Here is a 71922-nt window from a genome sequence, read left to right as displayed (position 1 = left end):
TTCGTCAGCGAGTTTTCCATCTTTCCAGTTTTGCCTCGAAATTTTACACGTTCGACGAATCAAGACGCGCCACTGCTTTTTCTCCTACCATATTCTCATATTATGTGGCAATATTTTCATTCTTCTTGATATTTATTTGGACCGTGAGACTCAATCGATTACTCGTCGCCCAACCTTTGGTAATACAGCGCCATATGGCGCAACTGAGCGAGATGTTGCGAAATCATTGCCCTTAATTTTTTGGACATAATCGATTGCGAGCGCGCATTCGATGGATAATGGAAGACTGATCGGAGTTAGCTTTTTCAATGCAGTCACTGGTTTCGTTTCGTTACGGTACTCCGATCGAATAAATTACTCTCTGGTGACTGGTGCATTTTTTTTGAATCCAAGCGCGTTGCCTTCGAGCGTGATAGCGAACGATAATGACGCAAAGTTTCTCGATGATTCGAACGAATGCGTGCGAGATAACGGTAAAACGAAGATTCGACGTGTTACAGCCTAAGTCTTCGTTAACGTTTGATCTATGAGGCTTTCGCCAACTTTCCACCTCTTCGACTGGTTTACGAACTCGTACTAAAGCTCGTCGTAAATTCTAATTACAAAGAGATTTCTTTGCGAATCTCGATACAGCTGTTCCTAGGATTTGCTTGGTTTTCAGAATTTCGAAGGGAAGAAGAAAGCAGAGGAGATAGAGATGAAAGAAAATGGTAACACGTAGGACTTTATATACGGGGATAATACGATACAATGACGATGAATAGCCAAATCGACAATGACAGGTTTGATTCGAGAATAAGGGCTCATTATCGCGTTTTCGCTCCTTCTACATGTCGGATCTCCCGCGGAGAGCGTCAACTATTTTTCGACCTGCCTTTTCATACGGTTTCTTCCTTCTCCCAAACAACTTCCCTGTCCCTGCTTGCTTACCAGTAAATTTTTCTTGCGATTTACGCGCAGCGGGATCGTGACGTCTATCTAATCTTCCCTAACTAGAAGAAAAAGGAATTGACAAATTGAGTAATACTTACGTTAATCTCACGCGATAACGACGCTTCCCTACGACCTGTTTTCCCATACACGCGTCCTTCGATCAGCCTTTCTTGATCATGTGGTTATTCTATTGCCATCACTGAACTCTTGCCAGTAACCCAGTTGAGATGAAATTTATGGTCAATCCTCCAGCATCCTCTTAAACGGTGATTATATTCTATATATCGCGTGAGCTGAAATCTCCTCATCTTGCGTAGATTCTATCTACAAAGTCTAGAATATATAGGATGTTTATTTCTTAAGAGCAGAAGTTTATATTCTCAGAAAACTTGGAAATACAACACGACAAAAATTGCAAAAAGGTTCGTTCATCCTTTTGCACGACAAGGTTCTGATATAGTTTCGTTTGGAGGCAAAACGAGAGGAACCCGCGAGGAACCGTAATATCTGTTGGCGGTACAATCAAATGATTTTGTTCTTCTTGTTTGTTCGAGAGGTGATACGGTTCGCGGCGCTTCTCCCGGTTGCATTTTATTTTCGTAACGGAAGCAGAATCCTCGTGTTCGTAAGTCGAGAGAGATGCTCCCATGGGAGAGTTAGCTTTGCTAACCGTCTCTTTCGATATATCCCGCGGCAGGGACGAAAAGAGAGAAAGAGAGAGAGAGAGAGGGACCCGCACGTGTGCTACTGCAGTAGCCGGATTTTTTCTATCTTTTCCACGAATTAACTTTGCTTGAAATGGCGAAACGAATGTCGAGCAGGCAATATATACCAGTAAATAGTTTTAAATGGAAATATTATGTAAGAATTACAGGGATATAAGACGAAAGATAAGGAAAGATAGGATGAATATAGTATGGTTTCAAGTGCACCTGTTACTAAGGCTGTATGCATTTTCGCTTTCAAAGATACACGTAATATTTCCCAGATCATTTTCGAAAATTGGCCCCATAGATTGACTTTGAATAGGTTCTTTCTTGCTCAACCCTTTGATCGCGAACGAGGTCCAGACTCTCAAGGAACATGAAAAGCACGAAGAGGGGTCGATAATATCTTCACAACTGGGACAGTATTTGAAAACAACCCCCATGAACGAGCTCTCGAGTCTCTTCAGGAAACCCTACTGCTTTTGTGACTACCGGGATGTACAGAACCGTTTCATAGACAAATTCTTTCTGCGAAATCAGGGTTCGCGGATATTAAAGGGGTTGACGAAACGTTTGAACCCTGTTCGAACGATCATCGAGACATCCCTTGCGACCAACTGAAAAACGATTCCTCGTGCCTCGATCAAATTTCCGAGAGAATTTTTATATTAATGGCAACACGGTGACATTTCACGCGCAAGCATAATCTACCATGCGATCTTGACAATTCTATCGATATCTTCGCTGACAGATCAACATTTTTCATATTTCCTTAATATAATTCCCGATACAAAATTCATATGGTCATTTGCGTTTACTATGAAAGTTTACTATGAAAACTTGCCTGTTTTATCGATATCCTCACTGTGTAAAGGCTAAAAGTCTCACGTACTTTATTAACATAATTTTCGATAAAAAATTCATAAAGCCATTCATGTTGCGGAAGGGTTAAATGACGCTGTTTGTCGTTCGAGGAGAAAGGATTACAATCTGGTCACTTTATTCGCGAAACGTTGCCGACTCCTTTGAAAAATAAGCCTTTCAGCCGATTACGCGACACGTTTTACGAACATAAATGCACGTTGCCTGCACCCCTCCCTCCCAAGCCACAACCGATTTAACCGATAAGAGGGTCGAAACACTTTCGTGCATGGAACTCTAATCTCTCGATCGCAACAAATACCGCCGCCGTTCCCTCCTTTTGACTTTCTATCCAAATTCATTTAATCGAAACACCGGCCGCTTGACTCGTAATGGGCGTACACGGGCCCTGCGAGTCCAAGCTATCTCGCTTGTTCCACGGTAGGATAGGTCGATGGAACGTTTACGTTCCAGAGAATGCCACGCATAAATTAGGATCGATCGACTTTGCCGCAGCCACGATGGATTAACGTGGTTAATACTGGAACGAAGCATGAATCAGGATTACCACCTGCCACGATTTATGACCACGTGCATTGTTCTGTTACACGCTACTTTTTGGCAAGAGGAAAGGTCGAGATCGTGCATGAATATTCAATTTCATCTACGGCTGGTCGTGGCTCTGATCGAGCTGTGTTTCACATTTTTGATATCGCGTTTTGATTAGTTTTACACACAACGGTTCACAACTCGTTCGTATAACGCGTTCTGGGAAGATGACGACATTTTGAAAACTTCGTTGTTTGTATCTTTTGCCTGAAACACGACAGAATCTCGTTTATCCATATCTTATCTATAGACACGAGTTAATGCACAGCTTCGGATATACGAACTTACAATTGAGCCTGTACTATCAGCACCTATTTTCTATCGTAACAACCGACTGTTACCGGGTCTACTCAATTATCCGAATTACTTCGTCTCTTGTTCTCGTGTCTCTGCTCACATAAACGAGATTCTGTGTGTATTTTCATCCGGAAGTTTTCTACCACGATGTCACGATCGACGATAGTTCACGGTAGAAACTCACGATCGTTCTTGTATTTTCTCAATTCGCGAGCGAAAGTAAGATCATAATTCCAGAAGGTTCGATTCGGGTGTCAAGGGCGGCGGTGAAAGTAAGAGACAATAAGTTAGGAAAAATATGTTGCGCAGGCAGTAGAATGGCGCCTGCCTTCGGTCGGCTTAACGGCTTAGAAATAACGATACAATAGCCGATTACAGTGGCAAAGGGAACTCCTATCTCCCCTGTAGTGGGCTTCTAATAAATACTTCTGCGACCTTTTTCTCTCAGTTGTCTCGTTCCCATCGTGACATTTTTATTACCACGTAACTCTTAATAACGTAGAACCGGCTAATTGATCTTTTTCATGGCTAACTTGCACGATCTCCGAGAATTTATTATCGTTGGACAGGATAGAAACGCAAATTACCTCTTTCCCTGGTAATTTATCGATCGATATAGAGGAAAAAGCAAGGAAAATCGTCCTGTTCTATGATAATAATTCTCTAGCGCAGCTGTCTTTATATTCTTTAGGTTGCTCGCGTGTGTGTCATTTCCGCAGCTGCTATATTAATTATTCTAGATTTTTCGTCGATGTTTAGTGCGTGGAATGTTGCTACCAAGACAACCAAACGTTTCGGTTTATTATTGAGACCATACGGGGATCGTAACAAAAAGCGAGAAAGATTGGGTCAGTTTCGTTCAAACGACATCTTCAATGGAACGTATAATTGAAGAATTTATACCAGCTTTATGGAGAGAAATGTCTTACAAAGATGTCAATCAAATGGTCGCCTCGCCCCAAAGTATAGGAGGATTAGATCGGTTTCGGAAAATAAAATACGATATCGGGTAGGTCTCTGGTGACCTATAGCTCGCGTGCTGTTAATTCGAACAGCAAGAAAGCCAAACAAGAACGTGTTTAGCGAGGCTTTCACTACGAAGGACGGAATACCGTTTAATGGGACGTGCTTTTCGATAGGTGTATGATGGACGTGGGAATTTAAAAAGTTATATTTCTATAAGCTCGAATGTGTCAAGGAAGAACGAGAGGGGAAATGAAAATAGAAAGATACAGAGGAGGAGAACAAGAGGAAAAAAAAAGAAAGCGAAGCGGAAGAAAACGAAATTTCTCCCTTCTATCGGTCCCATTCGCCTACTCTTGAAAAAAATCTCGTCGATTCGTTTCCAGTCGCACGATTCCGGACAATCGCGCCTCGCTCTAATTTGGCAAAGGTAGGTACCTTCTGCTCCCGCTTCAGGAAACTTGAGAAAAACTAGGGCGAATCGTCGAGGTGCGTGTCCTCTTGCGGGTTTTTTTTATCGAAGCATAGGAAATTCGAGGCAAAAAATCTATTTTGGAACGAGGCTTCTTTCCCCTTTTCTCGTGTCAAACGAGAGGGGTAAAGTCGTTAGAATTGCTTTGTCGAACGCATAACACGATGCCACAGGTATTTTCGTGCAATTTTCTTTAAATCATTGACCGTTGTTTATGATCGATCGAGGAGAAACCTACATAATTATACTGTTTTAGAACGACAAAAGTGATTGTTCGATTCGTAATGTCTCCATCTCGTCCGTCTTCAAAAATGTCCCTTTTCCAATTATCTCTTTTTTCTATCTAACTAAACGATTGCTCTATTGCGTTGGCGGTTTATAAATATTTATGTACGATTAAACGCGTGGATTCTAAAAATACGATAATCCGAAAGCAAACATATTTCTACGTATTTTGTTCATTTCAGGGGACTACGATGTTTGTAAATCGTAAGTTAATAACCCAAAATATTCCCTTTTCCTATATAAAATATTTCTCCACCTATTTTGACTTTTTTTATTGCATTAAAGGTCCTCTAATGATAAACTTGCAGATGCAAGATGCAAATATAAAATACGAAAATCACCATGAGCTGGTTAAGCGTCGGTATTTATAAAAGTTTCTCGATTTCATTTCAAAGTATCTAATTACTTGGTCTGAACCAGGTGCATCAGAGTTTATACATCCGATTCATAGATACGTTTCCCTCCCTTATTCGTCGCTACACGTTATCGACTGGGCTTTAATTACGAGTCAAGGGTTCTCGTCTCTTGAGCTTCTTTGTTCGATCTTGAAACGCGTGGCTACGCGTCGTGCATAAGAGCAAAAGAAATAAGCCGTCTCTAATTACGAGCGAGGATATGCGGGAGCTTGTGTTCGCATCGACATTCGCCAGCGAGTAATGAAACCGTTTTATTCTCCGGGATCCCTGTTCGATATTCTTTCTTGCACGCTTTGCTCTTATGTAGAAACTCATACAAGCACCTACAAACGCAGCTGTCCCGCAGCTATGAAACCGTGAAACGGTTCCAATTTCGTTCCAACGTTTTCCTCCACTTTTGTCCTTTCTTCTCGTGACTTCTCTCATGCGAATCATCCGACAGTTTTTGACTTTCCAGTAGGAGACAAGGAAATATTCTTTGTGTAAATAGCATCTCGCCACTCACTTTCCCGGAGAACATCCCAGATAAAGAAGAAAACTACCACACGATAGAGATGTCTTTATGCTTTCGCGTTTTACTTATGGCAATTTGCGCGGGTACTGCAGAAAAATGGAAACGACTGCCTCAAAGTCTAGATACTTGCAAATTCTTGAAACGAGTTACAGAGAGTAGCGAGAAAGACTTGGCTATGAAAAATATTTAACGTAGCGTTTACGTACCGATTAATCATTTAACAGTATTTTGTATATAATTACAAAAATGTTGTACTACGAAAATGGAATGTATAGAACTTGACAAAAGAAAAAAAAAAACGATTCATTAGAAAGTAATGGCATGTGCCAATATCTTTTATAGCTGCTGTAAATATCGCTTTTTTGAAGAAGTCGTCAACTGTTGAAAGGAACTTGTTGGATCTATAAAAGGAACTTCCATAGACGGATCTATAGAAGCAGCCGAGATCGAGCGACTCGTGCCCGAAAAAATAAGACGAATAGGTTGTCGTAATTGGACCGTGCGTCTTTGGGGCAAGGAGCAGAGGTTCCTCAGCACGCGCGGGGGAGTACACAAAAGAATCGGATTGTTTTCTCAAGAGCTGTTGTATCGAAAGGCGGCTGCTTCTCTTGAAAGTAACGGCCGGAAGATTGTCACGTGCCTAAGAAAAATTCTTCGTTTCTGCTGGTGTGTACCGACAACGCTCGTTACCAGAAACTATGTTTGTCGAATAATTTTACTGACAGCGCAAATGATTCCTTCTTTTTTCGAAGGAATATCGAGCGATTGTGTAAATACCGAACATTTGCGGTATACCTCAGATTCATCGGCCCTGACCAGAAAAGGCTTTCAACGCGGACGTGTCTGTGAAAGATATACGTAGGTATACTTTTACCTGGTCCATCGAGGGGTCGAACCTTAAGGCTCTCTATGGAGAAAACAACCGTGAGATTAGAAATCACGCGACGGACCTACCACTCTGACGTGAGTTCGTTATAACTTTGTAAACAGATCGCGTTGATACCTTTCTTTTGCACGAGCCACAGATGCATTCAAAACGGCAACGGGTGCTACGCGTACTGAATTGCACAGAGTACATGCGATAAATCGTTCAGATTGTAATCTAACTTCCTGCTCGAAACCCTAGGTGATCTCAATTGCTATATTCCGTCGAGTGGTTAAACGTTTCATGCATGCAAAAGTAACTACACGTTTGTTTCTTCTGGCAAAAAGTCACCCTTATCTGATCCGTTCGGGACCAAACTGCTAATTATTCCAGTTTGCTAAATTTTTTAAACTCACATGTCAAAGCACATGCCAGGCACAAGTGTCTAAATTTCGATCAACAGGATAAGCACGCTATTTTCTACAATGCTGTCTTTCGCTTATGATTCTGACGATTCAAGTCGATCTCACCTCTTTCTCGCTCCCTTGCCTGAGATCTGAATATTACTTTAAGGCTAATAATTTCGACTTACAAAGATTTTTGCCCATTTTGCCCATCAAAGGTATAATTTCATCAATTTCTCCTATTTTGCGTTCTGTAGGGTTCCCACGATTTAACCGATTCAGCGAATAAGCAGCTCACTTACCCGAGGATTTTCTTACCTCTTTTGTAAATATTTTCTCCGATCTTTGTCGTTCGTGACTTTGCACGGTAGTTGAACAAATTGGTGAGAAGATCTTGAAACTAAATAAAAAATACGATAATCTATTGGTAGAGAATGGCAACAAGGTTCCTATCCAGAAAATGTTTGTCGGCGTCCCGTTATCGGTCGCTAACATTCCGATGGTTCACAATCCTGAAACACCCACCAGCACCTTCGAGCCGCGGATCATCGAACGTCTACCTGGGGCGAGTGGAGTGGCTGGCGTGGATCAGGTCACGGCTTCAGAGTGGGGATATGAGTATAGTACAGACTGTATAGAGCAAGAGACAGCCGGTCTCTCCTGTTTCGTAGCCTCACCTAGGGACCCTTTCCTACATAAGGCCCACGTCCTCACCCCACCACGTCAGTAGAGAACCAGCCGTTGAAGTGCCACGATCCGACACCTCTCCGCCGCGTTGCTGTACCTTTCGTTTCCTCGCGATCCGCGTTTTTTCTCCGTCAGCGTCGATAGTTTCCTCTTATCATTAACGTGGATTATGTGCTGCGACGCTGAAATCTGTGTACGAAGAAAGTGACTGATACCGGTGCTGATTTTGGATGTACGAGTCGAATCCTGCTGCTCAAGGACACACGGTGAATAGCTTCTCTTTTTTGTGCCGGTACCAGATCTTCCAGGAGGCGGCCTTTCTTTACGAACAAAGTTGCCAGATATTTCCGTTCGAGTAGTCTGACTTCGAGTAGCCTGTATTTTTTGAAATTAACAGCGATGGACAAAAGAAAGTTTAAAAATGTCAATAACATTTGTACCAAACATTTTCGACTATATTGGTGATAGTTAGGCGTATATTATATTCATTCGCTATTCTTGTAAAATGTAATTCCATTTTGGAAAATTATGGTACTTTTTCGTATCATTTCGATCTTGAACTTTCTTTTGCATACCGCTCTAGCCTCGAGTAACTTGAAAAATGTTGCACGTTTTGCGTACGAGGATCTTTTGCAACGATCGATGTTTATCGTTTATGGAATTCGGTGGTACTTTCTTCAATTAGTATCTCGTTTCTAACATATGTTTTACAAGTGGATGTTTCTGTTCGAATCAATCGAAGACATTTTGGTAATCGTAGCGATATCAGACGATTCTGAATTGTTAACGACTCGAATCAATTTATTTTTATATATAATATTTTATTTATTTTTATTTATACTACTTAGACGTACTTAAAATTGATTTGATAAAGTTCGAAAATGGCTAGTGGAAATCATTTGATTTATAAGACTCTAAAGAAAAACAAAAAGAGGAGGAAGTACTGTGACTTTGTCTCCTAAACATAAGAATAATTAAAAAAGTCTCGCTGCGACTAACGAAACCGTTTGATCAATGCAAAAAGTAGGCAAACGATTAATCGCGAAGAGGTTCGAATCGAATGAAATCGGAATACAAGTAGAAGTGCGAGCCAACAAAGGGGTTAAGGTCATTCTTAAGTAGCTGCAATCGAATTTGGTAGCTCCTTGGACAAAGTCAAGTACTCTCTCGAACGCTGTGATGTTAGAAGCTCGTCTAATTGTAAGACTGCACGATCCGGTAGTACGAGTCGCTTGGTTAGTGCACGGTAAAGCGACGGCGAATGAGAGAAATGGAAAAAAAAAAGAAGGAAAGTGACCGCGCGTGGCTCCGGTTGGTACATCTGTCAAAGAATGGAAAAAGAGAGAAGAACCGAGGAAAGAGGTTGGAAGAGAGGAGGAATAAGAGGAAGAAGGACAAAAAAAAAAAAACACTGAAAGGGACTCGTAACGAAGGAACCAGCAAAGCTAGTCGTGGGTCCTATACAAACTTTCCTGTCGAAGTTCCAGGGACCCCGTGGGTCCACCTCGAGGAACCTTTTCTCGAGGATCCCTCTATTTAAATGGCCAGGCGTTTGTTCACCAGGACTCGTTTCGTTCTATTGTTCCTGCCTTATTTTCGAGGCGCGTCCTGAATGTCCGCAGCCTGCTTTAGCCCGTCGCTAAAGGGTAAGCGGTTACGAAACGTGGTCCCGACTTCCTTTACAATTTGCAAATTTCCAGTTTAATTTCAATTCGCCATTAACCAAACGCGTTTCTTTTGTTGTCCATTCCGTCGTTGATATCCTTCTATTTCTTATTCCTTGCGCCCAGGGCGAACCGTTCTTTTCTTTTGCTGGAACCGACTCTTTCATCGTCGAATCAAAGATGTGTGAGATTGGATTTGAGAGTTGCCGCTATCGTCTATGCAAATGGTCACGCTATTGCTAAAACGACCTTAGAACTTAATGGGAGGAACGTACCCACGTGCAGTGGAAAAGTAGAAACCCCAAGTTTATAAACAAAGACTGTCCACCCCTGTAGGATACTGAAGGTCGATCGGTGGTGACTAAAACCGTGGATGTTTATACGTTTATGCGTAATGCAAATAAGCGGAAATAGACAAGCACGTATACAAATACAGAAATGTATAAAATATCATGGATAAAATTCACATTACGTTTAAAAGATAGATATACCCTACTTTTGTTCAAGAGTCTGTAAAAAACGAACTTGTATAAATATCCGTCGTCTGGTAACAACGAGAGATGAAAAATCGGAAAGCACAAAGCTGCAAGATCGCAGTGATACCTATGTTACGTAAGCTGCGATCTCGAAGTGGAGGGGAGGGAAATGCAGCACAGAAAATCGGAAACAGAAGGGAGGACAAAACCCGGGACAGGTGTGCTTCGAAATAAAGCGCGAATCGAAAGTCTGTCTTCTGGACGCGTTTCCTCTCCAGGTTTCCGGCCCTGCTCCGATTCTTCGATCTCCCTTCCTTCGTTCGATCTTGTTCGTCTCGCTCTGTTGCCAAAAACCGAGTACGTCGGTACTGTGAATGCGCGTTTGATTGTCCTCGACTGGCTCTCTTGTGAAATCCTCCTGACCCCTCGGTTTAGTCGTTTCTTCTTTCTTGCCTCGTGCATCCGCTCGTCTCTCTCACCTTACTCGTTCCCTCCCCACCGAGAACTATGCTCGACGAGACACGGGACCAGAGAAACGTCACCAGCAAAAGGTGTGTCTGGGGTCAATTCAATATAAATCAGAACCGAGTCTCGGAGCTAAGCTAAGCCGAGCGAAGAGCGCGGATGAAGCCGAAGAAGAAAAAGGAAGGCTCGACGGATGGGAAGGGGAAGAGGGTGTTCGCTACGATGAATAGACTATTTTTAGGGAGCGCTCACGATCTGTACACAGCCCGTATACTCTTTGTGCGTGTAGCTGTCGCGTTAGTGTGTTTGCGACGTTTTCAAAAGGGATTAGGTACCAAGTGCTCACCTGCCCTTCCTTCGTTTTTCGTCTTCCTCTTACTTCTTCTACACACGAGGATATCTCTGTCACGGTGCAACTCCGAGCTTCTTGGCAACGACTTTCCCTTTATCTTTCGAATCCACGATTTTTATCTTCAACGTTGGAACGATCATCTTCCTGTTCGGTTGCTTCGAGTATCTTCGCGCGCGGAACACCGAAGAGAGGTTCGTTACAAGTCGCACGCAAATTTCAGCGATTTTCTCTTCGACCAGGGAAGCGACTTAACATCTTTCTTGAAATCATACCCGTTGCACGATCTTCGAATTTGTCGGGTCCATTAGGTCGAACAAATGTGCTGCGATTTATTTCGCAAGAACGGGTAGCATCGGTTCTTCCGTGGATGTCCCTTCATGCGTGGAAGAGGGCTGTCCCGATCGAGGCTCGTGCTAAGAATCTTGGTGTTTCTTGTTTTCCTCGGGGCTGCTCGCGAAAGGAGCCGAATCGTGACCGTTAATGCCTTCTTCTTTATTCTCCTCGAACCGTAAGTAATCGCATTGTGCCAGCGGTTTTCGCGATGCATCTGTTACGCGTTTCACGCGAATTAATCACGCGACTGGCGACGGTGGTAAATAGGGGGACATCCAGCTGATTTTGTATTGCCTTCGCGTTATCTCATTCCCATTACCCTGTTTCGTCTGCTGTGACTCTCGGTATTGTCCAGTGACGTGCGAATTCCTTTCGAATGTAAAATACATCGAAACACATTTAAACGAAGCGCATTATCGATTCCATTCGAATGTGGCGCGAAGATTCGCTAGATGGACGATAATAAAGAAATCAGGTCGGCAGATAATAAGGGGGACTCGGACCTCTTCGGTTAATTCTCATCCTCGAGAAGAGTTCAATGTCGAAGTCGTTAAAAACAGCTTTTACAGCATACATTAAGGAAAAGAGGGGTCTGGCGTGCTTGTAAGCATGTTAAGGTTTTTAACCGTCGCTCTATTTTATTCCTTTCCTCGGTTGAAGGAAAGTGCTCAGCTCGATCCTGTCTTGTTCTTCGCGAGGTCTACACGGAGGGTTAGGTAAGGGAGTCCGTATAGGTAGGGGGGCGCAAAAAGGGATTAAACCTGATCGGAGGGGCCACCCAGTCACCCCTCTCCTTTTTACATTTAGGATACGATCCAAAAACGTAGCAAGTATCGGCGACCTGGCGCGGATGCTTTACAACCTATAAAAGCGACAGATATGGGTCATGTTTTATCCAAACTGCGCGGACTAAAGCGCCTGGAACAATTTAATGTTATAGTTTGCCACTTGCTACTCGTTCATCGAACGAAAACACCTTCCCCGAAATTACCTCGCTCCGTTCGTACGATGATTTAACTCTTTACTTTAAAAAAGTTACGATCCCTGATTTTAAACTTTCACGATGGTTGGACGACGTATTTGTGGTTCTTCGAGTTTCGCCCGTGTTCTTGTTGCTACGTTTTTTAGGGCTGTCCCGAAGAAGCGAATTGGAATGTTCGTGAAACTTCGGAACAAACCGCAACGTGTTAATAAAAGCACGAGCGGGACCCGGAAAACCACAAATACCTTAATGTAAGGCACGCTCGAGATTTCGTCCTAATTGCTTCATACTCATCAAGCTACTTTCGAACAGTGTTCGTAATTTCGATCTGCCTTCATATTTTGATTACGTCAGGTTGACATATTTTTATTAAATCAAGATGTGTTATCGAGTACAACGTTATAACGTACTTTCCGAGTAAGGGTCCGAGTAAATCAGAATGGATTTTAACATCCCTTATCGAACCCCTTTTTTCTGCACTTGTTTCCTTTAGTTCGCAGTACACGCTAGCTTCGAATAACGAAAGTCTCCTTCCTATGGCGGTCATTTGTCGTTTGACCACATATATCGGTGATCGTTAGATGAGACGATAAGAGCTACAGGTGGACTATAAGTCCCCTTTTCTAGACGCACCGCCCCGCAAGCACTTAAGATTTATCTTTGACTTGTAATTACGTCACGAGCTTGCAGCTGCTTATTAAGGGGCCAGAATATATATTTTTTGCAATCAGTTGTGTTTTGACCGCAGAGTATATCAGATTCTTCGTACAAATGACAATGTAGCTGCCGATTCTTTAGAATAAAAATACGCTTCTGTATGCTATACACCATCAGCCGCGAGCATTCTACTCGTTCAATTTATTAGAAAAATATCAAACTTTACTATACTTAGTATTTAACACTACGCACACGTGGCGCAAACACTAACAGTTTTATAGTGAAATGTCCGGATAATACAATCAGTGGAAGATTCAATTTGTAAGAAATTTTTCAATGTTCGGTTTGTAGCAAACATCGTTCTTATGGTTTGTTCTATGTAAATCATCGTTCTATGTTAAAACACAAGGACCCATTTCTAATAAGGAGTATACGCAAACAGCTTAACCGAAGTTTCAAGCTACCGTGTCGCCTTCCACCCTAAGCACAATCGAGAAGCACGACCTAGATCGCAGGTGGAGTGCGCTCAACGACTTCGTAATTACATTCGAGATTCATTGCTAGTGCAAATCGCAGGGCATTATGCAAAGAGCATAACGCGCATACCGCTTTCCGTTTCTTGTTCAGCTCCGTGTGTACGTCGTCTGGAACATACGAAACGTTTTAAAGGTTCCGCGCGTGTCGCGCGACTGGTTTTCTTCCCTTAAAACGTTCGACCAGACCGCGTGTGCAATCTTTAAAAACGTATCGTCGGTTAAATCTTTGGAAGCGCTTCTTCAATACGTTCCGGTTGTACTTTTCAACCGATTCGAATGTAAGGGTCCTCTCCCGTTTTTAATCTCCCAATCGCAAACGCTCAAGGAGAACCAGTTGCGCTTTCGTCGCAACTTCTTTGCTTCCACTTTAGCAAGTATCGAGTTAATTATTTAAACATAAGCACAGAATGCTTAATGTAGTGTTCGCGTTGCACGCGTTTCTCACGATGGCGGAGGCAATATCGCGAGCTTAACGCTCGTTGCGCGCGAAGTACAGTAGACGTACGAGACAGGGTCGCGAAAGATGCCGAACGTAGTACGTTAAAGCAAGACGGCTGAAAATAAGCGAAGATAACGATCGTGTTTCGTTGATGGTGTTTCGACACCAAGCGAACTATCGTGCTTTGCGGGACCAGATGGAAGGCACGCTATACGTGATCGCCACCATATGGGCAGGTGCCCATGCTGTTTTACCAGCGACCGTATATACGTAGCCGAGGGGTTGCACATAACGTTGCACATGTACGTGTACAAGCACGAGAACGTGACGCTGCACGAAGAACGCACAGGTAGACCAGGTCTCGAAAGTACGTGAACGCGCGTATAGTGGAAAAGTGCGTGTTACGATAGAAGAACGCGTGCGTGGCATGGCAACAGACTGTATGTAAATGAATGCATTTTTATACCTAATTCACAATACAGTTCGCCCCACCCTGCAGAAGGAACCGTTAAAAGTGAAAACCCAATATGTACAGCTACTGCTGCTGCTGTCGCTTTTCTGTTACACTTGCCTCCAACGTTAGAAACTTGTAACAACGTAGTATACATTTTACGTGTTAACAAAATTAGTTACACGCTACTTTCTACAAATACTTCTGTACCTATACTCGCACTGAACGATGCACGGACGTATTGGAAGATTTATCGCAGAAAACTTTTATGCAAACTTCGTTAACTTTTACACATGCTTCGCTAATGAATCGTGGGAATAAAGGAAATTGCGGAGGAGCAAGGGAGGAATTCGAGTCGCGCTAACGGAACGAAAGTCAATCGTTCTAATCGAATCAATGATTACTTGGTCCAGCGATTTTTGGACGGAGCGCATTCTCCATGACATCGATTCCATTTGTTCGTTAGTTCCATCGCTTTAGTTTGGCAAATCTCTTTTACTACGAGCAACACTGCATGTGCCTATGAATAGTCTTAGCCTGACATTTAACCGTTCGTTAAGGCAAGCGTTAAGTCGTGAAATAGAATCAGGTGTATGGGTTTCACCTGTTTTACTGTTTCCCGTATGCCATGACAGGTGCATCTGTTAGTTTCGTCACTGTTTTTCTCTTGTTCTTCTGGTTTTTCCCTCTTCTTTCCTTTTTTTTGTCACCACTTTTGACCTGTTGTCTAATTAAAACCGGACATTTATTTTCGGCAGCCCGTATGGTTGATACAATTCTACCGACACCCTCCTTCTTCCTGCGATTGTATCCCTTTAACGCAAGATCCTGCGATATCCTGTTTCTTTGCGTCACGTGCACGCCTTACGTAATTTCTCCTTCATATTCACGAGCAATCTGAATAACTGAAAAATACATACTCTCTGAGATAAAAAAGTTTTGCAAAAATGTTTGGCTTGACAGATTTATTTGTCGATCTTTGATCTAATCTAATTTTATTCTGATAACTTTTATCTAACCCGACTTCTCTTCCATGTTCATAAATACATAAAAATATATTTACAAAAATACAAAAGAATACAAAATTCAGAAATACATATAATTCGGCGGAATATTTGATTGTTAAAAATTAATTTCGTTGTATCGACGACAGTCTGAAATTCTGGAGTATCGTTTGGTTTCGTGCATGTAGTCGAAACGGCGGTCGTCTGTGGTTCAGTATCGCGGTTAAATCGATAAAGTTGTTGTAAGCTTTTTAGCGGAAGGGTGGAAAGGGTGAATACACGTTAGACGCGTTCCGCTTAGTTAGGGATTTGCTTTTTGCCTTTAGAGATGCTGAAGTGGACGGTTTCGAGATCATTGTCAGCGAGCAGCTCGACGCCTCACGGTCCACCTAACTTGAACAAGGCTCCCCGTAGGCCTTTTCGAGATCTATCTAACACGCCTCCCGCTGCTGGGACGAAAACTCGCGGTGTACCTGGTCAAAATGCCGAAAATATATCGGCGAGAACGACGCCGGTTCGTCGAAGAAGATGCAGGAGCCACGGTAGCGACCTAAGGACGTACTTTCAGGTATCGAATTCGCCTCATTCGAATTTTTATCTGTCGTGTCCATTCTGTTCCTTCTCAATAAAGTCTCGTTTCCACCGAAGAATCAACATCGAGTAACTTTTTGTCGCTTCAGTGCGAACAAAATGTTTCTACAAGATGTTATTTGTTGACAATATCTCGGCACATGTAGCAACAAGAGAAGAAGACAATGTTGCTCGATGTGACTTCGGCAGAGACGAAGCTTTATGAAGCAACATCGCTGAAAACCACGACCCAGATATCGCGTGGAAAATTAAAAGGTGTAAAATAGAAGTTGGAAGGCGAGATAAGCCGTATCGTTTGGTTTCAGGCAACGAAGCCTAATTTGCGCGCGAACAAACGTCAATCGATGTCACAGCAACCGGGGAAATCATCGATCTCGGAGAGTTTTTATCAAAGCACGCCAAGGGTCGACACCGATATCGGCCCGTTAACGTTTTTTCCCCCGGGCAGCAAGTGCTCGACAGCTCTGACCCTGCCAACCGATCCGGCTCTCTTTATGAAAACTAGAACAAAGAATTTCCAAAGTGACAACGAGCTACCACAAAACATCGTGAACGAGGCCAGGGCGAATCTCCAATCTCACGTCTCTGACTTTTTTCAACAAATTTCGATGGCCACCAGCCCCGAGGACGTGATGGAGGCTGAGTCCGTACCCTTCTCGAACAATCGAGTTTATTCTCAGAACGAGGGGAAAACAAAGTTCGCGGATTGCTCGAAAATATCATATTTACCGAAATTGGCGAAGATCACGAAAATTCACGCTCGATGCAAGACACCGTACCACAGCAAGGCTTCCTCTACCGTGAACTCGTTGAAAGGCAATGGTCATAGTCAAACGCCCCTAGCTGGGAAACTTTCGAATCTGGCTATCGACCAAGACTTACCTAAATTTGAGAACATGGACAATACGATTACGGAAGTTCTCAACAGGTAAGAGACACGCAAAACTTTAGACTTCACAGGTCCTCTGTTACCCAAAATCCCTTTTCAACGTTCTTTGTTACTTTTCTATTTACTGTTTTATTTTTTTTTTTTTTTGTATCTTTTATTATCATTCTTATTGTCCAGGGAGCAGGAAATAAATTTTACTGGCAAAACCGTGGCGGAAATTCTTTTGGGAGACGTGGAAGAAAGGAAGAAGGTTCTCGGGAGTAGTTGCGAGGAAGAAAACTTCTCCGCATCCGATCATACCTACGAGACGATCGTGGAACGAGACGAAACCGTGGCCGAGGAAGCTACGACTCACAACGATAGTTCCATCTCTTCGGCTAGTCAACTGTTGGAAGATCCATCGCCGATGTCTTGGGCGTTTACCTCGCCTCCGAACGATCTCGATGGAGAATTCACTTTGAAGAGGCAGCGAGGCATACGGAGGAAGCGGCATCGGAAGGATACCGAGAAAGTCTCCGATGGAAAGCGAGCAAAGAGACGATCGTCTAGTCACAGCCCGTCCACTGGCACGAAATCAGCAACGACACAGAACACCTTGGTGGAAGCTGTGAATCCAAACGTGAAAAAGCTCGCTTTGGAGACCGACTTGGACACTACTTTGGACGAGAAATGCGTGTTCGAACCGAAAGGGCTGTTCTGTGAACTCGACGATCGCAAGGACGAGGAAGTTGGAAGGAAAGCGAATACTTGGGATCTGGATAGTCCAAAGTCGACTCTTACCGATGACTTTCATAGTTCGAAATCGTTTCTGAACTCGGTGTCCAACACACCGGAGACTCCGCTGGTCGCGACTGTCAGAAGATGCCTCAAGTTCAGCCCGGAGAGCGAACCTCCGAGACAAAATTGTCACGGATCGATCGAGATCGAGTATTCCGTCGTGGGCGATCAAATACACGTTCGAGGTAAGTATAGAAAATTAAGGGAAAGATAGCTGTTGGAAGGTTTCTCGTTCCAGACACGCATAGGTTGCAGTATACTTTGTACGTTTATATAATTTGTACGGTTATTCGAATCGCGCGAGTAAACCTCCGGAGAAGTAACGATCGAACCCATGAGATACATTAATCTTATCGGAAAGAAATTCACGAGGGTATCCGCGCCGCGAAGACGTCCCTGAAACAATGTTGCGAAAAGGCATGCGCCAGTCACGTGCCACGAGAGGGGGTGTTTCAGTTGGCACCCCGCGATAGACGACTGTGCCAGTAACCCACAGACCCTCCTGGCAATTGGCTCCCGGTTAGTAAGCCTACCAACATTGATTCTTCGCGGTACACATCCTTGCGTAAACAACCCACGAAAAATCTCCGAGACTCGCTCTTCCTCAGCTTCTTCGTTCACACGCTTCCGAGTATCTAAATTCTGCTAATAAATTTCGTTGAACCGTCGTGCTGTAGCTTGCCAATCACATCGATTTTCCAATCGGTTCGTATCTTTTGTTTCTCGTATCCGTTCGTTTGGGAGAACGAGGAGGAATCACTCGGAGTGGAAGCGTGTTGCAGCAAGTAGAGGAGTGCCGCATTGGTCAGGCACCAGCGATGCGCGTAGTGCGTGCAACGGAACGGTCAGCCGGAAGGAGAACGAGTCCTCGTTCGTTCCAACTTCTTTCACCCTTTTCCGTGAACGATACGTTCTCTAATAACTCGAATATCGTACGCGGTTCAAGCGTGTGACCGATCTCGCGACAGAAAATCTAAAGACGATCGAGAAAGGCTGGTGCCCTGACGAGACTGTCTTTTTATTTCGTGCAGTGATAAGGTGCAAGGACCTACGGAGGGCATACGAGGGTCCAGTTCACGCTTACGTGAAGGCGAGTTTGAAGAATACGAACGGCGAGGGAGTGGTGAAGAGAACAGCGGTACACAGAGCCACACCGAATCCCGTTTTCCACGAGACCTTGATACTACCCTGCCCGGCGAACAACAATCACTACACCAGCAAGCCCACGTCCCTGGACATCGCGGTCTGGCACAGGGATCGTCGTGCAAGGTGAGCACGCTCGAAAAAGAAAGTGTGCACGTAGTAAAAGAGGGACTCGGAGGTTGAGGTAGCGGACGTAGCCTCGTCGTAGACGGTCGAAACGTGCTCGACCCCGGAACGATTTGCTGTCGGTTTGTCGGCTGCCGGGAATCGACACGCGAGCCGTTCTCTCTCTCTCTCTCTGTCTGTCCGTCTGTCTCTCTCTCTTTCGAGAACATCTTCGCGTTATTCTCAACGTTGCCTTGACTCATAATCGCACGGTTCGCTATCGTGCCTTTCGACTATCCGGTAACACTTTCCAAATGATAATCGGTTAACCCGGTAACGATAGTTAGTGCCGCTTCGTACACGGCGCGAGATACTAATCTCACGCAATCCACCTTTGCGTGCATTCCGGCAGAATGTTTGGGAATATTTATAGAACGTTCGTCATCAAGTTTCCAGAAAGGAGTAACGTCAGTTATACGGTTAGACGCGTCGTCGAATATTCATATTAGAATCGAATTGCGTGCTGTTCGTGTCTAACGATACACGGATGCACGCGTTTATCAGTGGCGTAGCTACAACGAAAAAGGTTCCTTTCGATGTTCGTCAAAGACATTGATCGTCTATATTCTCCTACCGCGACGAATTAAAAATTCATACGAACGAACAAATACAACGGACGAAACCGTTTCCACGACGGGACAATCAAGCGACTGTATCATTCCGCGATGAAAAGGCACAAAAGTAGACGCTGTCTCTGAGGAAAAAATATTGAGGTCAAGAACTACGGCTTGGTCTCGTTAGTGGAAGACGAACGAGCTAAGCAACCCAGCTCCCAATGTTCTCGGCCATCCTATCGTGTCTCTCTTTTAAACGCGATTCGAAACTCTTTACTTCCTTTTTGTTATCTTCGAGTACGATCGTTCGACGTTCGAATTTCTGCAAAGTAAGATTATTTCGCCACACGATGGCCATGTTCGAGTGGAAATACGATAATTTACCGGTCGATAAGAGACAGCTCGAATTGGGATAATTTTACGTAGGTTCGGAAGCAACGGTCCATCCGAATATCAAAACGAATTTCTGGGCTCTGTGCGGATTTCTTGCGGTAGGAGGGGAATCGATTCTCTGGAAGCATGCGCACCGTGTTCACCACGTGCACTCGCGAACATCCGCGCGTCTCTGTAATGGTATACGGGAAACAACACAGAAACTGTCTGCCTTTTCCTTTTCCCTCCACTTAATGTAAATAGTTAAAACTTGTGCATGTGTGTGTGTGTGTGTGTGTGTATGTGCGCCGTTTATCCAGCGACCGATACTGCTATCCAATGCAAACTGATACACGATACACGACGCTGTGTACACATAGGCGATATAACACGCGTATATTCACGCACGTTTTCGTTTTTCGCATTTCAGACGTAGCGAGCTGCTGGGCTGTATGACTCTACCTCTACCTCTGTCTCAAGATAAGGTAAATATATTTGAACGTTTTAATTATTTAATCGCAAGCTACGTATCTACGGAGATAAGTTCGAATCGGTTGCACTCGGTTTAAGACGGAAGAAACACGAAAATATCGTTCGGATTTGATAGCGTCTCGGCAAGGAGGAAGTTTAATACGTGACTGTACGTCAGCTGTTTGCTAGGATTTGTAAGTCTTCCTGGCTTAAGGTCAGGGCTAAGCTCGTTACGAAGCAAGTAAGTGGAACGTTGCCTGGCAAAGATTCACTTGCGCTTTGACCTCGTTAAAGGTGGCAGGTGGCAGGTGTCGTCGCGATATCTCGCTAATTTAATCGAAATCGTTCGTTTACGTTGTTCCACGACACGCGAGCAAGAGATGATCGTGGTGGCCATTTACTGTGTGGTATTCTTCGTGGTTGGAGTTTTGCTGAAAATATTCATGTTCTGTTGAGAGGAAGAGAACGTATCGGCGACGGGCTTGAATTTTTGTCGTTTAACTTAGTTTACAATCGCGTGTTAATCGTCGATGTGGATGGATTTTCGGTTTAAAATACGATTTCACGTCCTAGAGAGAGAACTCGTAATAGAGATTCGCGGAAGGTTTCTATCGCAAATTAACATCGTGTTGGTGTTCACGGTAACTTGGGTCGAGATACAAACTTACGAATCGTCGTATTTTCGGTAATTTACGTTTCACTGAACGACGATACGTTTTTAGGAAGCGACATGGCATCCGCTAGAGGCAGGAACCGGTCGGAACACGAGCAACCCTTATGCCGGTTTGCCACAAGATTGCGGAGTTTCGCCACCCCTGTCGAAGGACGGAGAGCCAGATAATAATAATTCAGGAGCAGAAGACCTGACGTATTTGAGGCATCTCGAATTAGAGCCTATCGATCCTTTGACTGGCTTACCCCTGCATCCGGGTTTTACTGCTAGAGGCGGCAGAACACCATGCACCGTTACGAGGAGACTGATAAGACAAACTGCAGCTAATCAGGTGAGTTTCTTTTTCCTTTCGCGACAACGTGTCTTCCATCTCCACGATTATACAGAGAGACCTGTCTCCGCTACACGACGATGTACATATCGGAAAGTTATAGTCGTTTCACGCAATTACCCCAACAGAATCACGGGGGTCCTCTTACTAGCAGGGTTTAAGTAGGCCTTTTCTGAAAGCCTGTTTTGTCCACGGCATTAGCTAAACGAGTCTCGTGCCGAGCTCTATCGAAACCCTCTCCTTTGTAGCAAACGCGTGGAAAGGCCTCCCATGGCTCTTCGATATTTCTTCCGATCGTTATTATTACCCGTCCTTTTCTAACACTTTTGACAGAACGTTTCTTCCGCTGTAGGTTCCATGGGGATTTTCGCTCTCCTGGGGAAGACCGCCCCGCGTGGAACGCGTGGACCCTGGCAGCCCGGCGGAACGATCCGGTCTGAGGCCAGGTGATCACGTAGTCTTCGTCGATATGACGAACGTAGTGACGCGATCACGGGAAGAGATTCTTGGACTGATCCAGGCGGCCACGAATCAACTGGTTTTGGAAGTTTATCGTAAGGGGAACGTTCATTCGTCGATGCACCGGCCTAACTCGATGAACGTTAGTCTGCAGCAATCGATCGGTGGCGGACATCATGCGGTTGCGTTTAACGCCGAGGTCGGTACAGGCGTCCTAGTCTGAACATAGCAAACTCGTATCGAAGTTGTTTCGTTCGAATAATCGGAGAACGATTTGCTCGGATATGCGCGGACGAAAAGGCTTTGGTTGCTCGTGATTTCGCTTGACTTACTTTTACTTTTCATATCATTCTTCCGTTCGCGGTTTCGACTAGGTTAATGAACTTTGTTGAAATCGCAGAGTAGCGTTGATCAAAATGTTTTGCGTGCTAGTTTAATAAGTTGTATCGAATTGGAAATTCGCTTTGAATTTGAATCGATCGGATGTTACCTACTTCTTGAACGAAGTTCTCGCAGGCCGCAGCGGGCTGCATTTTCTTTCGAGCTTATTTTTATGTTTCACGTTGCACGCCATGTCGCGCAATACTCGTGTACATTCTTTTCCGTGACTATCTTGTATTTTGCTGCGAACGCGTAGTGTATAGCGCGTGTCCGTTTCCTTTGTCGGTGGACACGGTTAAGTTATGATACAGTTATGTTTTATTATGTAACTTGAACGGTTGTCTTTCTTTTTTTTTGTTGCTCAACAAGTTCTGTTTAAAAGCATTTCTTGTATTTTATTTATTTATTTCATCCCTGTCCCCTTAATGCTAAGACGTGTCTTGCGTTGCGTCGTCTGAACAATCCGTATGGAGATACATAGAATCCGCTTGCAGAGCATGAACCGAGAACAACCGATTTAGATTTACGTAAAAATGATCTGCATGCGGTGCTGCACAATTGCAAACCTTTACCTCGTTTAAAATCGAACGAATGGCACGGCTTTTGCGATTGAACGCGTTCAGGTGTTTCCAAACCTCGCGCCGGATGCACCACCGGAGGAGGAGTTGTCCGTGCGTGAAACACGGTACTGGGGAATCCTGAAAAGCGGTCAAACGCGTTTTCTGGCGCCTTTAGCCGAGAGACGCGATGTTCTCTCCGCGGCGGATTACTTGATCCTCTTCCAAAATCTCGACGAGTTGCTCAAGATCTCCGAGGAAATTCGAGACGAAGGTGGCGGAGTCGAGAGTTACTTGTGTAGAGTTCCAAGAATCACCGCTGCCTATAGAAGATACTTAAGCGGGTTGCAACGCGCGTGTTGCCTGTTGGTGGCCCTTAGACGAAACACGGCATTCGCCAAGCTCGTCTGCGAGCCTGCTGTACCGCACAAGAGACGACCCGATTTGACGGGTGTCTTGCTCTTGCCTCTGGAGCATTACAGGTTCGTTTCAAATTCATAAATCCTCGCATTCTTGAAATCTTGCTCGCTATACGTCGTGTATTCGTTCGAAATGTCCTTAGAGAGATGACGAGACTGTTGGGTCTGGCGTCGCCAAGGAATTGCCAGCAAGCCAGAGATCTATCTCAGGGATACAGAGAAGCGACGGCTAACGCCGGTGTGATGGAACCACCGCGCGATACCGGTAGACCTTTGCTCAGTCTGCAGGAGGTTGAATCTCGATTGGTTTTCGCGAGATGCAAACCGTTCACGTTGGCCATGCCCGGTAGACAATGGTGCGTCTTGAAAAAGTGTCGAAAAGATCAGAATGAGGCTATGGTTACAGTGGTTAAATGTTCTGAAGTATCGTCGCTCTGACGAACGATACGTCTAAAAGATAAGTGAAGAATAAGAAACCAAACGTATACGTATATTCGTCAGAATCTATATACACACGGTGTGTTTATTATTTATCATTTATTATAGCATTTACATATCAATCAATTAGATTCAAGTATATCAAACCATCTAGTAGTATTTGCATACGACTACAGGAATTTGATATTACGATAAATAAAAAATGCTTTTTGTAACTATTATACTTCACTGTTGTAGTATATTCACCAATACACGTAACCACAGCCTGAAAGTGGCTCCGGCATCGTATAAAAGATTACGTGCATCTTTGTAGGCTATTCGGCGGTGCGCTCGCAAAAGTGGAGGGTCGAGCACGACTGCAACCCTCATGGGCCTTACTTCTTACCGATCTTCTCGTATTCGCTCGGGTTTCCCGAGATCGCGTTCTATTCGTAACCGAAGAGCCTCTACGACTATCGAACATCGCCGAGGCTTGTTTCACCGTCCGCAAAAGACCCACTGAATTTCGACTGCAAATCGCTATCAATCCTTCCGGAAGCTCGGAGAACGGTCACGTGGAGGTGAATAGCGGTGGCTGCAGCCCTCACAGTCGTCCGCGAAGACGAGTTTTAGTTTTGCGTGCACCGACTCCAGAACTGAAGGCCGTTTGGCACAATCTTCTTCAGCGACAGATGTAAGTAGCCTTTACTCGCATCGAGACGCGCAAGTTTCGAGGAATTCTGATAGGTACGATTCGCGGACAGCGTGAATAGCTTTTGAAAGGAACGCTATAAAGATGATATCGTTTACCGTCACGTACCATGTTCAGAGCTCAACGAGACTCCGACAAGCTCGTCACATCGAAACGTTCGGTAGTTTCGCTTGTCTGTACTAATTCGTTATATTTTAGAATCTATGTAAATACAGGCTATGGTGGAACACCGAGTCAGGACAGTCCAGAAGAAAGTCCCATCACCGGTAGCAATTTCACCAACGCAGCGATTAGGGAGCCTACGGAAAGTTCGCAAGTGAGTAAACGAATGTTAAGCAGTTGAGGATTCACTCGAAATCGAAGCAAATTATTCTACGTATTCTCAATTCGACAGACCACCAGGGAGTCGCAGAAACAGGACGAGGAAAAGGAATCGCGCTCCGTTGACAGCATCGACAGTATCGTTAAAAGTTCAACGGGAGACAATCATCTGGCGCAATGGGTGCGCAATTCCCATCAAATTCCTCCACCGGATAACGAGGAAGTTCCCATCGAGGAATGGACGGCCGAGGAGTTGGCGGCACGTGCCCCGAAAGAAACCAGCAACGAACCGAGTCGAGAACGAAACGCGACATCGGAGGATGTTGTAACGGAAATAATGAGTTCGGATATAGAGCAACAGAGTACAGCTTCGAGCGCGAGCCTCAGTACAGTCAAGTCTAACAGCGTAAACACGAAGAAAAATGGCAGCCTCGCATCTTCCAAGGAAAATTCCACCAGCTCGATCAACATTTGTAGACGATGCCACAGGTAATAGAAAAATAGATTTTGTTGAAGAACTCAAAATGATAGAAATAGGTAGTAAATGAAATGTCCACTGATAGACGCGCGTGCAATTGTAGATCGGGTTGTCCAACGCCGCCTTTGACGAGAGATCCGTTTTCCCCGTTGCCTCCAAAGATCTCAGTTGTCCCGCCAACGCCTGACTTCTGCACCAGGCATCGACTTAGAAATGGATTGCACGATAGCCCAGGAAGGAACAGCCCGTCTTACACTCCGGCCGATGGCAACACAGAAGATGGAAGCGAGGACGACCTTGATTGCGACGGCGAACCACCGTACAGGTAAACTTCAACGCGAAAGCAAGTTCGAAAGATCGTTCGATGATGATGGTATTTCGTTAATTTCCAGAGTTCTAAGAAGATTCGGTACGGTGAGCAGTTTGGATCAGGACGACGAGCTCGAAGAGCAAGCAGACGATGACAATCGAGATTCCGAGTCTCCACCTACGGGTTTAAGAGCGTGGACGGCTCGAGCAAGCAGTTACGTAGTCAGTAAAAGATCGTCGTTGCTGGAACAACTCGGCGAAGGCATAGGTGGATACCTTCTTCAATCGCCGGTCCCCCCTGAAAGAACGGAATTCTCGTTGGACCCGAACGACGAGGAAGGGACGACGTCCGGAGCTACATCGGGGGACGATATCTGGGGAACTCCAACCTCTGGCGGCCCCGACGACGAAAGCTTCACCGCAAGCTCGGTAATGATACAAACCATTTTACGGTAATACGATAGCATTCGAAGGTATCGCTAGGAACACGACCGATTCAACGACACGAAAGATTCCCGAGTCTGATTGAAAATCGATTACGCGCGCGATATTCTTACTTTCTCTTCAGCTTCGCTTCTTTCGCCGATTTCACGGCTTTTGTAAAAGCTTGTCACTTACATTATACCGCAAAATAGACGATGGTTGTAAAAAGAGACCGTTTGTATTTTCATTGAGTTTCAATCCGGAACGTTAGTAAATAACGAGATTGAACGAGGCAATAAAATTAGAGAGAGAGAGAGAGAAAGAGAGAGCAAACGATTTAAATCAGTTAGTAAAAGACAAAAATTAGTTGGTAAGCTTCGCACGCATCTGCATGACAATGCTTGCCCTTTTGTTTGCAAAGAATCACTAGCCCCAACTGTGCCTGACTTCCCTAGCCGCCGCCCATCGGTTCAGGCAACGTCGTTGCTTTTGGCGAAGATAACTACGGCCTAAACCTGTCGGTGGAGGACGAGGTCGACCAGGAGTCTGAGAACGACGACTGCAATTTGTCGGAACTGAACATGGATCAGTTACTCGGCAGTGGAAGTCTCAGCTCGTTGCGGTGTTTCCTGGGCAGGCAAAGGTTAGAGCCACTCCCGGAGGAGGAAGATTCGTCTGGAAGCGCGAAGGATCAAGTCGGATGGTGGTGACAGCGGTTTCAAACGGCGACGTCGAAGAACGTCGGCACGAGTTCCGATGGGAATGACAGGGATCGTATCTTCGCCAGATTGAGCCAGGAGGATGAAGAGTTCCGGAGAAAGATAGTGAATCTTCATAGAAAGTTGTCGGACGTCGAAGACACTTGCACGACCGAGGTTACGTCGTCGGATATTTCGAAGGAAGCGGAACGTTTGAAGGAACTCGAATCGGTCGCGCGAAGAGCGGAGGAGACTAGAGAGAGCAGAAATGCCGAAAGAATCGAAGCCGAACAAGCAGAGAGGGAAGGATATTTGTCGGCGGAACTCGGAGACACGAGGGATCGTCGATATAGTCGAAGAGGCGAGATGCAACACGAACGAAGAAGACGGATGGAATTGTTCGGAATTCAACGAAAAACAGGCAAACTCGACGAGGATTCGGAAGATCAGAACGACACCAGTTCTTCTAGAACGGAGAAAAATTTCTTATACAGATTGAGAATAAAACGACGCAGCATGAAGCTGTTTAGTTTCTTAAGCGGAAAGGCCGCGGATAGATCGCAAGAAGAACGTGCCGCGAGACTATTAAGGATGTATATGCCTGAAAAGGGATCCAAAGCACAAAACACTATTTCTATTCATCATACGTCCAGAGACAGACGATTTTGGAAACTGCGAAGTCGAAGACGAACAAATTCCTCTTAAATGCAAAGGGATGTGCCACCTTCGAAGAACGGTCGATACAGAAAGGAGGAAGGAAACGATAGAGCAATCGCCGTTTCTTTGTTATTAGAATTTCCAGTATTCGAGTTATCGAAGTTTTTTGAATTCTATTTAAACACGTACAAGTTCAGACTTGTTTTCATAGAATCTAGCGTAACGATACGAAAGGTTAGGTTTACAATTTCGAGTCTAGACTACTTCTTCGTCTCGTAAACGATTTCAAAGTACGCCCCAGTACTTTCGTCGAAAACGATTAGTCGATTAAAAAGTTGCAGAACGCGAGAGTCGCGTTCCGTATTGTAGCGTGCTTGTCAGATTTTTAACGGAACGATTTTTTTCAAGAGATTTAAAACGGTCTAGTGAAACGTTTTCGATATATATATCTTTAAGATGTTTCGTTTAATGCGTAAGACTGCTCGTCGATCTAGTCTCGCTCATTAAAATATAGACGAAGTTTGTTTCATTTTTGGAACACTGTATCTCAGTAGGTCCGCACGACTGACGCAAAGCGGCACTCATCTTCCACCATAGATCCTGCTCGAACATACGAAACCAAAAGAAATTGTAAAAAAATAAAAAAAAAAGTGGAAAAAAATTGAAATTTTAACATTACTGTTGGTAGGTTGTAACATGGCCAAGTGGCTGTAATCAATATACAAAATAAAGTATATTATTTGTTCACTGGCTGTTTCCCTATTTCCTCTCCTACGGTATCTTATGATAGCATAATTTTAATACTGATTTATGAATTACTGATTTATTTTTTACGTATAATACTTGGTTTTCGTGATAATCCAGCAATATAAAGTATCAAATTTTCTAGTATTGTAAATTGTTGCATTTTTGTCTATACATATATGTACAGGTAAATTTTTCTGTTAATTAAATCAAAGTAATAAAAATTTTACTTATTTTACTTTTGTTAACAACAAAGAATATCTTTATTTATTTAAAGAATATAAATAATAAATAATCGTGTTACTAGTGAATCTGCTGCATATTATTTGCAAAATCTTCTCTAATTGAATAAAGAAAACTGAGATTTATACGACGCGATGTGGCGGTCAACGTATTTACAGTCAGTTGCATGTTGTATTTTAGTCTTATAGCACTGTGAGTAGTGAGAGGTTATAATCACAAGAGAATTATTTATTAAAGGCATAGTGACTAAAAGTATGACAGCAGTAACGCGAATTATATTGAATTTGAGTGCTGCAACTGGCGTAGGTTTTGCTGGTTGGTGTTTGGGGAAATTTTCAGAACAGAAACGACATTTGAATGCAGATATAAAAAACAGTGGAAGTCATATTATTTCGAATGTAAACATCAAAGAAATGCCCGGTTTACCTTTATTTGGAACTGTTTCTGCAGCAGTTCCTATGGAAGTTGATACAAATATGGGTTCAAAATTGTCATCGACAGCTACAAGAGTATCAGAAGTAAGTTATTTCAGTCATACTTAACCTCGATAGTTAAAGATAAACAGTATGAAAAAATTTACCTTTATTACATTTATCGCTTGTTATGATAATGGTATCTTTTTCTATTCTATTACTCATGGTTTATTTATGAAATCCTGTAGAATAAAAAAGAAAAAGTAAAAGTAAAATGATTTTCATTTTTTATAGATTATGAAGTATGGTTTCCCTGGATTGGATCATGTTAGATCTTACGAAGATTTTGTCCTTTCTTATGACAGAAGAAATAGGGTAGCTCATTGGGTCTTTGAACACTTAAATAAAGATAGGTTACAACCCAATGAGGAGATATCACGTAGTAAGTGTGAATTTAAACCTGACCCAAGTATACATCCTTTTTTTAGGTAAATATTTGGAGTTTGAAACTATATAGAATATTGTTTAATTAATGTTTTAATAATTTCATTGATGATCAGATCAGAAAATCATGATTACAAAGGCAGTGGATACGACCGTGGACATTTAGCAGCAGCTGGGAATCACAAGTGTGCTCAAAGTCACATAGATCAGACATTTTTCCTAACAAACATGGCACCGCAAGTAGGCGTGGGTTTCAATAGGGATTCTTGGAATAGGTTGGAAAAATATGTTAGGCACTTAACTAAAGTTTATAAGGATGTATATGTCTGTACTGGTCCTTTATATTTGCCAAAGTGAGCAAAACTTTGTTACTCTGTGTAATTTTCTTTTTTAAATATTTCAATTAAATATACGTTGATTACAGAATAGAGGCTAATGGGAAGAAATATGTTCGATATGAAGTTATTGGCACAAATCATGTAGCAGTACCTACTCATTTTTATAAAATAGTTGTTGGCGAAACATATGATTCTAAATTAGAAATGGAAGCATTTGTAATGCCAAATACTCCTATAGATGACAATGTACCTCTAACAAATTTCCAGGTAAATTAATAATATATCGAAATCAGAATTATACGAATAATCATGATATATATATCGTGACAGGTACCACCAGAAAGTATAGAACGGGCTGCTGGACTTTTATTTTTTGATAAGATCTCACGTGATAAATTAAGTAAAATAAATGGAAAAAATATTCGATAACTACGACATGAAGGTAAGAGGCAAAAATTGAAGTAGATAGAATATCCTATTTCGTCTGAATTTTGTAGATACATGAAATTAATTTAATTGAAAGTAAATATATATTTACTAAATAAAAGAGATTTTAGTGAATGATAATATGTATTTACCGATCACTTAAACATCTCTGTAAAAAAAAATTGTACCTGAAAATTTTAAACAACCTTTTATGTATCCCATATATAATAACAAATGTACATATAGCAATATACTTTATACGTATTGTATATGAACTCTTTCTACATGTATTTTATAAAAAGGGAAGATAAATACTATGTTGAAATATTTAAATTTTTATTGTTTTTGTACATTTAGTTTAAATTGTAATAATTATTTATGCACAATATTGCATGTTGTCACAAAATAAGTACTCACGTGAAAAGCGCATGCACACGTAATTTTTAGTACTCAAAATTTCAGTCTTGCAGAAAACATTAATGATATTCACTTTATAATACACATTGAACAAAAGTTATTCTTCATAACTTACAATAAAAGTGATTACTCCTATCATTTCAAGTATAAATTCTCCACATAATTGTGTTTTTGATTGATACCACATTATATGTATAATGCAGCGATTACTATAGTGGATACATCATTCACATCGTGATACTACGATACATGCTTAAAACAAGCATGCTTAGTATTCTGCAATTATTTCAATACATATTCTCTGATTAAAATTTCTTTTTCTACGATGCACACATCAATACGATAAATAGACATTTCTGCTAATCTCGGTCCTATAAGACGAAAGGGTAGTACACCTTGGTCAGTATATATGAAAAACATAGTACCAACAATATGTTAATTCTCATTTCTGTAAAGAATAATTATTCTTGGCTATTGAAAAACGACGACACAGTTTTTATTTACGATTGTATCGTTTATATTTTAATAGACAAGAAAATTCTTCGCTATTACTTTGGTCGTGGTATTAAGTAATTACATACAAAATAATTCATCATTAAATACTATATTCATAATATAAAATGCTAATGGTAGAATCATTATTGATATTTTCAACGTAATCTAATCTATGTACAAATTGAACCAGCACAACGTGTCGATACTGACGAGCGAGTAAATGCACGTACAGTAATTAACGCGTAGCGTGATAACTAACCTTTACAACAATGAAATCCAAGTTTTTCTTGCGAGTAAACTGGATAGCTTCTACTCCCACGTATCATCCTTTTGTTTCAACAGCGAGGTAGAAAAAGAGAGACGTCATATATAGATTTCCTGATTTCTTAATGAACTCTCTTTTTTCTATAATGACAACGCGTGGAAGGAAACAAAATCGCGTAAAGGGTACTATCCGTGAACAGCGTTGCTTTACAATATTTTTACAAAGTTTCGGCATCTTCACGACGATTCAAATAATAAAAACACTACGCTGTATTGATATTCAACAGTATTTGTATCATGATTGCCCAAAGTTTAACGAGTAAAACAGTAGTAATGAATATCATTATGCTTTAGAGATCTCAATGTAACGTCTGTGTTCAACACAATTTTGCAATGTACATTTTCGATGCTTTAAATTTACCGCTTATAAATAAAAGCTTTAAGTAGGATCAGTTAGGCACTAAAATGGACGGGTTTCGTTTCTTAGGAGTTTCTTCCGAGTATTGCTTAAGTTAAGGACACTTAATGAAGTTTTAAGTACACTTTGTATAACTATATGATTTGTTCAAATCAACAGCACGATTAATATATAAATTCTATGGTACATTCCTCATCTCACTGCTCGCGATAAATTTTCTTCTTTTTTTAAATTCTTTTCTCAATAATTTTCATGTATATCCCATTCTGATTTCTACCATATAATCAATTTTTAATTTTACAGGCAGTTTTAATACGTTTCATCTTCAGCGTCGCTTTCGGATGTCTTCAAATCAGTTATCATGTCCCAAATTGCTCATTCAACTCCTTACGTCAATGTGACAGCTGCGTGATATGGTAGCATGGACTAGAAAACGCGCGATGAAACCCCGTATATTTTCATTGATCGTTTGGAAGCAGTTTCGCCGTGAGAACAACACTCCTTTCTCTCTTTAAACAACAAATACTGCGATAACGATGCATATTCCCGGCAGACTAGGATTTTTCGAGACGCGAAACATTCATACTATGTTCCTCCGTCACGAAATAAATTCTTAGATTAATCTCTCTTCCGGTGGTGGCTTCATCACATTGTCCATTTCTACACGCGGATTACTGAATTCTTGAGCGCTTGGACTGTATGTACCTCGAGTAGCACGTTTCTTTCTAGCCATCATGAATAATGCAACTAAAGAACCTACTGCAATAATGAACAGGCATCCGACGATAGGACCAACGATTACCGCTATATCGAGCGCTTGACTACCCAAAAAGTTTTCCGTCTAAAATAGAACACAACATTTATTGCACGTAATTGCATGTAAAAGAAATTATTATTCTAAAATATGAGAATGTACCTCTGTACAGTTTTGTCCGGTATAGTCCGGTGTGCATTGACACTTGTAACCGCCGTCATCTCCACATTTGCACGTACCTCCATTTTGACAATAATCCTGTTAAGAGAAGGAATGTGAGATATAAGAAAACTAGTCGTCAGTGTAGCGAGTAAGAGAAATTATCCGAGAAACAGTACCGCTCTACAAGGATCCATCATTCCGCAATTGTATCCGCAATAACCTGGATTGCAAATACACTGGTATGTTCCCGGTAAATTTTCGCATCGTCCTTGACCACAATCGGTCGTTGACAGTGCACATTCATCTATATCAAACGAACAATCCTGTCCTATATACCCGGTGTCGTTACAATCACACACGAAACTATCTACACCGTCGTAGCATTTTCCATCGTTTTTGCATGGTATATTTCCTTCTGCATCTGGTGCGCAGTCATCTATATTAATTTCGCAATACAGTCCAGAATAGCCGGGTAGACAAGTACATCGAGGTGTCTAGTAATTTAAAGTAATAGATTGTTACATGTTACAAATAATTATACATTAAATCATAGAGGATGAGGGAATAGAAGTATTCGTTTTTATAAGGCGAATAAAATTCTCATTGTATAAACCTGATATGCTATATATACCTGATGCAAGTAATCGCATCTACCGCCGTTTTGGCACTTTCGTCCAATGCAATAAGGAGTATCACAGATTGAACCTTCGTAACCGGTCGTACAAGTACAAGTGAAGTTGTCGCTAGTTTGTGGATTTACAATATCCGCGCAACTACCACCGTTTTTGCAAGGTTGATTTTCGCAAGTAATTAGGCGAAAGTTTTCACATCTCTCGCCAGTAAATTGATCTGGACATTCGCAACGGAAATACCCAGGAAGATTTATACATACACCATCGTGCTGGCAAGGGCTAAGGGTTACGCACTCGTTTATGTCACTGTCGCATCTGAAATAAAGATAAGCACCTAAGATAGCGTAAATTTAGTTTTTTCTGATTTTCGATAAGAAACAAGTGTATTGAAATTTGATATAATAAATTATGTTATATACTAACAACCATCCCTGCCAGCCGCTATTACACACACACGTATAATTGGCGATTCCATCGATGCATGTTGCTCCATTCTTGCATTTATTATCAATACATTCGTCGATGTTAAGGGAGCAATCGTCTTTTGCGTATCCAGCGGGGCATTCGCAAATGTAACTGTTTGCTTTATCAAAACAGTAGCCGTCATTTTTGCAATCGGAGTCGAAGCAAAGTTGACAGCCAATACTGTCGTGATACGTTGAATTGTTTTCTTGTAATGCTAAGTACTCTAAGGGTGTAAAATTGGCGTTTTGATATACTTCTTCGTACGTGAAGTAATGTAGAAGCATACTGCCAATTCTTACTTCACCCAAGCATCCTTTAAAAGCTTCTCCTGTAAAATAGAAGACATATTTTCTAGTCACGATGTAAATACAAATACATAATAAATATTACGTAAATATTATGCGTATAATTAAAAAATGTTTAAGTACGCTAATACATTACCTGACATTACATTGTAAGGCGGAGAAGCGGTGGTCAATGTACGTTCAGTAAAATCTATCGAATTTTCATTAATACCGCTTTTATTTTCTAGGATCTGTTTTCCAGGGCCAATCGTTATGTAACTATGTTTATTCGATAAAACAGAGCCGAGTCCACCAAGAGTGACGGTTCCGGTAATTAATAAATCATACCACAAAGGAAAACTAAAGTTCGGGCTAACGTGCGATGCATACTCGTCGTTAGAATTTGCATATCCGCATTCCATGGAATTATTGCTCAACCTCAATACGATAGACGTCCAATTACCATCAGGTTCGGCTTTACCAAATGTTAGTATTCCTTGATTCTGCAAGTTCAAGCGCCAAGATACCGTGACCTTGTCCTTGTAAACGGAGACGGTAAAATGCTGATCGCCTATACGAGGCGCAATATGCATTAACGTGCCACCGGTATTCGATCGATACGTAATCTGAATGGTATCGATCGTCGAGTCGGTCACATTTTTCTCTTCAACCTGATTATAAACGTAGGTGAAAGAAGTGGTGGCACCGTTAAAAGTAGCATTAGCGATGCACTCGTAACCATCGTCCAGATTTTGACATTTCGATCCAGAAGGACAATCCTGCAGTTGACAGAATTCCATCTCCTGGCAAGTTTTGCCGGTATATCCTCGTGGACATTGGCACCAAAAGTCGTTCCACGTAACGTGGCAAGTTCCATTGTGATCGCATGGACTACTCACGCATACATTGTCGGATATTACACCCTTAAGAATTTTGTCATTATCGAAAGTCACGTTACCAAATTGTATTGGGGTGGGAATATCGTTTGCCTATAAAATATTTTTGTTACATTATCGCTAAATTATTGTATTGTAATTTATCGCGCGCAATATAATTTCTAGTGAAATTTTGTAATATCGTATTACGTAGATCGAATTGACAAACGTATCGTTACCTTTAGAGGAAAGAATTCGACGACCATAGTCTCGATGCCATTCGATATTTGAACATCTTGAATAATTCCCTTGAAGTTAACTTGCGGTACTTGCGGTACTTCTATCTGGCGATTGTCAACTTGCCGTATGTATCTGGATGCTTGTGGCATGCCACCCAAATATAGTACAGTTACGTTCAATTGACCGGACGCGCTGATAGTTTTCCGGAAATATTCGGTACCGTTAATCTTCACTTGCACCAATGTCACGTTTCTAATTACTTGTATTAGATGATTGTTTCCATCGTTTAATTTTACGCCGCCAACGGTGTATGCCTCTGAACCGTTAAACTGGATCCTAACGAGTAATTCGCCTCCTTCTAATTGAGCTGCTATATAAGTTTTCTCCTGAGGTTTAAGATCCGTTTGCGGATTCGGTTCTGTTCCTAGATAAAATATATCACCCCTATCTTGTCTAGTGCGAATGAACATGGAAATATCAACGATCGATCTAACTGCTCGTCTAGCCATATCGGACACTTTTACGGTTACGTATCCGTTTGTGATATTCTCATATCCGAACGTCGCTGCTGTCATGTTGTACTGACAGGTATGACCAAGATACGGTCTCTCACATTTACAGGAAAAGTCACGCCACCTGTCCGTGCAGTGGCCACCGTTTTTACAACGATTTGGTGAACATTGGGCTTCCCGCGGACATCCTGGCTCAACGTCCTCCATGTATACGGTTTTTGATGAGGTACCAGAGTACACCTGAATTATGACAATTAGGAAACGTTTCATAATTTTCATAAGCTCGTACGACAAATATTTCTTATATAATATCTTAATTTAAAATTCCATAAATTCAATGTATTTTAATGTGGCTACGTATATCGTTTATGATCCGAAGATATCGAACGTACCCACTCTCCGTTAATGACTACATCCTCGGTGCAGCCCACGAAGAAAGACGGGCCATGGGTTAACCGCCGCAAATAATTGGTTGTACCGCCGACATAAGTCATCGGGAAGGATGTATGATTTGAATTGGAACCTTCGTTTAGACTAATGGGATAGATCGTTTGTTCCTCGTTAGCCGAGAGTACTAGATGCGTAGCGTTGATCGCTACGAACACTTTTTGCCAAGTGGAATCGTTCAATTCACTGCCGATAAATACGCCCTCCCATTTGTTCAGAAGGCTCGAGTGCAAATTTAGCTTGCCATTAACGAGTTCGAGGATATAAAACGTCGAGCCCTTTCCAATGGCCAGTAATCCGTTTGGTAAAGTCGTTCGAAAGCGAAATTGTATGTCGTATCCTTCGTCTCGAGTGGTATTCACTAAAACGTATGAGCTGCCGTTCAAAGACATTGTCGTTACCTATGAGAAAAAACAAAAGGAAACGGTATGAATTGGAAGCCAGCAAAAAGTTGCGACCTGTACGTTTACGCACTTTCTTCTATGTCGCGTATTTATGCGTAAGGCAATTACAAGGATCAAGTGAGATAGACGATGAATTTAAGAAATTGAAACAACTTGTAAATTCGCAGGGAGAAAAGAAATGGCAAGTCAAAATACGTAAACATAAACGATGCTTACGTAATCGCAAATTTCACCGTGATATCCATTGGGGCAGGTACAGTTGAATTTATGTATCGTTTCATCGACGAGGTATGGCCAACAAGTTCCACCGTTTTGACAAGCATTTCCTTGACAACCGATCAGCTCTACCGAACAATTTTTACCACCGTATTCTGGCTCACAAGTGCAGGTATAATCAGCTCTTCCATCGGTACACACGCCGTGCTCGCAGGGTGAATATCTTTTGCACTCGTCGATATCGTGTTGACAATGATCGCCTTCATATCCCTCGTCACATTCGCAAGTGTAACCACCAATACGGTCTACACAGGTTCCAGCTTGGCATGGATTACTATCGCACTCGTTAATATTTACTTCGCAGTTTTTCCCCGTAACACCTTGTACGCAAAGACATTCGTATCTGAAAATAAATTGTTAAAAGTACAATTAGTTCTTCTTCCTTCGGATTATTGATTATTCTTTGTCCTTTTACTTCGAGTATCACGATGCTTACCCGCTCGCATTCGCATAGCTGAACTCTTGGTTGAATATCGAAGGTAACGTCAACGCGTCACTTTTGTACAATTCCATGTTAGATCTCTCCAAGCAAGTACCATTATACTGACAAGGTGAACTCTCGCATTCGTTTATATCGACTTCGCAATTTTTGCCAGTATAGCCGGCGTAACACTGGCATTTGTAATTCTTCACATCGTCTATGCAATGAGCACCGTTCACACAGGGTCCTGACCGGCAGTCGTCGATATTTTTCTCACAATGTACACCCTCGAAACCGGTGTCGGCACAGTCGCAGGTGTAATTGTTTATACCGTCTATACATTGGCCATGATTTAAACAGGGCAATGGTTCACAATCGTCGATATTTATCTCACAGTTTAATCCACGGAAACCAGGTGAACAAATACACATGTAACTAGCGATCTCATCGACGCAGGTTGCGCCGTTTAAACAAGGATTGCTTTCGCATTCGTTCACATCCACGTCGCATGTTTTCCCGGAATAACCAGCTGGACACTGACACTCGAACGTGTTAATACCATCGATACACGTAGCGTTATTTTTACACGGACCGCATAAGCATTCGTCAATGTCGATGTCGCAGTGATCTCCGGAAAATCCCGGTCTGCAGAAGCAATTATAGCTGCCGTTTGTATTCACGCAAATACCGTTGTTACATAATGAGCTACCTTCTACCTCGCATTCGTTCACATCCTCCTCGCAGAATTTTCCTATGAATTTGAGTAATCGATTAGTGGGTACAAGTAATTGACGATCGAATGGAAAGCTTGAACAAGGCTCTGGACCACATTTGGCACATTTTTGGGGGAAATCAGGTTGTTTCGTGAGCTCAACTCCTAACGCGTTTCTTGTATTCGACGCGTGTATTAAAACGAACAGGGACTGTAGGACCGTGCTTTGCTATTAATTCAACGATTGATCAAAATGTGCCATCGACCCTTGCTCGAGATTTCACTTTACGATCTAACATGTGAAAATTGGAAAATAATTATAGCAACAAAAAATTCTTATCGAATTTGAATAAGATATATCTTGTATAAATTCTGTTTAATAAAATCTACCTTTGAAACCATCTCTGCATTTGCATTCAAAACCCTGTTCTCCGCGATCGATACACGTGCCGCTGTTACAAGGTTTCGTCGCGCAGTGGTCAACGATAAGGGTACAATTGGGATCTCTGTAACCCTCGCGACATTTACACTCGTAACCAGCGATACCATCAACGCAAACTTTCCCATCAGGGCATAGCACATCGACGCAGTCGTCCACATTCACGTCACAAATCTTGCCTTCAAAGCCGCGAGGGCACTCGCAAACGAATTCTCGTCGAGACCTTGGTATCAGCGTGCAATTCCCATTATTCTGGCAAGGATTTGACGCGCACGCATTGTACTCGCGTTCGCAATTTTCATCCATAAAGTCTTTCGTACAGTTGCATATGTATCCATTGATTCGATCGATACAAGTGCCGCCGTTTTGACAGGGTTGTGATAGGCACTCGTCCACATTGATCTGACAATTTTTACCTAGCGAAATTAAAATTGGTTTTATTAAACGATATTTATTTTCCGTTTATAGAACAATTTAAAAGCAAATAACAGGTATCTCGTTCGCTCGTGATGAAGATTAGTCGTTTGGGAAATAATAAATATCTGTTATTTGCATTCTTGATTCATCCTCTCCACTCTAGATAGCAAAATTAAAATAAAACTATAACGTAGAGATAATTCGCGGATGATTCGTTCGTTGATGGAGGAATAAGCGCGAGTAGTTACATTATCCAATGCTTGATGCAGAGTAGATGAAACACATTCGAGCGGCAATGGATGAATGTCAGTCACACATTACGAATATGGTAAAACGAGTATGATCGTAGAATTTGACGAGCAAAGCTTCGTGCGAGAGTTTGCGAATAAATTGATTACCAGTGTATCCTGGAAGACATTGACAGTAGTAGCTATTCTGTTGATCGATGCAGATGCCGCCGTTACGACAGGGATCACTGGAGCACTCGTCGACGTCGATGGAACACTCGGGGCCTGTCCATCCTGGCTCGCAGGTGCAATAATAACCGCCGGGCTGTTCGAAGCGAGACGCAACAAACAAAGCAAGAGGCCACATAGAGATATATTCGACGGGACGCGGTTGATTAATCGGCTGGGTGTGCATGCAAAGCGATTTACAAATGTCTGACTCACATAATCGTGACAAGCGGAAGCTTGTTTGCAAGGTAGATCGCGACAAGTGATCGGATCCTTGCATTGAGGTCCTGTCCAAAATCTTGGGCACTGACACATAACACCGAAACGCGTCTCGAGGCAACTGCCTCCGTTGTAGCAAGCGGAACACCAATCAGAGGCGGGTGATAGACACGTCGTTCCTAATGGTCCACGCGTTACGCAAAGATAATACGAAACATTTAACAAAGAAATACGAAAAAGGATTAGTCAAGTGATGATTTAAAGAGACGTTAATCACGATACAAACGTATTCTCGACAACAACGATTTTACGTAATTTTCCACTTTCGGCTAAAATAAACTTTATTCTGGATAAAACAGACGTAACAGACGCACACGATGAGCGTAACGATGACGTAAATGGTGATAGAGCGATTAACAGACCGCGGATGTTCGTGCATTTACGTGCAACTCGATTATGCAAAAAATCTATAAAATAGTCAAACTCTGTGTACTCGTTATGATATTTGGTAAGCGACAAACAAATTTCTCGCGTAGAATCTGTTTATCTAATTGGAAAATATGAATTTGCATAAGCATCGGTAGTCTGGTAGTCTTTAAATTCGTTTAAAAAGAAAAAAAAAAAAAAAACGAACGAATTCCTTTATACATTGAGATTTCAACACATTCGTTATATTTACAATTTCAAGCTGTGTCTTACACTTTCACTAATAGGAATTTAATCTATTACTCACCTTTCCATTCCGGCGGACAAGTACAGTTGAATCCGTCTTTGTTACTTGTGCATGCTCCGCCATTACTACATGGATTACTGGCACAATAATTGATGGTGCAATTCGGAGGATTGCCCATGAATCCAGGATTACAGACGCATTGCGGCCCATGTGCGTCTTCTACACAGATGCTATTCGGCGGGCATGCCGCGTTCTCGCACAAACTCTTAAGCTCGCAGTGTCGACCGGCGTATCCGGACGGACAATTACAATGATAGGAACCAACGTCGTCCACGCAATCGGCGTCGTGCATGCAAGGATTCGACAAGCACTCGTTTAAGTTCAATTCACAATTTTGACCCTCGAAACCGTTCGGACAGTGACAGATGTAGCCACCGTAATTATCATAGCACACGCCGTTATTCAAGCAGGGATTCGCCAAGCATTCGTCGATGTCAATTTCGCAATTACCACCTTCGTATCTGTAATAGGATGAAAACGATTAATAATTCACTATAATTTTTCTGCCTCAACAGGTTTATCTTTCGGCCGTTTTGTAACGGTTGTTGATTAGATATCGAATACATACATGTATGGAAGATAATTACATTTTTCTACTAAGGATGTGGGTTCTCATTCGAACACTAAAAAGTGGAACTTGGTTCGTTCATTTTTTATATCTAATATGTTTATTATATACTAACAATAAGATGTTATTTCTCTTCTTTAGGTCTTGAAAGATTCAAACTTTTATTTTTGAACGTGCATGACGCGAAATGTACCAATGTATTTTATACGTTCCAATGAGATCACGTTTTTCGAAGCGTCGATAAAAGAATTATTGCCAGAGAAACGGCGCAGAGAAATGTGCAAATAAATCGGCAAGGAATTTAATCGATAGTTTCATAATGTACAGCGTACTACAGAAATGACAAATTAAAACGAGAGTATACGTAAACTGCTCGAGACTTTCCCTCGAATTATTTAATACGACGTAAACGCCAGAGACGTACCCTGTTCTATCGCATATGCAGGTATAATTGTTGATACCATCGATGCAAACTCCACCGTGTCTGCAAGGATTCGGCGAGCATTCGTTAAAATTGGTTTCGCAATTTTTCCCCGTCCAACCAGGCAGGCACTCGCACTTATATTCGCTTTCGGTGAGCGCTATGCAAACACCTTCGTTTCTGCATGGACTTTGTTCGCAAAGTCGTACACCGAGCTGCGATTCGCAGTAAATTCCGGTAAATCCTGGCTTGCAGGTACAGCTAAAGTCTCCTTTCGAGTCTTCGTTGCATGTGCCACCGTTGCGGCAAGGACTGCTCATGCATGGCGGACCTGACAAATTTTATACAGATAAAGTACTTTAGCATTTATCGGGAAACGGTGACTCTAATAGCTCTAATAGCGAAAGAATGCGACGCCAGTGCTCCCGAAATCCAAACACCTGTTGTCAGATAAAAGAGCCCATATTAAAAGAAAACGCGATAGGATTGGCAACTTAAAAATTATATTTGACAAGCAGATAGGAATGTTAGTATACGGTTCTTATTTATAGAAACCCCGGTAAATGTATGGTGTTCCAGGTAGTTAGTGTCTTCGGCATGCTAATTTTCTTTAGCTCGTGATCGAAATAAAATAAGGTGGAACGAGATGTTCGAGCAGAATATCCACCGTGCAAACTCGTTTCTTATAAACACTCGGCCTTAATTGGGAATTAAAGACGTGTTATTCGTGATATGTGATTCGTTGCGATATTCTATGTATGTATGTCATTCGAAAAAGGCAGACAGATGATAAAATTCATGCAAAGATTATAGACGAAAGCTAAAAAGGAGAATCCATGGCCGATCGATATTTCAAAGCTTAATTTAGAGATTAATATGTCCAATCACGATTGTATTTAAAAAGGAATAAACAACGAGAAACTAAAATAAATATAACACGATTCGTTACGATGAATTTAACCGTGACTTGCTTTTAAACATTTCTACGCTAAGCAACGTAATTCTATTTACGGTGAAGATGTTACGATTGTAATTTATGATAACGCGTATTTCTACAAGGCCATGGATCTATTTCTATCTTTCGCTGTGTGCCATAATCCCGTATTCGACGTCAATGTCTACCGTTGTCAATTTGACAGTTGTTGCCGGAATATCGGGCGTAACAGTGACACTCGTAACGATCCTGCCGTGACACGCATTTACCATGCATCATGCATGGCTCGTGATGGCAGAAATCCATGGTGGTGATTGCACTTGATCCTACACCACCGTTAAGTCCGCTCGTACCACCTGAAAGTTTCGTAGGAAAATCTGCCATGCAATCTGCTACTTGTATCATAAATCGCACATACGAGTAGTATCTGAGAGTTTACGCAGGAACCAACTAAATATACGTGATTTTCACTCCGAAAGGTGTGCAGTGATCCAAAAATCTACAGCTTAATACTGGATTTTTCGTCTACGGAAATTCTATTCTGTGATTCAATTGCTCGATTCCGCTTGTAATTGAACCAACCAAAGGAAAATGTGTTATTTCGCACGTATTTAGTATCTAGTCAATTTCTACATTTTCGATATCTTTCTTTCTTACTCGGCAACATATCCTAAATATTATAAATATTAATATTCGTTTGAAAGAACGTTGAAATCCTTACATCCTTTGTTTTCCGCAGGACAGGGGCCAAAGATAGCTCCGTTATTGATGGAATCGTTAAACAGAATACCAGGACCTTGGAGGATACATCCTCTGAACGCTTCTCCCACGATAAGGGAGCCATTCATATCGTAATCGGGCAGCGTAAGGATCGCAGCATTGTACGTTGCATTAGCGATTACCTAAACAGAATCAGTCAAAAAATCAACGTTGTAACGAGAAATAGAAATATAGCTTTAGAGTCTTAGATCCGCCAAAGGGGTAAAAATTACTTTTTCAATTACTCTTTTTAAAAAAGAAAAAAAAACCTAAGTCGAACGATCCCGACAGTAGAAGAGAGATATAATTCGTCACTAGATATGGGAAATTTATTACAACGAGGAGAGTCTTTTATCTTGGGAAAAAGTGTTGATTACCTGTGTGTGTCCTGCTGCGTTTAAAGTGAGATTTCCGAGTCTAAAGAAGATATTGACGTTGTGCCAAACATTATTCAGTAATCTGGCGTTTAGTCTCGCTTTGTATCGTTGTTGATCGATGATAGCCGCAAACAGAAGTCCATCCGGGGTCACTTCCAGACTAATCGAATCCTCGTTGTATTTCTGCATGAAAAGTCGACCTCCTTCGCATGTTCGAAAACTCAAACCGCTATGCCTATGCACGGACACGAACGAGCTCAATTTGAGGAACGCCGACCCATTGAAATAGGCTTCCCTGGGACGTTCATCGTAGTTTTTGTGTCTGGAATCTTGCGGCGCTTCGTCGGTGACTACTAATAAGCTCGTAAGTACTGGAACATCAAGTAGTAAAACGAAATATATTACGTTACCTGCATAAAATCTCTTTCACGGTAATAAGAGGTATAATAACACGTATAATAAATTTTATAACGGGGAATAGAAATTTTACGTTTTTCAGTATGTCAGATATCGTAAATATTGGAACAGTTACAGATATTGGCCAAAGGTAGGAAAGGAAGGACAGTGTAACCGATTATGTGAGTGTTCCAATTTCTGTTATCGCTGTTAACTATGTAGGTTGAAATTTCGGTAAGATAATGTACGCTTGTATTGGATTCTAATCGACATGTGTACACGAAAGATTTGATTTCTCTGCTCACTGAAACGTTCAATTTAGGTTACTGAGTTGCATCCTCATCGATAAACTAGTCGAATGATTAGTTTTCGAATTCCTAGTTTTATTCGATATTGAACGAATTCCATACATTTAGTTACAACATTTTCTTTATCCGAGTTCTGGTTTATTTACGACATTTCTTTTTATATCTCTGTAGCTTGGCGTGGTCTCGTGCTGCAGAATATTTATTAAGAGAGTAAGTTTTCCAATTTAAGCTTTATCATTAGGTATTTTAAAAATACAAACATCCGTAACTTTCCAAGCAAGGCGGTTGATGAAGTCCACTGCACCCACAGGAGGATCGATGGTAACCAATAAATAATGCATGAGATGCATCTGCACGCCCTCGTAAGGTTGTATAGTTAGGAGAGACTCGTTTAAGGTAGACATTACGGTTATACACCGGCGAAAATTCGTCGAAATCATGAACCTTGATTAATTACAATTACAACGTATTGATTATTTACGCGGTATGTTTATCACGTGAAAAATAAATTTCAGGACAGATAAAACAGATATTTTCCATCTATTTTTATATATATACATATATATTGCTGTATTATGTTTATATATGTAGATAAATTATGTTTTGATAAACTGATCCACGTAAATCGAATTAATCGCACTTTTGAAATTAAAGTGCGCATGATACACGCCATGGGAAAACAGAATTTAAGATAACATTATAATTCGATAGAGTTAACGTCGCGTATCTGGCCTTGTCTGCCTACACTTTGAAATAATTCAATACATCCATCCTTCGAATGTATCGAGCACATGGAAAAAAATTAATGTTACTCGAATGACTAATAATGGGAAAAAGGCAAAAGTCGCGCGCGCGTGTGTGTATGTGTTGGAGTAAATTGTGAGAGAGTTTGTTGGAAAGGAAAAAATGGCATACACCTGGTATGGACCTATGTACGTACACGATCGTAAAAAGAAATCATAAACGATTTATAAAGAACACGATGGTAATAGTTCTTACTTCTTACGTTGTCAGTAATTAGAAAAATTCCGAATTACTTTTTTCTTATATTTAACGGAACAACTAAAAAAGTTATTTTACGTGTATACAACGGAATTGATCGATCGTAAGTTTTACGATAACCGATAATAATATGGAAATTGTTGGAAGTGAGATCGGTTCCAATACCATACATATATACATATATGTTAACTGATAAAAGTACTTCGCTGTATGCTGTCTCCTCTGTATTTTCATAAGACCTTGAATAACACGTCTCTGATGAACTATTCTTTCTTACGATCGTTCCCTAATTTACATATTCTGATGTTGACATAATAAACAGAAGCGTTATATCTCGCACAGAATTGCCGTGTTATCATGATATTTCAGTGAACGTCGTTAATGAATTGCAGAACAGGTCGATCAAAATATCTATGTCTATATATAGCGTCGTTACGAAGATAACTTTAGGGTAAAAAACGAAAATTTACGTAAGCGCAGTAGAAAAAAAAAAAAAAAAATATCAAAGTGGCAGTTAAATCATCGTAATCGTAACAAAATTATTCATGCTTGAATCTAAGGAAGCAGCAGTAAGGTATCTTTAATTAAGATTCATATCGTGCTGGCTCCTAGAGTTTTTCCACGATTCCTCTCGCATGAGCGCACGCGACGCGTTCGAGAATGAATACATGGCAGGAACTCACGAGTTTGCGTGATTGGCATATAAAATACGCACAGAAAAGACAGTTGTACTTTACGTATGTTGTCTTAGACACAATGGGGAACACACCGTGATGTGAACAACTGCAACGATGTAGACTTGAGAACATTGAGAAAAATCATGGAAAGTATAGTTAATTATATAATTCTATAAACGCTACTATATTATAGGAATATTCCTAATTTCATATATCTCTTAGTTTCAATTGGCAATTATTGTTAGAGATAGATTTGTTTGCCCGATAAAAATGAATTCGATAAAAGTTGCCTTCATTAGAAATGCTACTTTACTCAATTTCTAAAAAAAAAAAAAAAAAAAGAAAAAGAAAAGAAAAGGAAGAAAAGTTGCAAAACGAGATCTAATTACTTGATATCTTGAAGTGGATGTTACTCCGATTATACCGTATAAGTAGAAACGGTTTATGGAAACTACTGATCGTGAGACAACGCAGAAAACAACCGGAAGTAACTTCCTTTTCTTTAGAACGACGAGACGCAACGACAAATATGGTGACGTGCCTCTGGTTTTGCAGGTCTCAGCTCAACGATGAATCGATAGAAAGACGTTCTGTTTCGTGACTATGCAGGCGTTGAAGTCTCTTCTCCGCGCAGATCAACGGAGGAAGATTTCTCAGAAATTCGTCGGGTATTTGTCACACTTCTGAAGTTGAATGATTCAGAATAGAATATTGCTAGAGAGTAGCGATTGAAACAAAAAGAAGGAACTATAATATAAGTAAAAACGTAACCAAGATGTTTATCAAGATTACTATTATCGAATCTTTTATTTAATTTAATTAAGTTAATTTTACATTATAAATCCGATAGCTTTTTTATTACTTCAATCGAATAATATTTGGATCAATCCAAATATTATTAGTCAATTACCAAATTACCAAATTTCAAAATACCGTTTCAAAATACCTATTAGTTGTTTAAGCAACAACAAATCATTAAGATTACGAAGAAAATGATTTATCTACTTTATATATTAGAAAGGAGTTTACTGTTAGAAAGCATAACGGATCAGACAGGCTACGTAAAATTTCACGATTCGTTTGGCACCTCGATGATTGGAAGAATTCCTTCTTATTAACAGCAAGCATGTTTTGTTACAACGAGTTGCAACAATTTGTGAAATACATTCTGTGCGTCATAAAATATTTTATTTCTTTTGTCAAAGCAAAGATCGACAAACGTGAAAATCCATTAAGGATTATACAATGTCCAACTAATTAAACCGGCTAATGGATTCCTATTATGCGACCATACCAATAGAATTTCTTAACACGGTGAATATCTTTGTTGGTATGTATTCACATATGAGTACAATATTATGTGACTCAACGGCTTAGCGAGTCTTGCCACGCCTTCGTTGGTCACGAGTAACTTTCTTTGTTGCTTTGTAGGAAGCTACTTATTCGAGATACTGTATACTAATACTCGTAAAGTAATAGATGCAACGATAGTAAATATGTAGTACAAGAAGAGTGGGTTAAGCAGCAGACAAGTGCAAAATAAAATATACACGATGTAACGCGTACCGATAGATTATCTCTTTTTATTACAGTAAATACGTCGAACACGAGTTTAATTATTTAAAATAAATATTTATGACGAGAGGCTTAGACTCACTGACGCAGAGAGATGAAATTATTCGAAGCAATAGTATTTTACAAGCTACGACTACTCTCGTACGATTCTAAATACTTTTTTCGATTAATTTTAAGATAAGTACGACTTAACAACGCAAAAGTTACTTTAGCATGTCATTAACGTATTTACGCTTTAATCACGAATTGTTTCATAACGTGATATTATCGTTGAATAACGTGATTGATAATTTTATTAAGAAGCAGGTACGAGCTGTGATGAATTTCAACAAACAGAATTTATCGCGGAGTGCACTCGATACGTATAGTGGTCGCGTGAGTTGTTTTACTAACAAACCCGTATCTTAGCCTCTCTTTTTGTTCCACGATCTTCTTGTACTTCGTAATTTGCCAATCATGCATGAACAGTGTAATATTTAATATTAGCTTAATCCCTGTAAAATCACGCACGATATGAATAATAGCAATTTGTTGCTGTAGAAAATAGTAAATATTCGTTTGAATCGTTGAATCGTAATTGAAATATCAATAATTTCTATACGCAAGTAACGAATAGTAGAAAAAATGTATTGTACGCACGATTCGTACTCATCTATCGTAAAACGAATGCTGATAGAGGAGAACATTATGTGTCGTTAACGTCAAAAAACAGGTTATGGTTTCGATGACTCACTGTCTCGGCTTTGTAATATGTAGATGCAAAGAACTCTTCGGCCCGATCTCCACCGGTTATACCTTCAACGTAATCGTTGAACTCCTATACGTCGTTGGATCGAAAGACATCATTTGCGGTTTATTTTTTACCTTTCGACAAGACGAGAATCAACCGCTTTCCTTTAAGAATAGAGGTGTAGCCGAATGAGGATTTATTCGAAACTGTTTAACCTCGTGGCTCACTTACGACTTGTAGAGCACAGAAATCCAATTAGGGAAGAAAGAGTCTTTTATTTCAAGGATGAGATGCAAACGTATGTAGAACGGACTATTCGCCTAATAGGAAATTCATAGGCAAACGTAATTAACATCTAAATAGCCCGTTTTTACGTTTACAACCTGTAGCATTTTTGTATTAAATCGTCGCGTGAATTTCTGCTATCGGTATTTTAACGCAAAAAAAATCAACGTGAGTGGAAAAAAGGTTAAAGATGTACGAAGGATTATTTTCTGATTCGAAGTCCGTTGATGTAAATTGATGGTGTAACTGTATATTATCGAAATAATTTGACGATAAATTGTCGACTGTAACGATAATAGGTATTTTCGTTTTAATTGAATTGATTTCGGTTCGCTTTGAAACGATCTTCGTTTTTGAACGCACACACGTTTTAACGCAAACGGATGTCATATGCACGTAACACTCCATCATGTTCGTAACAAAACAAAAATCTATTTCTTAACAATCCGAGTCGATGAAAACCAATTTTTCCCGACACAAAAATGTTGAACGACAAACATCGAAGGGATTATAATTGAGTGCTACCGTGGCTTAAATATCGCGTCAAGTTTTTCGCGTAGCTATAAAATTTAGATTTTTTATTTACAGTTTTCATTATAATACATCAGTTTTTTATATTTTCTGTTATACATAATTGTATTTCCTAAAAAGATGATAAGCGTTTCCATTCATTTTCGTTGCCCCGTATTCGCTGTGTACAGATATCTCGACATAATATAGCCGTGTACACTTACGCCCACCGTCCGATATATGCAATTTCAGTTCGCTACAATCTACAATCGTAGTCTCGTATTTGATCGACTGAACCATAGAGTTTAAGTTCACCAGATTCTGAAAATTACCATTGCTCTTACTTAATGGGATGCTCCGGTATTCGCAGAGTACTCATTTTCTACAAAATCCAATCGTAAATGTCAAAGTTCAAATTCTACATAACGGTACGGTTATTTTATTGTTTGTACAGACTGGCTGAAAAATTTTCACGGAACCATGGAAAGCGGAAAATAGAGGATGGAATTCTTTTCTAGAAAATTTCATTTATGTTTTTCGACCCTATAGAGAAACGGAGCTTGAGAATTTCGACAGAATATTGGACAGGTAGTAAGACAGGTAGTAGGACAGGTAGTAGGACAGGTAGTTGCAGTGAAAATCAGTGTACGTTTTGCTAACTGAACTTGGACGGTTCCCACGAACCGTAGATCCTCGCCTTCGGGCTCTTTCATAGGAAAATTACCGATACATCAAACAAGATTGTATTATAGAATTTTCTGCGAGAAATTTCCATTCTCGTCTTCGCTTTCTCGTGCCATTTCCTTTTTCATATCTTTATCAATCGATTTAGTAATCATCCCGTAACTCCACTAATTTGAGAAACGAATTGAATTTAAAGACTAATTACCTCGAAACTTTAACTTAATCACGTTTCATTATCTCTAAACCAACACGAAGTTTCTAAGTATTTGTGTTAAAGCAAAGATAGCAACGATAACGAAGAAATTATCAAGAGCTCGGAACCGCTAGGACTTTCAACTCTATTTCAAAGGCTCTACCTGACCACTTTCAATGCGCAAGCTGCGCCGTAGAATTTTACGTAACGTCATGCCTCGCTCATACTTGGAAATGACTGGCGGTGGCCTTGCGCGACAGGCTCCGCCATTGATCAGACTCGCCAAATTTCAAGGAAAGGAACACGACGTCGTGCTGAACGTTAATTTCACCTTCCGGGTTACGCCTGTTTTGTTGGTGGAAAATGCATTCCTATCGGATTACGTTGGCATACCGTGCTGCTGTGATCGGTTCTATAGATCGGTGAATGGGTTTCATTCATTTGAACAGTGGTTCTCACGGCATCCGCTATGTTTCCGAGCTATGTAGAGACCAGATGTCAGGATAAAGCGAAACCACCGCCAAGAGGGAGGAGAATTGTCGACACGGTGAGAGACAGACTCAAAGAATAGGAGAGACCTTTGAGCAAGCGAGAGGGAGAGACGGTGGATTTCGAGATGACAGAAAAGGGAGTATAGAGGATTAATAGAGAAGGAAGGAGAACAGAGGGCGAGGAAGGAAGAAAAGGCGAGGAGTACCGCAAGTAGATCCCGCGTGTATAATGACAGGCAACTGCATTTTCAATCGCGTTCTCCTGCATAAAAATGCTCGAGACCGACGTGCGCTGAACTTTATCGTGTGTACACAATTTTCCATGAGTGGACGCGCCTTTGATTGACATGCATCGATTGCATAATACAACGCGTGGTCGCGCATTGACGTTTAAGAAAGGATTGGATGAAAAATAGAGGAAAAAATATACGCTTGAAAAATTCGATAACGTCATATTTGCTCTTGGGAAATATGCCTGGTTTATTCGATATTTCTATCGAGTTATTAGTTATTTATTGTTTATTAATACAACCATGTATTTATACATATACGATAACAATAACCATGCATTATTGGATATTGTGAATTATAAATCTGGTCGATGGAAATGCAACGGTACATGGAATACATTAATCGCCTTTGTGCAAGTTTCATTAATAAATCTTTCGTTCTCTCTTTCCAATAAAATCTGTGGCAAATTATGATTTTCTATTGTTAATAGAGAAAAGTAAATTAAACACGCGTTTTATGTTTAGAAAGCGAAACTAGATAAAGGCATAGGTGACGCTAATTTTGTCTTTTAATTTCACCTTTTAACGTAGGACATCTCTGTCAACGACATCTCCGTGAATTCTAAAGAATCTTTCTCGAAATCTATGTTTGTTTATTACTCAATTTTATTTAATTAGTTCCCTTCGATCGATTTTACTCGCATTTATTATTGTTAAAATAGAAATAACGTGTAATTATGAAATACGCGACGCTCAAGTTGCGAAGCAAAGGCAACTTTCTCAACAATTTGTGAGAAAACTACGCCTTTGGGAATTCGTAATCAGCTTATGGAATATCTTTGCCGATCTAAAATGTACACCTTTCTATTAATATTTTCCTCGTTTCATACACTTTTTAAACTATACTTTGCCATGTTTAATACCCTTTTAAAGAGTTAAATAACGTGTATAATTAACGCTGAACGCAGTCTTATAAACACGATCGTTACAAAATTTAATGAATTTACTTTGGAAACTGCCAGGTGCACGCTCGCCAAGGAACGCTTTGAAAACACATTCATACGTCCAAATATATACGCGCGATGAATACAGCACGGTCTATGTTAGATTAGATAATAACAATTTCTTTAATTACAGAATGAAACCATCGCCGCTAGTATAAGCAATAGCTTGAGATAATACTTCTAGAAATGCGTACGCGATTCAGACGAATTTATTATTCTCGACGAAATATATTTTAACAGAAGCTCTCATCAACTAACTCTACTTTCAGATCGTCCATAGCTATTGTCATTATCGGCCGTTAAAAAAGATTAACGCGATTATATCTGACAAAGACTTTTCTATCGCACGGAGAAGTCTCGAACCTGGACCTTTTGATGTTCGCTCGACGACTGATTGAAATCGATCATCAACGGTTCGATATCGGAGAACGTTTAGATTATCGGCGCTCGGTCGGCCACGAACGCCGATCCCTGAAACGAGTCTTCGAGGAAGGTTTTCACGTTTTATCGCCCACGCTATCTTCTCAACGATTGCCAGATTGTGGGAAGAAATCCTTCGAGGATCAAAACTATAGATCGATTTGCGCAAAATAGAAACAAGATGAAACTTATGAGAAAAATGTCTGTCGTCGAGAAGCAGATTGGAATAACGACCTTGGTATACTGCTGCCTGCATGGTTACAATGCTGAGCGAAAGGCGCGTTACTAGAGCTTCCGGTTCTCTGTGATGTCTGGAGAGCACGTTTCGAGCAACGCTGCGTATATTCGCTGCACGACATCTCCCTTTCGTAACGGTATAAACTTTTACCACAGCTTCTCAGGATCATCGGTGTGGATCAGTGACCGACCCGACGCCACGACAACGACCCATGAAATCGCTGCCTGGTCGAAGACTCGCCGAGAACACTCCGTCGCGTATACTCCGGGGTTGTAACCATGAAGGTTACACACTTTGGATCTTGCGTCTTCGCTCGATTCCTCGTTTCTCTTCCTTTTCTGCATTTCAGTATGCCATACAGCCCGGATTTCATTGAAACTTTTACGTCCCGGACTCATTCGGAAGACAACTAAGCGGAGCCACGTTATTCTGTTTTAAGTTGGCAGCTTTTAAAACTTTTTTACTCGCAGTACGATTTCAAGGATGAAGTTTTAGTCGAGTTGACGAACAATTACGTTCATTATGATGGTTTTCGGAACTTGACAGAAGCGACCATAACTATATAACGTAAGTTTAAATGGACGTGCGAATATTATCTTTAACGTATAATGTCTAGGTGATCGTCATTATTAAAGCGTTGCTAATTCGCGATATAATTATCGTAGAGCAATTTTTATGTTCAATTACGTTTCGTGCTAAGAATCTTCAACTTTACTTTCACCTACTTATTAATACATAAATGTTCGGAACATGATTTTACACCGTGTATATGTTACATAAACCGTTGTTTTCTAGTTATTCACCTTTACAGATTAGCCGATAGAATAAAGAAAACGGTAAGTCCTTATTTTCACAGTTATGCTTTTTAAACGTTGAATCAATCTCCATATGTAATATGCCTGTATCTCTCAACGAGCTTGGAGGAAACGCTCGATATACGAAGAACTACACGTGTTAAAAACTTGAAACTAAAACTAAAGAAAAGGAAAAAAAACGAATTGAATATATGTATAAACGTTCTAATTAATAATTCGCTGTACAATAACGCAAGTAACAGTGTACAACTTTCTACGTGAAAAAATATTTGAATTTATATTTGAGATACATTTGAGAAATATCAGAGATAAATTTAACAAAGCAGATGGAAGCGAATGATCGTCTGTCTGAAATTTCAGCGCTGATATTTTAATCATACGCCGAAGGCATAACTCTCGTAACGTGCCAATTATTCTAGCGAAGAAAAAGAATAAAACCAAGGTATAATAATGCCAAGATTTGGACTGGTTGGCTAAATCGCGAGCGTATTGAAATAATACGTTCCATATACATATACGCGCCACGTACCACGTACCATTGTCTTCTGCCTCACCTTTAAAAACGACACGCTCTGAAAAAAAAGCTATTCCGAGTGTGTGACACTCGAACGAAGAATGACACGGGAACTAAGGGAAAAAAGGGTGTCGTTTCTTACATATGAGAGACTTGCATTTTAAACGGCCACCGCTTTGCATTATGTATAGGCGAAATTTTACAGCGATAAAAACCCCACATGCAATCGTTGATCATTGTAATTTATTCCTCTCGGTTGACCGACATTATGTTAGTTAATTTAAAAGTGGGTAGTAAGTGAATGAATTTAGATTACGATAAAATTATAAGTTTCTAACTTGATAGTACGTTTCTCGATTTAATAACTATCTTAATATATGGCGCCAAATATCAAGTATCAGTTTGATATAAATAAACACGTAAGTACAATTAGTACAACTACAGAGAGCATAAAGTATAATTAGTAACAAGTAATCGTAAGCTTAATCGCAAGTGTAAACGAAGAAATATGATGAACGACAGATTGGAAGCTAATACATACATATATATGTGTATATATATATATATATATATATATTATACGGAACGTATAAATGAAATACCCAAGTGTGTGCTTTATTTGAAAAGTGTGACACGCGATGAATGGAATTCGCGAAAATCGTTTTATGAATTTATCTGAATGTGAAGTTTCGTTGAATAGAATTCACAAAGGAAATCCGTGAAAGTATCGGTTTTCCAAGTGAAACATATCAACACACATACCTGCATATGCGTTCCGCGAATAACAAAGCTACTTTGGTCGATGTAGAAAGTTCGCGTAGGGCTTCAGTTTGAATGGGCACCGTTTTCTGTAGGGTATTAAATGGGATACCACTGTCTCGTAGTATCGATAGAAAGCTAATATGCTATCGCAAATTATATGAATTTTAGTTATCGAACGACCGATGCGATTATACAATCGATTATACAATTTGCACACGTATCGCGTCTTTTTTTTTCAGTTCTAGCTGTAAATCCTTCGTCTGATAAAATCTGGCACAGGGTTGTGCAGAAGAAAAAGTGGCACAAGGATACGCAGAACTCGATATTTTTTTTTTTTTTTTTTTTGTATTCGTGCGTCTCGTTTCGCGTTTGACGAAAGGAAGAAAAAAGAACAGAATAGTTGGAAATCTTGCTTGATTTTCCAACCACGTCGACGCTTCGGTCAACGTAAACGGAAACTCAACGGTACGAGACGCTATTGCCCTACTTTAATACGGTTAAATCATAAAACCAGTCTTCCTATTGTTAGAAAAATTAGAGCCGCAATGAGTCATGATACCAAGATGCCTTCTGGGTTTCACGCGGCTTATCTAAATGCACGCAAAACGCATTTACATCTCAATGGCGTATTCGTAGGTAATCCTAAGAGCCTACAGAAATTCCTTTGAATTGATAAGGAGAATCCAGCAGCCGCTTCAATAGAATTTCTTCGTTACGAGACATACCTGTTTATACGTTCGTTCGAGAGAAACCAATTTGGTATATGACACGCGCAAAGGTGTAAACTTTACTTGTGTCGTATCACACGAAAGTAGCTATATTTTCATCTTTGTAAAACGATAAGCGTATCCGAAGCTGAGCTGTAAGGCCTGATACGTATAACAGGCACGTGTTGTTTTGTAGCGTAACGATATATGTTTAGATTTAGAGAACGAGATCGTACCATGGCGCAATGTATATTATTCAATCACAAAATGAACGTAAATCAACAGCAATCGATCGCGAAGGTATCTCTGTCTTTTTGTTAAGTTACAGAATCGGTGTGATTTAAAGATAGAAACAAAGTTTAATATAATTAATAGACGATTGATCAATCAAGCAATTTGTTTTCACTGCACGGTACGCGATTTGTAAGAAATCTTTTAGGCGATAAATTTCATTCACAAGTTTATCGACGATTGGACGCATTACAGGAGGAAATCGGAGCGAAACGATTGTCATACAGGCATAAGATTGAAATGAGCGTCGCCCTAATACCGCAGGTTTCGATAACATTTTCTGTACATATACATTTCTGTATGTACATTCTGTACATTTTCTGTATCTACAACGTTGCTCGGTGTGCGATGCGGGTCGATGGAAATTATTTCGTGTGTTGCACATTTACGTCGCGACGCCACGTACATCAGCATAATTGCTATACGTAGACGAGTTATGTGGTCTGGTTGAATCCAACGAATCGCAAGAGGCACAAATATGTAATTACTGTCGCGAGAGAATTGTTTAATAATTAAACGAACGGACAAATACGTAAATTTTAGAAAAACGATCAAACGCAATAAGTCAAACGTCTACCCGGATGAAACTGTTTCATTGATATTAATAAACCCGTGTCATAATTACGATCAAATCATTTTGCAGAGAAAGAAGTTTTTCTGATCGTAATTCCAAAGTTACGTTATGAATGTTGGTTTAAGAGTTTCGAAGGAGCATATGTAACGTCGTAGATCATTTAATTATTTATGTAGAGCTGAAGATAATTATCAGAAAAAAATGAATGGGGTAAAAATTAATTCTTTTCTTCCACTACTTTGATAAGTCAAACGTCTACCCGGATGAAACTGTTTCATTGATATTAATAAACCTCTGTCACGATTACGACCAAATAATTTTGCAGAGAAAGAAGTTTTTCTGATCGTAATTCCAAAGTTACGTTATGAATGTTGATTTAAGAGTTTCGAAGGAGCATATGTAACGTCGTAGATCATTTAATCATTTATGTAGAGCTGAAGAGAATTATCAGAGAAAAATAAATGGGGTAAAAATTAATTCTTTTTTTCCCATTACTTTGATAGGCATCGGGTCACTTTATATAGGTATAACATGCAAGTGATTCATATCAAGTTACAGAAGGAGCGTTCTCATATAATATTTCAACTCATTCGTTTCGTATTAGCAATGATATTTCCTCCTGAATTGAACATATATCACGAAAGGGCCTCGAAGTTACATTATATTTAATTCTCGAAGAAACAAGATATTGCCAATTTTCTAATCAACCTAAATTCAATGTACAAATAATATTTCTTACTTTTATCTATGACAGTGGCAACTGCATAGTACGAGAGACGTTTCTAAGAAAATTTAAGCCCTGGTTTCCCTCTTGAGACATAGAAAAACAAGATTACGAATAATTCCATCGAAGGTCCAGGGACAAGAAAGTAGAGAAGACAATAATACTAAATGTAGCACATGGCCTCTGAGAACCTCTCTAGTGTCCTGTCCCCATGAATTCTTTGGAGAAAAACCTTTTCCGAAACTGAAGAACTATTCAAGATTTGTCTAGTGCTTCATTCTGATGATAACCAGACGACTGAGGCCATCGATGCACGAAGCGCATCTGAGTAAGCCCGTTTTCTAAGTAAGATTTACAAGATTTTCAAATACATGTCCAAATTTTTTCACGTTCTTACGTATTTAACGCCATACAAATATTATCGAAGAAATAAAATCATACGTTATTACTTTAACGTATAATACTATTGTTTAAGGATCAACGATGACATATTTTTTTGTTACAAATGTTCGTTTCAGTAACGTTAATAGAACGTAAAATAAGGTATAATAAAAGTTGTTTGGAGCATAATAACGAGGAAACGGTTTACCTCGTACAAAGCGTATAAGGAAGCCAGAGAATCCAGGAAGTAATGACTAATACAGTTACAGTAAAGTTAATCAAACCTACCGTTAAAGGAATGTAACTTGGGTATTCTACGACATTCTACGCGTTACTGTAATAACAAGGGCATCGGTATTGTTACCGATATATAAAAAAATCAACGATATTCATCGACTGATATGCGGTAAGCATTGCGTGAAAAATTCCTTAGAGGTATCAGAGGAAGAACAGAAAAAAAGGAAGAAGAGGAATCGCAAGGAAACATCCTGGGAAAGATACGAGGATAAAGCCAGGAATAATGAATAGGAAAACTACCACTGCATGTACACGTAATAATAATCATTTGAAACGTCATTAAAAAAATAATCTGGAATGTTGAAAAGTAAAAAAGATGAAAGTCAAAGACAAGAACGGAATCCGTGTCGCCAATTGCATCGAGTTCGCGGTTTATATTAGCGCAACTTATGTCAGTGACAATACCTAATCATCGTGGCAAAGCCACGTACGAAATGAACATAGAGGTGAAATAAAATAGCCAGAACTACGTTCTCTCTATTCGTTGCGCTTCGATGACCCCGAAAAAACGCAATCTGCTGGAATGTTGAAGTTGCATTCGACGAATGCATGTAACACCAAAGAAGGAGCCGAACGCACATGGAATCAGCTAATTCGAATTATATCGAACGGTATCTCGCTACGAAAATCTTCCACACGTTAATGCAGAAATAATAAATTCGATAATGTTCGTTAATGTCGAAGCATTGTTGAAATCGACACTAACGAATCCGTGAAAACGAACCACAAATTATCGCTTCAGCTGATAAAACATTTTCGTATCATTCTTATCTTCATACTCGATAAAAAGAATTGGATTGTTGAGAATTTCCCGATTAAAATGCACGTATCTCTGTTTATTTATTTCTACATTTATTTCAGTTTCTATTGCGAGTTAAATAAAAGTAATTTCTTTAATACTCGGCTAATGGGAAACCTTTAAATGCTTCAACTGGAATTTCAGCATATTAACTGTTTCTAATTATAGTTATGAGTCATTATCATTCAAATATATTATCTCGTGTCGTTAAATAAAATCTTTTTCTTATAAAGACAATGGTGGTATCGTTCCAACCAAATTCGCTCTTTCTTTATCGATCCTTTAACGTCCCTAAATACATACAATACATACAATACATACATACAATACATGCACAAGAATGTTTATCAGTTTCTTGTTTGAAAGGACTACCTCGAAGAATTAGAAGAGATGAGAGACTCGATAACAACGATTTGTTCCATGCATTAGTCACAACAGAGAAGCAGATACTATACGTTTTTCTAGAAACGAACGAGCTTGGTTTCCTTTAACGATTCAATGGTAATCGCTTTTTCGAGGAGTACGTAATTTTTCGTCAAATTACTCGAAGCAAATTCGATCGAACGTAGCGTCGCGTCGGCTGCGGAAGAAGCGGTCGCGGTAAAATTTCTCAGACGTTGAATAAAACGATGCACTTGTTACGGAATCTACTCCACTCTTTTTACGCTGACGATAAGAAGAAAGGAAAAATGATTATGGCTAGCATCGTCCGGCAGGTATAACGACGAATGTGGAACCTCTGTTCTGCGCAGTAGGTTTGCATGTATAGAGTATATAAAATGCGTGTGTCGTTTGAGGCACGCACCTGAGCGTGAAGCGAGGGACCAACGTTAATGCACCGACCTGGCTTCCACCTGCGCTAGACGAGTCGAAATGTTTTTCCTTTCCTAAGAAATCCGTAGGTACGCCGACCCTTTGGACGCCGTGTACCTAGGCACGATTCCTCAATGAGAGAAAATGCAATAAATCTCCTCTAAAGAGATCGCAATAAATTTCCTATGTTATAGACATGCGTATAAAATATTCCTAACGATTCGCGTTAATCTCGAGAATCGCTCGAGCTAATTAGCATTAATCGAGAGCAAAAAGCGTAGAAATTGATTCCGTTCTTGCGGCGCTAGACGCTGTTTTCAGTTAGCGAAGACTTTTAAAAGCTTTCACGAATGAAATTACGAACACAAGAGATGATATAAAGGGAAAGTAACCTAGAATACTTGAGGCTAATTAATAAGCGTGATAAAATTTCGCATCGGATAAAACTGCGCTACGTTTTTACGCGTAAAGGAATAGCAAAGGGAAGCGGTTGAACAACGCAAGATATCACGATGCGATTGTAAGACGATCGATATCCTACTGGTCTGTTTTACGAATACCACATCATACAGGTATACCGAGGCATGAACTTTTCCGTTGTTAGATGCATCTTTCACGTGCGGATAATTACGCGTGCAACATTCTAATGCTTGAATTAATAGGTTTGATTTGTGAAACAGAAATAGCGTCTTACGTGTCTTTCCGTGATTACTTCGGTTGTTAATAGGCTACCTGGTCATTGCACCAACATTATCGACCAGACTCTCGTAATTCCGTATTTCGTTCTTTTACTTATGAAGCGCTATAGCCAGCGATCGAGTAAATCGAAATAATATTTCAGACCTAAGAATCACAAGAGGAAACTTGGACGCTGTTTGATGCCGGATGCCGGAGACTTCAACACGCCGAGCAAGATCCAGCGATCATTATTTTACATATAATGCATTTCATCGTATTCAATAGCAAATATATATATATATACACCTATATAACTGTATACAAGTTACGAAAGCAATACCTGAAGAAGAACGATTAAAAGGAAGAATATTTGAAAGATACCTAGACAAAGGTCCGATAAGCTCGAGGAAAGGAAGGCTCGAAGGTACGTAGAATTCATGAAAAGCGAGAAGACGTTTATTTTAGTCTATCCTAGTGTAGATAAAGCAATAACAGTACTTCAGGTAGACTGTAGACGATCAGGTGTGCGGAACGGTTTGGCAGGGCGGTCTCCCCACCTGTCACGAATTCAATGCTACTGAGTTCATCGTTTGCGTTGATCCACGTAGAAATTTGAACGACAACGCAGCATAGGTTACCCGCCACTAGATCAAAAAATCAATACACGATCGAAAACGTTTTATTTATTCGTACGGCGTTCAGCGATTTAATTTAACTCGATAAAATTGAAAGGTTCGACGTTGTGCGTTCTAGATGTTGGGTCGTAAAGCGAGTTGCAGGGGCCGTAGCGACAAGCAGAGAGAAACACGGAGTAAGAAACGACGCGCGAATGGCGAACATGCCCGGGGCCTTACTCACCTGCCACGACGTATCGCGCCCGCATTGTCGTTGACCGGTCTAAAGATCTGCAATCGAACTCGAGGACACCCGCACTTACGGCGTCTCTTGTTGCACATTCACTCGCGAGACATCCTCGGTCACCGCACTCGTCCCTTTTATTTTACAGAGATTTAGGAAAGACACACGCTTTTGCTTTTCACGCACTATAGAGCGGCACTGGTCGCTTCTCTCCTTCACGTAATACATCCACCCGCACCGACTATGACCGTCGAGAAACACACACCGAGCGAGACTGCGGCGGCTCTTCTGGAGAACGTTCGGTTGCTATTGTGAAATCTCCCTCCATCGACTCCAAGCACCATCGTCACAGCACTAGCATGCTACGGCCCTGTGTCGTTACCAACACCGGCTGGATCGCTTCTATGTCTATCTTTCTCTTGATCCTACTGCCAGGTGCGGACCAATCGATCGAACTCTGACAATTTTTCAATGCATTTTAATCCAAATTCAGTATAATTGGATATCGCAGTTTGCCACGTCAATAATATACAAGTTTTGGGTATTTCGATTAATATACATGAAAATATCTTACGAATTATTATGAAATTATCAATGCATATTTTCATGTTTGTTTTTAAACGATGATAGTTGTATGAAGAATTACTCGAGTACGAGATACTAACATGAAAATTGGATATTTCGGTGAAATAGAAAATCTTGTTGTAAAAATGTGAGTATTAGCATAATTATTTATCTTAAAACAATTCAGATATCACTCTACACGAAATAAGAGTTTTTTCCTTGTTTGAAAAGTTTCAACGTTTAAAAATACGTTTATTGATATGTACAACAGAAGTAAGAAAATGATACGAGATCCTAGTTATTTGTTTTGAAATGAAAATAAAAAAAAATACCTCTTACCGTGACAATGCCGTTAGACATTGCCGTGACCAGGATTCGAACCTGGGTTACTACGGCCACAACGTAGGGTCCTAACCACTAGACGATCACGGCTAACAGAGGACTTGTGAAACATCTCTTTTTGTATATTTTTAAAGATTGTACAACAATACAAGCTCAAACTCTTTTATATGTTTCGTATTACAAATTATTTAATATGATTATTGGATTACTCTAGGATACTTGATAATAATATTATGTAAAATAAGCGAATGGTGATAGTGACTATGACTTTTGAAGATTATATTGCCCTCTATGTATACGCTTACAATCGTCATATCTTACCGACTGATTTTTAAATTTTTATTATCTCTACTATATCTTATATAATTTAGAAAAGAAACTATTGTAAAAGTTCAAGTGAATTACATCCTTGCTTTTTAAATTATTGTATTTTATTAAGATATTTTCGATAATGAAATTGTATCTTTGTTATCACTGTTAATAATTGTTAATACTATTATAAGCCTAAATATTATGCATTAGTTTTTCAACTACAATTTGTAATATATTTAGTTATTTAATATAATTATATATTTGCTGTAATAGTATGTAACTGATAATGCATTTTGCAGTGGAATAAGTCATAGATACGCATGTTTATATAATGAAATAATAATTAGTTGTAATTACGTTAATAAGGAGTAATCTGCCCGGTTATTCATTTTTGTCCCACCCTTTTAATTTCTTTACACTTCCGGTTCCGATCTTCCGGTTTCTCTTTGACAAGCTAGTTTTCTTATATTGCTTATATGTCGAATTTGGCAGTTCAAACTATTTTGCGCGCAGAAAACAAAATCAGTGTGTTACGATACAAACGGAAAGCATAAAAAATTGTATGAGACTTAGATATAACGGAAAGGCGAATCCTGTTAGTGTAATACGAAAGCGAGATTTCTCGCTTTTATTATCTAGTATTCACGTCATGGTTGCTATGAAAATGTCACTTCACTGGTGATTCATTTGTTCATTAGCTGGCATTTCTTCTCTTTTTTAATAGAACACGATGTAAGTACATACAGACTGATTCATTGTTATCAAATTTGAATTACGAATAAGTAACGTTGTGTATTGTATTAGTGTTTATTTGTGTGCTGTATTTGTGTACATAGTGATGTAGTTAAAGAAGGTTAAGTAGGTTAGAAAGGAGAATAAATATTCCTGTTATCAAAATGTTACATTTATAAAAACTGTTACGTGTAATGAAAAGTAAAAGAGTCTTGAAATATCCAAAATTTTATAGGTTTATTCCTATATTTATATACAACTTTTATCGTTAAACATTTACCATGATGAAGTAACAGGAAATCTTTATTTATAACTCCATCGAAAATATTTTTCGTTCGCGTAATCGATAATTAATGACAGTAAAAAAGCTTTTTGTACGTATTTTCGAAATTTATACTATATAAAATAGTAATTTTCGTAATTTTATGAGAAACATAATTATCTTATAATTGTATAATGCAACCTCTTGTTACTCCAATATCTTATCGTTCCAATGACATTATTTATACTAAAAACACTTTATATTTAGGATGATGGAAGAACCATTGAGTCAAGGTGCTTCACCATCTGGTGATAGTAATTTTTCTGGAAGCGGAGAATTAAGTTCCACTACTATAATGAGTATAGATGAAAGAATGTTGGATGTTAGCTCACGGCATTCTTTAAATGTTCTTAGAACACCGCCAACCAAGAAGGCAAAACGAGTGAGATTTTTTAGAAATGGAGATAAATTTTATACTGGTATTGTGATGGCTGTGACTCCAGAAAGATATCGCAGTTTTGATAGTTTAGCATCGGATTTAACAAGAGCTTTAATATCGAGCGTGACTCTACCTAATGGTGTTAGAGCAATTTATACTATGGATGGGAAAAAGGTTCAAAGTATTAATGATTTAGAAGATGGTAAATGTTATGTGGTTTCTGGCCAAGGAGAAATTTTTAAGAAAGTGGAATATTCATCTACCAAAGTAAGAAGAGGTAGTTCTTTATCTGGATTACCTCAATCCCCAGCTGGTACTGGTAGACAAATAAGTGCAATACCACTGTGCGTGAAAGCAAAAATAGTCACTTTAATAAGACATGGTACAAAACCTCGTAAAGTTGTACGTCTTTTACTAAATAAAAGAAATGCTCCGAGCTTAGAACATGCAATGGAAGCAATTACAGAAGCTGTTAAGTTAGATTCTGGAGCAGTAAGAAAAGTCTATACACTCTCAGGGCAACAAGTTACCTCATTGGAACAATTTTTTGAAAATGATGATATCTTTATAGCTTATGGGCCTGAGAAGTCGAATCAGGAAGATTTTGAATTAGATTTTGAAGAATCTAAGAGTGTGCAAAGCTTCCGAAGATGTCCATGGACATCAAAGAGACAAATTGGTCCAATGCCAAGAATGCCACGTAAATCTGGAAAAAAAGTGCTTACTACGCCTCAAGTGAGGACACCGAGTCCTTCTTCGTTAATATTACCACAACCACTACGTTTACACTATGCAGTAGGGCATGTAATCGGAGAAGGTAACTTTGCAATTGTTAGGCATTGCTCCCATAAGTGAGTATTATAAGAAATTGTAGAATATTAATAGCTAAAAGTAATAAAAAATCTATCTAAAAATATTTTATAGATCTACAGGTGCAGAATATGCAATGAAAATTGTAGATAAGTATAAGTGTCAAGGTAAAGAAACAATGTGGGCAAGCGAAGTATCAATTTTACGACAAGTTTGCCATCCAAATATTATTAATTTAATCGCGGAACAAGAAACTACTGATCAACTGTTTTTAGTCATGGAGCTTGTAAAAGTACATTTGTTCACAAATATCTCTATTTTAAATATCAAAGATTGAAATTTATATCGATAGAATACTCCAAGTTTGCGTTATTTTAGGGTGGTGATTTGTTTGATGCTATTGCTGCAGCAACAAAATTTTCCGAAAGTGAGGCTAGTGTAATGATTGGACATTTAACATCTGCATTGGCTTACTTGCATTCACACCAAATAGTACACCGTGATGTTAAACCTGAAAACCTTTTAGTTGAAATGGATGGAAATCATGTTAGATGTTTAAAGTTGTGCGATTTTGGACTTGCTCAAGTTGTAAGGGAACCTTTGTACACAGTTTGTGGTACACCTACGTATGTAGCACCAGAAATACTTGCAGAAACAGGATATGGTTTGAAAGTAAATTTATTTTCTAATTAGATATCTACAATTTATTAATATAATTTTGGAAATATGAAAGACAAAATAAATTTATACCATTTTAGATTGATGTATGGGCAGCTGGAGTAATACTGTATATCTTACTTTGTGGCTTTCCACCATTTGCTTCTCCAGAAAATAAACAAGAAGAATTATTTGAGCGTATTTTAAGTGGCCAGTATGACTTTAGATCTCCATTTTGGGACGAGATTTCAGATTCTGCTAAACAATTAATATCGAATATGCTTCAAACACAACCTGAACTGAGATTTAGTGCAGAAGATGTACTTGATCATCCATGGCTAGCGGTAATTGTCATTATATATTCTATAATAGAAAATTTATTTTATTATCTTGCATGGCTTACCATTTTTTTTTTTTTTAATTGATATAAGATCGTACTAGTAGTAGCCACGCGGCGAATTCTTCTTTTGATTATATACATATACAATTTTTTAATTATTTATAATTTCTTATCAATTTGCTTATTAATTATAAATTCACTGCCATGCAAAATTTGCTCACCTACTATATGGCTTCACTCTTAGTTACTTGAACACAATGCTAGGAAGGCTTCTGTAGTGGTTTGCTGTATCTGTAGCAGTGCTTTTGTTTTTCTTTTGTCCCGCCTCTGTATATCAGCAGAGCTTTCTAGGCGAACAGACCACAGCATCAACACCTACCAACGCGCCGGAGCAACACTGGTATCAGCGTGAGCCGATAAAGTTGGCAATTTTTGAATTTGACTTCTTCAAAAATCCAGTTCAGGGTGATAATTCGCAAGATGAAGTTGATGATGCTCCTGATAGCAGGATAAATGTTAAAAACAACCGGAGTGAAGTCTTATCATCAATCGAATCAAACAGCATTGATTTATTTTACAACAAAGTTCAGAAAAATTAAGTTATGCTGGAGTTGATTTTTATAACAAAAACTCAAACGATAAGACTTGTGTCTTCAGTCAATCAATGAACGATCTTATGAACAATTTAAATAAAAACCAAGTTTACACTACCGTTTAAAAATCATCGCATAGTAAAACTTGTTTGAACAGTATTCATAAAATTGTTAATTACCGCAGATGGTTAATTCAGTGTTATTAGATAGTTATTAAAATACTCTTAGAATTCAAATTATCGTGAATTGCGAAGATAATTCACTTCAAGAACATATGTCTACTTCCAATAGAAAATAAAATAATTTCTTTACAAGAATTTATAATATTTCACGTATTATGTTGAATATATGAATCAGCAGCATACCTTTAAAAAACTTAGTTCAACTAATTTTGTGACAATAGGACAGAAATATAAGTAGAAACGTCTATGAAAATTTAATGATTTGTGAAAATATTGCTCCAACTCTTAAAAGCTAAGATGTAAAAAAACTATTATAGTTTTTTAATTAATTGGTAATTTAATTAGTAGTAATAGCGATAACACGGTTAAGCAACTTTGCAACTATTCAATGTTACATGAAAACAAAGATCAAGTTCTGAACTCCAAGATCAAGTGAAAATTCTGGAAACGAAATTCTTTCTATCGTGATCAAGAACCGGAAAATGATAGTGTGTGTGATCTACATAAAACTAGGTGTGTAAATGAAGTTTTATAGTTGAATCATACAAAAAGTCTTTTTTATAAGCATGAAAAGTAAACAACAGAAGTATCACAAGCTCCAACAATTTAAGAAAGTTCTAAGTAATATACAACAGCTCCCAAAAGAATTCGAACGCCAACATTTGCGACTTTTAACAAGCAAAATATATGTTAAAGCGAAGCATTTGAGACAATACTGAATTTTTTTAATCTGAAGATTATATCAGTAAAATTATGAAATATTTTAATGCTATACACAGTGCATTTATTACAAACACGATTCATCTGTGGATCATAAAAGTATTCACACGTACAAACGCATGCATATATTACCATTGACTATGTATTATCTTATATTAACATTTAGTTCTTTCACCTTTGGCTGTAACAATATCTTTAACTTTGTTTTCTATACTATGAAGTAATTTTTTGCGATATTTACAATAGAATTCCATATTTTTATAAATCTTCCTTTGAATACTTCTTTCCTATTTATTATACATATAATTATGTAATGACCTACTGATTTCAGACCATAAATGTTCTTTATAATCAATATCTGGGTTTTATGAGTATTTAGGATGCAGGGTATATTATGTAGTATTTATTCTTTTAAGATTCAGTCCGTATGCCTCGGAAGTAAGAATGTATTAATAAGCCTAATTTTTCTGCACTCTGTTTTAGACTCTCTTTTAACATACATGTAAATAAGTATTTCTTATAAATTCCATCGATAAATAATAAATTTCCAGTACCATTGGCTGCCACACGACCTCGCACCATGACAGAATCATCTCCATGCTTTACTGTTCGACGTAAGTTTCGCATTTCTATTTCGATATTCGATTTTCTTTACGTATAATTGCATTCGTCTATTAAAAATGTTAGATTTACTTTCGTTCGTTCTCACTGCTGTGATTCCAACTTCGTACTCGTAGCTTCTGAAGTTCGATAAGTACACGTAATAATAATACGAAATTAGCTAAACATAAACGATTTTTTACTTTGTCATAGAGATTCGTTGTAAACATAGTTTAATTCTAAGCGTTCGAATACTTTTGTGATCTATCAATAGGTGGTATAACACTGAATGCTGAGAAGATGACTAGGCAAAGAAGTGCGGATCTGATTGGTCATTTCTGATAGGCTCAATAACACCTACCGATCTGTGCTTGTAATTACCATACTGTAAATATTGTATATGTCATTAAATTGAATTCTAATTTTACCGATATAATTTTGAGATTTCCCTTTTGCTACGGATATCATACTGCTTTGAATACATGCTCCAGTTTAATGTATACGCATGTTTCCTGGTTAAAACTTAAGCATTCGAATACTTTCGTGAGTCATTGTATTTCAAATCTTAGAAACAGTTTATCAAAGCGATATTCAAATTTGAAATAGCCAAAAAGTAGTGTAAATCCAAGAACTGCTGGAAGAAATAAAAAGTTTAATCGTTTTTCATCGTGTACCAGACAGTAGAGAATTTGGAATCTGTTGTAAGCGAGAGAGTGACTTCTTATTATCAGAGTGTGTAGAAAATGTCTTTCTACATATGGATTGTGAGATGAAAAACGGAGAGAGAAAGGTATGAAAACTAAGAAAAATATATATGCAAGATTAATCAGAAATATAATGAAACATCGTTAGGTATAAATAGATAGAAAGACGACGTTACAGCATAGAATTCAATTACAAGAAAAATATAAAATGTCGAAGGTCAGTTTTAGATAGTACAGCAGCTGCCAGTAGATGCAAGTTGAGCAAGCAGTGTGTTCACATCAGATTTAACATTGTAAATCCAATTTTAACGACCGATAGAAGAATATTATCGTAATTAGATATATTTATACGATAAAATACGAATTATATACGTGAAAATTATCGCGGAACTAATCCGTTGAAGAGTCCAAAGTTTTAAGTAATAATTATTTTAACGTAAGTGCACAAAGTCGATTTAACCAAGGAGGTGACGTCATTTGTTCGTAGCTCTCGAAGACATTGATCGCGAATCAATAATTCAGATTAGAACAGGTGAGCATCACACATAAACAAGACATGCCAAATGCATTTAAGTAGCTTATTTTATATTTGATATCTATTGTATGTAGTTCAAGTATCGAATTAAACTATATGTAGAAATTGCTTTATCCTTATCAAGTTGTAAGTAATTAGAGGAACATGATCGTAGAGTGAGGCGAAAATCGTATCGATAATAGAAAAATCCTTGTGACAAGTGACAGAGGGCGACAGTGCGAGAAATTACGAATATTTGTGTAGCTTGTTGCATACGCTTGCTCAAAGGTAATTCAACTATCGCTAGGATAAATATTTTTATAAAGCATCGCGCGTGGGGTACTATAAAGAGCAATAAAAGCGAAGCTGGTGATAATTAGATCAAGGAACCTTAGAAATCATAGTATTGGGTATGATAATCAGTAAAGAGGAATTTATTCGATACATAATGCTTTTCATATGAAATTATTTTTGTAGAAATTACGTATAGCAAATTTTACGTGCATTTTTCTCCCTTTGTCGCTTGATGATACTTTTGTAGTTACCCCGCTACAATTTCCATATTTTTTAATGGAATCATTACTATGTACTATAACGATGTACATATATAATAAGTAAGAAGTTTATAAAATATTATTTATATACATATATAAGCATTACTATTATTGCTATTCATTTTCATAATTTGTAATTTACGTATGAAAAATTAATTTATCACAATACTTCATACTACAATCGATTTATATATTGTACTTTTTTATCGTTAGCACGATTAATTCGTACATGTATACGCGGTATTATACAGATCAATGCTGTCCACGGTTGAAACTTCTCGCGTGGCTTTGTCCCATCTTTCGCGCTATCGTCATGAACTAACGAAAGAGGTCAGAAAAAAAGAAACCGAACAGACTTAGTACGATGTTTGTCATTTTTCATAAATCTCGCTCGTAAACTAAACCACGGAACTTTGATTTTTGCTGGAAGCATTTGCATCAGATGCGTGTGTATAGTGGATCGGTTAGCGTCTCTGTATCATAGTGACAAAGTCAAAGGAGGAGAGATTCTGCAAACTTCGTAGCATATCGTGGACAGCATTGGACGTAGGTTATAGAAATTTAGAAGTGATTTATGCCAAATATGAGATGGATTATTTATATCATTACGTACATGTATAAGTATTTACATACACGATAAATCCCGTATCGACATTTGTTGCTACGTTCTTTACTTCTTTTTCATTTTCGTCACTACATATATAAATACATATACATCTATTACATATACGCGTATATTTTCGACTTGACTGTAAATTGTACTCTTCTTATTTCTGTCAGAAAAATGAATTAAAGCAACAAATATGATAAAAAGTGACCAAATAATAAGCTTGATTCATAATCACTCTGAAAACCATATTTCGTAGAATATGCTTACAAAATATATTTATCTTTGTACAGCAAGGTATCATACTTCGAACGTGAATATCGTTGTTAGTCCAAGTATAAACAGTTGTGAAATTATACGGACAGTGAATTTGCAAAAATCTTGCGACGACGATCGCGAGTTATATCTGATGCTCGTAAGGGACGAGTCACTCCGAGCGGAAGTGCCGGTACGCGACGCTGACGATCAGTATAGCGAGTTCAGTAGTAGGCTCGCGCGCCTACCGTGAGGGTGGCTGCTCGGCACGCAGCCTGCAGCTCGCCTTTCTCGTGTTTCTCTCCTGTTCCATTACTATCGTTCTTTTTTTCTTTTCTTTTTTTATCGATACAAGCCGTCCTTTACATTAACAACATGTTCTCCAATGGATAAACTTTCTGTTAAACCGTTAACTAAACATATCGTAACAAGTGCGTGTGTGCATCGAAGTGTGTTTAGAAAAATTAATACATATCAACGATAGTCGACGAAACAAAGTTCACTGTGTAGTGTAAATTAGCATCGACGCCGCTCTGATCAGGTGAGACATTAATCAAATACAAATTTTAATAATGTTTTCACTGAAATTAGTACACATCTACTTTCTTATCTTTGTTAGTTGCCTTCGAACAAATTTTTTTTTTGTGTATATTACGACTATTGATGCACCGTAATGACCTTGAAATTATTATATATATATATGTATAAAGATTAAGTAACAATTGCTTATAAAAATATGTAATTAGGTTAAATATTTACGCTTATGACCGTATTATATCTCGTTTTATATTTTTCTATTTTTCTATTTGATGTTTAAATTCAATTTTAATACACGATATTAATCTATCAATAATTAGGTTTGATTTCGATAGATATACTAATTTTTAATTGGTATTATTCTCATCGCGCTTTCCCGAGTCAAAAGTCATTTATTTTACTCTCGAACTTAAGGTCGATTTAAATAGTTGGTACTGTAAAAATACTGTTACGCTCTGATTAGCATGCAATATCGATTAACGTTAACGGTCACAGTATGAAATCTACTATCATAATGGAAGCGTACATTTTTCTGATGTTGCGAGATGTGTAGTTTTGAATTATTTTTACTTCAATATCGAATATTTATTAATACAGGCTATTTAATTTATCTTTATCATTGTATTTTACTTTCTATGTTACGCTTTACTATCCTCGAAAGAATACGTCTAGAACGAAAGCAAATATTTTTGCAAGTAAATGTACATATATATGACGATAAGATATTTTATAGGCTTGAATTTTACAAACCTGAAGAAGTATTCGGTATTTAGTCACGAAGTGCAACACGATCCTTATTCCGTGCTGGATTAACTGTTCCAAAGTTTGAAAGAGACTCTGGTGGTTTGGCAACGTATTCTTTTCCTCCGCTATTGAAAATGAATGTATGGTAATTCGGTGATCACGATCGTTTCATCGTTTTATTCAACAGCTTTGTCGTTATTGAATCTGAAGGCGATCGATCTCGCCAAATTTGGCGAATTCTCAACACGGTGTACAGCCTTTTTTCATGTCAATGACGTTTTCGTGAGGTAATTGCATATACTCTCTCTTCTTCGCTCGTTAGGTTCTCGTTTCGTAATCTCTTATTCAGCCAATTGTAATAATTATGGTAAAATTAAAGGTGTACCGAGCTCTTTATCTTTTGAAGTTTATGACTCGCGTAAGATATTTGCATAGAAATTTCTGTTCTATTTCATAGCGAAGCTTCCAACGTAGAATACGTTCCGACTTCTGGGTTATGTTTGGTTTAGGCGAAGCTAACGTTTGATCCGTAAGCAGTACGTAAACAAACTTCAAAATAATCATACAAGCTTATCGCTTATCAGGTACACAGAAGCGTAGATGCAGGTCACGTTTGTTTTTGCACGTTCACCGAACGTAAATACGTAGTCGACTTGGCCTTGCCTCTGCTGCTCTCATTTCGTGTTTAAAAGAAACGTGCTACAATGTATGGAATTACACGCAATTTTTTATCAATATTTAAAATAGCGGATTAATCGTTTGGCCGATCGAAACGTTCTTAATTATTGTTTTGTAAATTTTCATTCGTGTCGAAAATCATTCGCCAAGCAGATTTCGTAATCCCGAATGACGCGGAACATTAAAAAATATTCACCTTTTATCGTACTGTTTGCGTACAAATTTAAAATGAAATACGTGTTATTGTCATCATTTTTTCCTCGTAATACACATTCATTTACACTAATTCGAAATAACTTTGGCGAAAGGCTCATGCTCATTATCAGACGAATAGACGCGATTCTTGCAAACGTTCGTCCTACTTTCTTAAATTACATATCTATGCATCGGCCTTTCATCTACGCTGTATTATCCTGATCATATTAGTGCCATGCTAGAGTTTTAGTTATCCGCAATAGTATCTCAAAGACAAGTTACAAGTTCTGCGTACATAGTCGAAGAAATCAAAGTAGCAGACCCGATCGTGTCCAGTTGGAGAAGAACACGGCGCGCTCTTCCGGCTTGGTACTCGACGCGGACATTTAACGCATCAGCGTTAATTTGTTAGCCTGACTGTTAGTTAGGTTTGGTTAGCGTGCCTGCCGTGCGTATTTAACGCGCACGCATTAAACACATTCAGAGTGATGAATGTTCTAGCATTCGCTTCCCGTATAATTGCCAGAGTAACATCTCTGTGCCTTTGTTTTCTCCTTTTCCCCGCGCACTGTACTTCGTCTCGTGTTCTTTTCTTCACTTTTCGTCTTATCTGCTCGGGCAAGAATCTATTAGGCTAAAACTATCTTTCCTTTCGTTAGCTGTTATTCTTTTTTGGATAATGAAATGTCACTTTACTACTGCATTTTACCTTTGTTGCACCTTTCAAACAGATTTGGAGAATTGTACA

The 71922-nt window shown here is 39.4% G+C and overlaps 4 protein-coding genes and 1 non-coding gene across 14 annotated transcripts; 3 read left to right on the top strand and 2 right to left on the bottom strand.

Annotated features, from left to right (window-relative positions):
* The first annotated feature begins 16292 nt into the window (after nt 1-16292).
* Nucleotides 16293-26540, top strand: LOC122577954. 3 transcript variants are annotated; one of them, XM_043749703.1, is made up of 14 exons: nt 16293-16891; nt 17030-17814; nt 18661-18898; nt 20294-20348; nt 21057-21338; nt 21691-21996; nt 22802-23217; nt 23298-23510; nt 23906-24265; nt 24482-24599; nt 24678-25093; nt 25186-25407; nt 25475-25820; nt 26270-26540. In XM_043749703.1, exons 1-14 carry the CDS (start codon nt 16308-16310, stop codon nt 26522-26524), a joined length of 4596 nt encoding a protein of 1531 aa, XP_043605638.1. In that variant the 5' UTR covers nt 16293-16307; the 3' UTR covers nt 26525-26540. The 3 variants fall into 3 exon arrangements, with proteins under 3 accessions (XP_043605638.1, XP_043605636.1, XP_043605639.1); XM_043749701.1 differs by having other exon boundaries at nt 25168-25407; XM_043749704.1 differs by having other exon boundaries at nt 25168-25407; nt 26236-26412.
* A 1766-nt stretch (nt 26541-28306) lies between these two features.
* Nucleotides 28307-31811, top strand: LOC122577990 (endonuclease G, mitochondrial-like). 2 transcript variants are annotated; one of them, XM_043749788.1, is made up of 6 exons: nt 28307-28674; nt 28864-29057; nt 29130-29366; nt 29438-29618; nt 29682-29793; nt 31675-31811. In XM_043749788.1, the coding sequence occupies exons 1-5, from the start codon at nt 28411-28413 to the stop codon at nt 29778-29780; spliced, it is 975 nt and encodes a 324-aa protein (XP_043605723.1). In that variant the 5' UTR covers nt 28307-28410; the 3' UTR covers nt 29781-29793; nt 31675-31811. The 2 variants fall into 2 exon arrangements, with proteins under 2 accessions (XP_043605723.1, XP_043605722.1); XM_043749787.1 differs by lacking the exon at nt 31675-31811 and having other exon boundaries at nt 28308-28674; nt 29682-29902.
* LOC122577989 (protein crumbs) lies at nt 30097-60162 on the bottom strand. 3 transcript variants are annotated; one of them, XM_043749784.1, is made up of 19 exons: nt 59834-60161; nt 42878-43248; nt 42463-42643; nt 41930-42097; nt 40811-41138; nt 39819-40279; nt 39083-39264; nt 38810-38963; nt 37946-38410; nt 36859-37594; nt 36363-36765; nt 35688-36143; nt 34783-35535; nt 33826-34657; nt 33343-33712; nt 32919-33234; nt 32464-32781; nt 32288-32383; nt 30097-32212 (listed from the first exon to the last, which is right to left on the bottom strand). In XM_043749784.1, exons 1-19 carry the CDS (start codon nt 59856-59858, stop codon nt 31985-31987), a joined length of 6843 nt encoding a protein of 2280 aa, XP_043605719.1. In that variant the 5' UTR covers nt 59859-60161; the 3' UTR covers nt 30097-31984. The 3 variants fall into 3 exon arrangements, with proteins under 3 accessions (XP_043605719.1, XP_043605720.1, XP_043605721.1); XM_043749785.1 differs by lacking the exon at nt 41930-42097 and having other exon boundaries at nt 59834-60162; XM_043749786.1 differs by lacking the exons at nt 38810-38963; nt 39083-39264 and having other exon boundaries at nt 59834-60158.
* A 595-nt stretch (nt 60163-60757) lies between these two features.
* On the bottom strand, nt 60758-60829 carry Trnah-gug. Its single transcript has one exon. It is a non-coding gene; the product is annotated as a tRNA-His (tRNA).
* Nucleotides 60830-61466: 637 nt separating this feature from the next.
* Nucleotides 61467-68987, top strand: LOC122565976 (serine/threonine-protein kinase GD17699-like). Of its 5 annotated transcripts, XR_006316361.1 has the most exons (7): nt 61468-61783; nt 62313-63335; nt 63409-63586; nt 63673-63966; nt 64053-64295; nt 64630-66400; nt 66661-68987. XR_006316361.1 is itself a non-coding variant. In XM_043722606.1 (6 exons), coding segments are annotated over exons 1-6 (1809 nt in total). In that variant the 5' UTR covers nt 61467-61781; the 3' UTR covers nt 64712-64860. The 5 variants fall into 5 exon arrangements, 4 of the variants coding, with proteins under 4 accessions (XP_043578541.1, XP_043578539.1, XP_043578537.1 ...); XM_043722606.1 differs by lacking the exon at nt 66661-68987 and having other exon boundaries at nt 61467-61783; nt 64643-64860; XM_043722604.1 differs by having other exon boundaries at nt 64633-68987.
* Nucleotides 68988-71922: the final 2935 nt, after the last annotated feature.

Source organism: Bombus pyrosoma, linkage group LG3 (genome assembly GCF_014825855.1).
Source record: "Bombus pyrosoma isolate SC7728 linkage group LG3, ASM1482585v1, whole genome shotgun sequence".
Lineage (NCBI taxonomy): Eukaryota > Metazoa > Arthropoda > Insecta > Hymenoptera > Apidae > Bombus > Bombus pyrosoma.
This window is presented reverse-complemented; position numbering and strand designations above follow the sequence as displayed.

Coding starts and splice junctions, on each gene's coding strand:
- LOC122565976 (XM_043722602.1), top strand. Junction 63,336..63,408: donor GTTAGGCATTGCTCCCATAA/GTGAGTATTATA, acceptor AATATTTTATAG/ATCTACAGGTGCAGAATATG. Junction 64,296..64,629: donor TTGATCATCCATGGCTAGCG/GTAATTGTCATT, acceptor TCTGTATATCAG/CAGAGCTTTCTAGGCGAACA.
- LOC122577989 (XM_043749784.1), bottom strand. CDS start 59,858: ATGCGGGCGCGATACGTCGTGGCAG. Junction 38,964..39,082: donor CTTCCGCTTGTCACGATTAT/GTGAGTCAGACA, acceptor CGCTTCGAACAG/CCCGGCGGTTATTATTGCAC. Junction 35,536..35,687: donor TAGTCATTAACGGAGAGTGG/GTACGTTCGATA, acceptor GTCATAATTCAG/GTGTACTCTGGTACCTCATC.
- LOC122577954 (XM_043749701.1), top strand. CDS start 16,308: ATGTCACAGCAACCGGGGAAATCATCGATCTCGGAGAGTTTTTATCAA. Junction 16,892..17,029: donor ATTACGGAAGTTCTCAACAG/GTAAGAGACACG, acceptor CTTATTGTCCAG/GGAGCAGGAAATAAATTTTA. Junction 21,997..22,801: donor CGGTTGCGTTTAACGCCGAG/GTCGGTACAGGC, acceptor GAACGCGTTCAG/GTGTTTCCAAACCTCGCGCC.
- LOC122577990 (XM_043749788.1), top strand. CDS start 28,411: ATGACAGCAGTAACGCGAATTATATTGAATTTGAGTGCTGCAACTGGC. Junction 28,675..28,863: donor CAGCTACAAGAGTATCAGAA/GTAAGTTATTTC, acceptor CATTTTTTATAG/ATTATGAAGTATGGTTTCCC. Junction 29,619..29,681: donor TACCTCTAACAAATTTCCAG/GTAAATTAATAA, acceptor ATATCGTGACAG/GTACCACCAGAAAGTATAGA.